A 72,089-nucleotide genomic window follows, 5' to 3' on the forward strand; every position below is an offset into this window, starting at 1 on the left:
GAACTCCCGAGGTAGGATTCTCTTGTCATGCCATCTCTTCGTCTTTTCCTTGTAAATGCGCGAGCTGTCATAGGCATTAAGCCTAAACACCTCTAATTCATCTAGCTGCAAAAGACGATTCTGACCACACAACTTAGGATCATAATTAAGCTCTCGAATTGCCCACCAGGCCTTACATTCCAATTCAACAGGTAAGTGACACGATTTCCCATAAACTAACCTATAAGGTGATGCACCAATTGGTGTCTTAAAGGCAGTTCTATAAGCCCATAATGTGTCATCTAGCTTAAGACTCCAGTCCTTCCGTGATTTAGAAACTACCTTGGTCAAGATCTCTTTCAACTCGCGATTAGAGACCTCTACCTGACCACTAGTTTGGGGATGATACCCCAAACCACGCCGGTGTTGGACACCAACTCTAGACAGTTTGGAAGTGAGTTTCTTTTCTTTAAAATGCATCCCCCCATCACTAATGACGACCCTAGGAACACCAAAATGGGGGAATATGATCTTTTTGAACATCTTTATCACGGTCTTAGCATCACAATGGGGTGAAGCAATTGCCTCAACCCATTTTGACACATAGTCTACAGCTACTAAGATGTACCTGTTACCTTTACTGGATGGGAACGGTCCTTGGAAATCAATGCCCCAGACATCGAAAACCTCAACCTCTAGGATGCCGTTTTGTGGCATCTCATGTCTCTTTGAAATGTTCCCCGATCGTTGGCAAGCATCACAAGCTTTGAAACAAAAGACTTAGCGTCGGAAAACAAAAAGGCCGGTAAAAACCGCAGTTGAAGTACCTTAGCCACGGTGCGCGATGGACCGTGGTGACCACCATATGAAGAGGAGTGACAGCCTTCCAGACTATTTTGGTCTCCCACTGCGGACTACACCGTCTCTAGAGACCGTCTGCACATTCCTTAAACAGTAAGGATCGTCCCGGAAATCGCTTAGCGTTATACGAAAACGCTTCTTTTGGCGATGAGAAAGGTCGGCGGCAACTTGCCACCGACAACGAAGTTAGCTATATCTGCATACCAAGGTTCTTGGTTAACAATAGACGATATAACCTCAATCAAAGTATCGTCAGGAAAGAATCATCAATGGGTAGAGAATCTTCCCCTTCTTGTCGCATCGGTCGCGACAAGTGATCGCCTACAACGTTCTCGGCTCCCTTCTTATCCTTGATCTGCAAAATCAAACTCCCGAAGAAGGAGTATCCATCTCGATGGCCGTGGTTTGGCCTCCTTCTTAGCAAGGAGGTGCCTCAAAGCTGCATGGTCGGTAAAAACATGTGACTTCGACCCAACTAAATAAGTACGAAACTTCTCTAAGGCATAAACTACATTTAACGGCTCCTTCTCGATGGTAGTGTACTTCACTTGAGCCTCATCCAGAGTTCGGCTCGCATAGTAGATAGCATTCAAGGCTTTGTCTTTCCTCTGGCCAAGCACCGCTCCTAGTGCATAGTCACTCGCATCACACATGACCTCAAACGGCAAGTCCCAGTTGGGAGGCTGTATGATCGGCGCAGAGACTAAAGCCTGCTTTAACCTGTTAAAAGCAGAAAGACAAGCGTCAGTGAACACAAAAGGAGCATCCTTAAGTAGCAACTGTGTAAGTGGTTTAGCAATTTGGGAGAAATCCTTGATAAACCGGCGATAAAAGCCGGCGTGACCAAGGAAGCTCCTCACCCCCTTAACATTAACAGGAGGTGGTAATTGCTGAATCACTTCCACCTTTGCTTTATCAACTTCTATTCCCCTATCAGAAACTAAGTGCCCTAAGACAACTCCCTCGTTGACCATAAAGTGGCACTTCTCCCGATTCAAAGACAAGGTTAACCTCAATACAACGCAACACTTTCTCAAGTTAGACAGACGAGTTAGAGAAATCACTTTCATATACACTGAAATCGTCCATAAAAACTTCCATGATAGACTCAATATACTCTGAAAATATCCCCATCATACACCTTTGGAAGGTGGCGGGGGCATTGCACAAACCAAAAGGCATTCACGTACGCAAAACGCCCTTAGGACAGGTAAATGTAGTCTTAGCTTGATCGTCCGGGTGGATAGGGATCTGAAAGAACCCTGAATACCCGTCTAAATAGCAGAAAAATTTATGAGAAGCTAACCTTTCTACCATTTGATCAATAAAAGGAAGGGGAAAGTGGTCTTTCTTAGTGGCGGCATTCAGCTGTCTGTAGTCTATGCACATCCGCCAACCAGTTACTACTCGAGTAGGTATTAATTCATTCTTCTCATTCTTAACTACAGTTGTCCCTCCTTTCTTCGGGACCACCTGTACTGGACTCACCCATCTAGAATTACCGACAGAATAAATAATACCTGCATCCAGCAGCTTCATTACCTCAGCCGTCACGACATCTTGCATCTTCTGGTTCAGCCGGCGCTGACCCTGTCTGCAAGGTTTGTGATCCTCCTCCAGCTCTATCCTGTGCATACAAATATCGGGACTAATCCCTGTGATATCGTCCAGTGAATAGCCCATTGCTTTCCTGTTTTTCTTAAGTACAGCTAACAAAGAGGTCAGCTGATCATCACTAAGCTTGGCACTAACAATGACTGGATATTGCTCTGTATCGTCTAGGAAAGCATATTTAAGATGAGAAGGGAGAGGCTTACGTTCCGGTACCTTTACCTCAATGGAGCAAAGAGTGCTAATCATTTGTTCCACCTGTTCTCCCTCATGCTCATCTAAATCATCAACAAGCAAATCCAACGCAGCGTCATCGTCGTCTGGGCTATCTGCACACTCATCAAAAAGCATAAGAGCTTCTAGTGGGTCCTTCATAAAAGAACCCGACCAGAAGTCATAAATAGACTCGTCAATGATATCGACCGAATAACAAGTGTCCTTTATCATTGGGTGGGCTAAAGTACTAGGCAAACTGAATGTGATAGCGTCATCCCCTACTACAAGAGTCAGACGCCCTTGTCTGACATCAATAACAGCCCCAGCTGTACAAAGGAATGGTCTTCCTAAGATAATTTGAGTCCGAGTGTCCTCAGCTATATCCAAAACAATGAAGTCTACTGGGATGTAGAGCTTGCCTATTTTCACAGGCACGTCCTCTAAGACACCTAAGGGCCTCCTAACAGATCTATCAGCCATCTGTAGGGTAATGTTAGTCACTTTGAAATGACTCATCTTCAGTTTCTTGCAGACAGGAAGGGGCATGACACTAACACTGGCACCTAAATCGCAAAGGGCCTTATCAATAACCATATTGCCTATGACACAAGTAATACAAAAGCTGCCCGGGTCTTTCATTTTTGGAGGGGCCTTATTTAACAGCAAGTTACTAGACTCTTCCATAAATGAAATCGTCTCAAATTCACTCAAATTTCTCTTACGCGTCACAATATCTTTAATAAACTTAGCGTAAGTGGGTACCTGAGTAACAAGTTCGGAAAAAGGGACAGTTACCTGGAGGTTCTTCACGATGTCCACGAACTTACCGTACTGTTGCTCGATCTTTGCGTCCTTTAGACGACTTGGGAAGGGTACCCTGGTAGCGATGAGCGGTCCCGCAACCTTTTCTTTACCCTTATCAATGCGTGACGTCTCCACAGCAGGGGAAGATGACACGGTGGCGGTATTAGATAGTGAATTAGGATTTCCGCCACTTAAAAATCTTGGATCGAGTACTTTTATCGCTCGATCGACCATGTTCATCACTCGATCGAGTGATTTCTTCAGCAGGGTTGCTCGATCGAGTAAGATTATCGCTCGATCGACCAACTTGGAATTCTGCGCTTCTCGATCGACTACCATTTTCACTCGATCGAGTTACTGGACGATTAGAATCGCTCGATCGAGTAGAAGAGTCACTCGATCGAGTGGTTACAGCACACGCAACAAGTATTTCCTTCAAAAACTCGTCTAGATCATCATCTGAGTTATCATCAGCTATCAAAACCTCGTCTTCTTCATGAATAGGGTCATTTTGAAAATTCACTGCGCTAACTGGATCACAAACGGGAAGAAGCTTGGCTTGGTCTGTCGCGAGTGTTAACTGCGCGACTTGTTCTTTCAATTCCGATATAACCGTTTCAGATTGCCGTGACATACTCATCATAATGGATTTTAACTCGGCAATTTCTTCGTTTGCGAGGGAGGAATCGGTAGCGAGGAGCGGCGTGAGGGGGCGAGACGCTCTTAATCTCTTCATATAGCTGAGAGAAAGGAACCCCTTGCTTGTACTTCTTATAAGCTAGGGCGCGCTCTACACTTGCCATACATTCATAAAGGTCGTGCCCTTCCTCGCCACATCTACCACATGGCTCTATATGCTCTGTAATCGTAGGCATCTTGGCAAATAAACTTTCAAGGCAAAAGTTAACCTGCAAACTAATCAAACTTTGCAGAAATGAGATCGGCCTCAAGGAATAAATTCCCTGAGACGAGAGACAAACTTAATTAAAGCAACAAGTTTGCGCCACCTCCCTGGCAACGGCGCCAAAATTTTGACACGGCTGTCGCGTACCTGTCAAAAATAACCAACTGGCTCCAACTAAAATAGCTAGGGAAGTCGGGTCGAATCCACAGAGAGTTAGGAATTTGTCGGCTAAATCTAAGTTCGTCAAGTAACCAATTGGGGGTTTATAAAATGTGATTCTAAACTAAAAAGAACAAGAAGAAGAGAAATAAAGGAAGGGAATAACAGATAGAGAAAAATAGCTAAGACAGACGGTTCACCATAATCATCCGGTCGAGTAATCTAGTTCTCAGGTCAATGCAAATTCGGTCTAAGGGGCAGCGAACGTCACCTTTCGGTCCTTAATTCACCCTAAAGTGTAAACAGCTTAACTTTCGTCCTCACTGCAATACTCTATTGTTCGCTACTAGTCTACCTTTTCCAACCTTTCGGTCCAGGTCAAGGGTCACTAGGAATTATAGGTCTAATTGCGTCGACTCAATTAGAAAGATACAATTAAGTGTAGCATTTAACCAACAAAGACAGTACCAGCATTAACCTAATAATCGATTACTCTCCCTTCATATTACGGATCCCCTATAGTCTTAGCAAAAGAAAATTAGCTACTCATAACCATCGAATTATCAGTAACAACGAACAAATAATTAAAACTAGACATAATGATAAAACTGACAACAATTCGATTGAAGCAATGATAACGATTCAGAAGATGGGAAGAATTAAAAGTAATAATGGAATTAAGAATAATAGTAGAGCGAAAATACCGATCGTATCCCAAATCCGAGTAGCAAAAGTAAAAGAGGGGCAAAATCCAAAGAACAGTGACAAGAAATAGAGTCAAACTAACGTGTGTGCAAGAGGAGATGAGTAACGTAGTTACTCTTTCTCAGTCTTATACTAAAAATCCATCCTAAAACCTAATCTATGGACTAATTACAAAAGCCCATAATATGATTAGGCGGAAACTAACTGAAACACACGAAACCACTCGATCGAGTAGAAATAGTCTACTCGATCGAGCAATATCATCACCAAACCACTCGATCGAGGGGATACAAGTCACTCGATCGAGCAACTCTTGCAAAAACTCCTCGATGGCTCCTTAAACTGGTCGATCGACCAATCCTGAGTATATAGAGCATTCGATCGAGTAGTGAATCACTCGATCGAGCTATATAGGCACGTTAGGACTTGAATAGCTTCCCGAACTCAGCTCATGCGTCTTCCAAGTGTTAGATTTCCCAGCTCCAGCTCCTTATTTTCCATGAATGCATACAATTGGGACAATTAAGGCTCGATTTAGCTTCTCTTCGGTCAATTCCTGCAAATTACAAATAACGGACCAAAGTAGAATATTCGGGGGTATTTGTAGCCAGATGCTACATAAAAGGCACAGAAATGCGTGTAAAAATGAGGTGAAAACCTTATATAAAAGACACGCATCAGTAAGCAATAGTTTCCACCGCATCAAAGGATCTCTTCCTTGTCAAAATCTCCTTCATGAATTTTGCATAAGCCGACACTTGAGTAATTAATTCAGTAAAAGGGACACTTACCTGTAGATTCTTCACAACCTCCATAACCATACCGAACTGCTTGTCCAGCTTGGATTTTTGTTGTCGATGAGGAAAAGGTAGTGCAATGGTTATGGGCTCGGCTTGCTTGACCTTAGAAACCACTTTTGAACACCGTCAGCTGTCAATTTTGGTTCCTCGATCGAGCCATGGGTGACTCGATCGAGCTGGGTGAATCCTCGATCGAGTCGCCTGTGACTCGATCGAGGAACCTTTTCAGGTTCAGCTCCTTCGTATTTTTTACTTTTATCGTCAGCTCGTGTTTCAACTTCGTCAGGTTCTTTCTCATCATCACTAAGCTCCAAATTACCCAATCCTTTAGGATGCATATAAGGGACCTCATCAACAATAATGGGCACGTCTTTCTCAAGGCTTTGTAGGTCGGGATTCACATAAGAAGTACCGCTCCTCAGCTGAATCACATTAGCTTGCTCATGAGCTTGTTTACCTTGAGGAGGAAGACCTACGGCCTGTTTTGATGGGTTTTGAAGTGCCATCTGAGCCACTTGATTATCTAGCATCTTGTTATGGGCAATCAGCTCAGAAATTTGAGCCGTCTACTTCTTCTGCATTGACAAAGTTTGGTGCAAAAGATTGCGCAACTCTGCCATCTCATTGTTCGGAGCTTGTTGATGAATTTGTTGAGGAGTTTGCTGAGGAGGCTGTTGATAATGATTGTTGAACTGATGGCCTCCTTGATTTTGCCTTTGATATCCCCCTTGTGGTTGACTACCACGATTGTTGGGAGGGATATAAGTATTCTTTTGCGGTTGTGACTGCTACGGGTTTTGCACATTCTGACTAGACCATTGAAGGAACGGATGTTCCTTCGTTCTTTCATTGTAAAAGTTGGAGAAAGGTGTACCTTGTGCACCTTGTCTGTAAGCCTGAAAGGCGTTAACCTGCTCAAATGTGCTCATACAATCAGCTGCACCATGACCATCTAAACCGCATCTAGCACAAGTCTCCTCTACTTGCTGACTCATGGCATGAACTCTCTCCTTACTACCCAATGATTGGGTAGTCTTTATTTCAGAAATCTGGGCAGAAATAGTCTCCAGCTGTGCTGCCAGGGCACTATCAACACCGGTACCTCGCGTGCTTCCCCTAGGATTTCCACACCTTGCGGTATGGGTAACAATCTGATCAATCAACTTCTACGCGTCACCATCATTGGTGTTGTCTTGAAACCTCCCATTAGTAGAAGAATCCAAAAGGGCACGATGATCGTCAAACAACCCGTTATAAAACTGGTTGCAAAGGAACCACTTTGGGAAACCATGATGGGGAACTGATCGAACTAAACGCTTGAAGCGAGTCCAAGCTTCATTTAAATCTTCAGTAGCTCCTTGCTTAAAACTAGTAATTTGATTTCTCAGAGCATTAGTCTTTTGAGGTGGGAAGTACCTCTTGTAGAAAGCAAGAGCCAAGGAATTCCAGTCTGTAACTCCTTCAGTATCCATATCCATATCTCTCAGCCACTCATCAGCTCCATCTTTCAGAGAGAAAGGAAAGAGCTCCTGCTTAACCTGGTCTTATGTCACTCCAGCTGTTAATGGGATAGAACAGCAGTAAGTGATACATTTCTTCATATGCGTCGTAGGATCCTCAGCAGCTGTCCCTCCAAACATATTTCGTTCCACCAAATTGATATAAGATGGCCGAATCTCAAAAGTTCTATTAGTAGTAGTGGGCAGCTTAAATCCTTGTGGGATAGAATCTAAGGTCGGCTCAGAGTGACTGGCTAGAGTAGGCATGATGGGAGTTTTGGGAATATCAGTTGTAACTGGAATTTCAGGAATAGGAATTTCGTCCTCTTCCTCTTCGTAGGACCGATCGGCTGTCTCTGTTGAGCTCGCCGTTTCGACGTCAAGTATACTCAAGTCTTCTACTTGACCCACTTCTTGATTAAATTTCCGTCTGTAGCGAAAAGTCTTCTCTGGTTCAAAATCAAAAGGAATAATCTCGGACCTATTAGACCTGGGCATAAACAGAACTAACAAGAAAAGTGTGAGAACGGTCTCAAGGAACTGGGTTCCCTGAGACAAAAAGACAAAATAAACACAAACAGACTAAACAATTGTTGCCTCCCCGGCAACGGTGCCAAATTTGATGTGGCTAAAGTCGTATCACCAAACCAAAGTAAATCTATCTCAGGACTAACAAGAATAGCTAGCAGTAAGACAGGTATCGAATCCACAGGGAGGCGGTGAAAGCTAAGTCTGTAAATATTTAAGCTGTCTAAAGTAACCGATTTCTGGGGGTTTGTTTTGTTTTGATTCTAATAAACTAATTGCAAGTAATTAAATGAAGGTTTTAACGATAATATTAAGAATCTAGGATTTACGGTTCACTAGGTCAATCAGTCGGGGATTATCAATCAATTGCTAAATCTATCAAGTTGTTTAAGGTCATAAGATCGGTCGACTCAATTATGCCCTTTAGATCGATTCTAACATGCGGTCGCTATAATTAGATACAATCTATTTGATTATCGTAGCCTATATTAATTCTAACCCGGTCGGCGATAGGATCAATTCGCTACACTAATTAATAACTCAGGCCTCAAGTTGTTTAACTAGAAGAAGTACAATAATCAAACAACAACTTAAACGATATCAATAGCAATTAATCGATTTTCCCTTTTAACTAACCTAGATCCCCTTCATCCTAGATGAGGGAATTAGCTACTCATAATGATAACAACAACAATAATGATTAAGAATGAAAACATGATTGAAAGCAATAAACAATAATTAATGAACATAAAACAATCAACAATTAATTAATGAGGAAAGATTAGTACCATACAAGGGAAAGATTAGGGTTCTCATAGAGTTTTCCAGCAGTATCCCAGTTAAATATAACGTAATTCAACAATAAAACACGAGTTTCTAATTTATAACAAAAGATAATCGTTTTAGGAAAATCCGGAAATAAGCCCGCCAGAGAGGATCCTCGATCGAGCCAGAGGTGACTCGATCAAGGATACCGCCGATCGAGCCAAGGTGACTCGATCGAGGAACCATCTTCACAGACTTTTTCTTCTCTTCTTTCTCTTCTAGCCTTCGTGCTTCCTCGTTTCTCGTGCCATGCTTCGTGTATTCTTCTATGCCGTCTCCGCCATGCTAATATTAGCTTGATCATACTCATAATGAGTCATTTCTGCATCAAAACACAAAATAGGGGCAGTATCGACAATTCATTGAAATAAGGCATATAAATGATAAAATAGGCACGAAACGGTATGTAAAATGGTATAAAGGGAGCTATAAAAGTATATATGAAAGTGATACATCAATCTTGCCTTGCTGAGTAAGGAAATCCATATCTTCCCTATTTCCTATATGTAAAATCGCGGAAATCTTTCTTGCTGAGGAAGAAAATCCCTCGGAAATAACGCAGCAGGTGTTGCGTCTCTTGGAAAGGTCGTAGTGCATGTTGTGCCTCTTCCTCGAGTGGTTTTCGTCAGTTTACAGAATATTTCCGGATTCTTTCTAAAATCATATGTTTTCCTAAATTAACTCCTCGTGATTAGTATAAATGGAGGTCTCCACCTCACATAGTCTTCACGCCAGTGTCCGCCCCTTCTCTTGTCCCTTTGCGTTATAAGACCTTTGTTATTGCTATTGATATTGCTATTGACGCCTACATACTTGATCACTCGACCATGTAAGCCCAAATCCTTTTGGGTACCAGTCTCGTTCTATGATCGACCAATTTGACCAACTCCACCACAATTAGTCTAATCAATTAGTTTCTAAATTCCTTTTTTAAGGGCACCTTTATTAGTATTAAATCGAGTCGAGCAACCACTAAACGACAACTTAGTTATTCTCGCTTCGTTAAACATGTAAGTCTAAGGGTGTAAATCCCATCTTAAACTTGTATTTATTTCTGTATTATAATTTATGTATGAGTTTATATTGTAAATATGCTCAAAACCGTCTTCAAAAACCATGTTTTAAACCCTTTTTGACGAAACCGTGAAGAAAGACCTTTGAGAAGGAACACAACAGCGGCGGTTGCACCTTCTGGAACAGTCGCAACTTCTGCTGCCCCTCTTCCAGGGGCTGCTTAGCTGTTGTTGCTCTCCTTCTTCTTCCTCGTGTTCCCTATTGTCTCGTCTTTCTTCTTTCGTTTCCTCTTATTCTTCTCCTTTCTTTCTTATCAATTCAAGCTTTCAATTTATTTTCATGAAAATCCTTTTGACCTAAAATCACTAACAATCCATATTTGTGGGTTTTTTTTGTCATAAAATAAAACATGAGTTTGCAGGTTTCAATTTGCTCATATTAAACCTCTCAAATTCGGCCTTTGTACAAGTTTTCAAGTTTTTGTTTTGTTTATTTTCCATCTTTGTATCGTTTCTTCTAGCTTTCATTCGTTTTCCTTTGTTTTCAATCCCTATTTTGTTTATGGTTTTGTATACCCTATTTCGTAAATCACTATAAAATGCCTTATAATTCGCTGTACAATCTGGGTAGTTAGTCTTTGACAAGTTTTCATATGAAAAATCGTATTAAACCACTTCCTTCGAGTAATTCATATCAATAATCAATCTAAACCAACCAACGGGTCTGACTTTCACAGTCAGAACCCTGCTCAAGAACAGACGCATAGACTGATGCGCCTCTTCCAAAGGACGCATTAGATGCTGCGCCTGTTTGGGTTTGTTTCTGCCTCTGATCTCGTCTCGTTTCGACGTAGCTTTGTATTAGGCTATATAAATTAACTATTATCTTTATTATCACCATATTTCGACATATTTCTATTCTCAATTCTCCTTTTTCATATTTTAATTTATTTTATTTCCTTTTACTTTATTTATTTATTTTCTTTCTTAAATCCTTTTGAGCGTCTTTATAATGTAAATTTTATATTACATTGTAATTTATTTATATCGTGTGCTTATCTTGTATGATTTATTTGCTTGGCAATTCATATGTAAATGAATCTAATTCTTCACTTCGACCCAATTGGATGCTAAATTATATGCTCAACCGACTTTGTCTAAGTTCACATGCTAGGTTTAATCTATTGGATGTTGCATTGTATGCATATAACCAACAACACATCAAGTATAAATGACTTCCCTGATCATTAGTAGAGGCCGCTATCGAGACGGACGAGATTAGGTGTTCAAATAAAGAGCTTCCTATTACGTACCCTTACCCCTTACTCAAGATCTCTTTGGGCATCCTCGTTCATTGGCATTGCGAGAGTCATTCTCGACATAGAATGCTAAGGGTAAACGAGTATCTTTAGTGCCTATGTCACGCTACATGTCGACATAAGCATGAAGTATTCAAATGGTTTTCAGTTTTCCACAAAACTTGGTGGCGACTCCACAAATTCAGGCTTGTTCAAACCATTCATCGGTTTCAATGTCTTTCAAATCGGTAACGGCCACTGACGTGCTTTGGTTCACCAAGATTCCGTTGGATAAGTGTCGCCGCCTCAAATTTTCCAACGTGTGGATGCGCGCGGCGCAGGTGGCTTGGTCCACTGGGGACTGAATTCATTAACCTCAAAATCTTGCTATAGCCTTTAGTTTCAATCTCCCTTTTATGTTTGGTCATTAGTACCGTCGATTTAGCTCCTTAATGCTCCATTTATGCATGATTTCCGCTTATTTTGTTTCCTTTCCTACAAATAGGCTAAAATCTTATAGAAAATCAAACACGAAGCAAAAGAGGCCGAAATGACCCTAATAAGTGCGAAAATCATGCGAAACGGTGTTCAAAATGGGGTTAAAAGTTTGCTAAAATGAATTGCATCAACCGAGCCGAACCCGACCTTCCCCGAGGTCGTTTTTGTCTCCTAAGAGCAAAAGGTATGATTTCAATACCTCAAATCTCGTCAAATTATACCTACTAGGTTCATTTGTTGAAATACTTTGAGGAAATTAGGATCGGATACGAATTGTGAGAAATTTTTCAAGGGAGTCGATATGGGTACCATGTATAATATGCATCGACCCACCTTTTCTTGGATAACCCTAGAATTATTTAGCTCTACTGATGTGGAGAAATACAAGAATACGAGTAAGAATAAGGGGTATCTTTTAGGTTGATGAACAAGTCCATATCCATAACCCTTGAAAAATTTACCAAAATATTTGGTTTGACTAGTATGAAATACCATTTCCCTTTGGAAACCTATGATGCAAAAGAATTATGGGAATCAATTACGGGTGAGGTGTAATACCCGAATTCTTTAGGACACGCAAAAGTACCTTAGGATGCGTTAGGAGACCTCAGGCCTGGTAGGGGAACTACTTGAAAGCAAGGGATGAACGTATACTGGACCAAGTGTGACCTAGATTAGACCTAGTATGGTTGTAGTGGACCGAGTTAAGGGTTTACTTGATTGAGTGGCTGACTCTCGGTCGACTGGGCGAGCACTCGACCTAGTGAGTGGCACTTGACCGAGTGGACTCGACACTCGACCGAGTGCCACCGTACCACACCGATAAACGCCAATTTCGGAATTTCGCCTTATCTTATCCAAATCATTTCATCCTCCTTCCTTCTTACTCTAAATCTCTCCCTTCTCCCTAAAACACTCACAAACACATGGGATTCAAGTTTGAGTTGGTGGATTGTTCATCTTCCTTCTTCCTTCCTCTTACTTTGTAAGTTAAGATCTACCCTTATCTAATTAGTTTAAACCCTAACTTTTGGGGGATTTGGGTAAATAATTAGTAATTAGTGTATGTAATATGTGTAGTTAATGGGTGATAATAAGTGATACTGTCGTTTGTGTACCAAAAATAAACCTAAATATACTAACGGAAGCTAGTGATAAGTAGGGTCGATTCTCCACAGGGAGGCAAGATATCTATCTAAAGGTCCGTCTATTTAAGTCACAATATGGGGGTTTTTATTTTGTTTTCTAAGCTACAAAAGATTTAAGGGAAGAGAAATAAACAAGAGCAATAAAAGCGAGAAAATTCGGTATAAGTGATCAGATAAAGAGAGTATGCCAGGATTTCGGTTCACCATGGTAGTCTATCGACTCAGTTGCAAATAGCCTAGACAATCTACTGTGAGGAGGATAAGGGAAAGGTCCTTCCGGTCCACTTTCTATCCTAGATTTCCACTAACTTAACTTCCGTCCGCATTAGGGTAGTCTACTGTTCATAGCAGGTCTATTTATTCCAATCTTCCGATCCAAGAGTAAAGTTAACCATATTAATGTAATTTAGAGCGTGCACTCAACTAAATTGATGTTACAATTAAATTGTTATGGGGACATATTCTCACATATAAATTATCTAGCCTATTCGCTACATCATCACAATCCTACCATGGTTTCCCTAATCCTAACACAAAAGGAATTAGCTACTCATGTTATTAAGGGTGTCAACAATAATAATGATAAGAATGCTAATTAGAGACATAATGTAACAATAACAAATAAATATGAACTAGGCTAGGGCAAGAGTAATAAAGGGACAACAAGAATTAAAGCAAACAAGTATTAAGATTAAGAAGAGTAGAAGAATGATTACAATCGATACAAATCCGGCGTAGAGAACAATCCAAAAGCAAAGGAAAATGTTGCGAGATTAAGCAGTAAAGTAATTAAGAGATTCAGAAGTTTTAAGCAGTAGAAAGTATGTGAATGATGATTAATAACCTAATTACGACTTCCTTATATAGGGAAGCGTAATACTTAACAAAATAAAACATCAAGGGCTTAGTAAACCCGTATAAGCTAATAAACCTCTCGATCGACTAGATTTAGACCTCTCGATCGAGGTCTTCAACAGCATTTCCTCTTGATCGAGTAGATAAAGCTCTCGATCGAGGAACTTCAATAATCACCATTTCGATCGAGCATATATAATCACTCGATCGAATCCTCGTGTCAGCCAAACCACTCGATCGACCATCAGTTTTTCTCGATCGAGTGCTTTTCCACCAAGTCAGCCTCTAACTCGTCTTTGACAGCTCCCTTGACCTTCCTTCACGCACTCCAAGGCACGTCTCTTGCTCCAATAACTCCCGTCTCCTCATAATGCATGCTAAATAGGACGAATAGGGTGCGGTTTCACTACTTCCAGGCTCATTTATGCAAAATAAACAAAACAAACAAAAGTAGCCAATACGGGGCATTTTGCAATACATAACGGTACAAAAAGGCATAGAAATACGTGCAATAAAAGACTAAAAAGACTATAAAAATTGCATGTATCAAATTTCCCCAAACCGAACCTTTACTCGTGCTCGAGTAAACTACATGCAAACTAATGGAACGGAAATGAAAACTCAGAGCTAGATATAACTTGTCTACTTGAACCAATTTAATGCAACGAAAATTAACAGTCATAGCTACAGCAGTCAATATGCAAACAAGTTATAAGATGTCCATAAATAAAGCTGACCTATCGACCGTACAAGACCAACAAAATCGAACTCTCACGTGGTCACTCTTCTCTCATGAAGCAAAGGGTGAATTATATATGTATAAGAGAGAAAGAGAAACAGTTACTCATCTAAACTACGACTTACATAACATGCATGCAATAAAAATGACAGACGATTCAAGTACTATGCACACATTCCAACCAACAATGTCCGTCACAGCCGAAGGCTTACAAATGATATGGGAAAGTGAGGCTAAAGGTGAGAAAAGGCAAAACAGATTATGGAAATGTGGAGGTAAAGCGTCAAGCCAGTTCCTAAACAAGACCAAATAAGACCATCCGAATCTCAGCTGACTAGAAAATAAAGTGCAAGTACCCTTCATTGGCACGCAACTCACTAACCAAATACCCTATCTCCTCAAAAATATGTAAATAAGAATAGAGGAGCGAGACTGTCATAAACTTCCCTTTTTTAACACGGTCTCATTTTTTAAAATCTGATTTTTTTCATATATTTTTTTCTTTCTTTTCTTTCGATTTTTTCCTTTCTTCTTTCACGTCTGACTTTCCTTTGATTTTTTCAAATTTTTTTTTGTTACTTTTTTTCCTTCACGTCTCATTTCTTTTTTTTTTCCTTTTTCATGTCTTTTTTCATTCCTTCTCATTTTTCCACCAACTCCAAACAATGAAATGACCAAACTCGCACAAGGATAAACATACCACAATAATCACACTATACTAGCTTGACTAGGAAGGCTTAGTTTTGGGTGTAACTAATGGGTCAAAAAGGCTATATTTGGCTAAAGTGGAGCAAATTGGGTGAAAAATGAAAGAAGGTAAAATTTTCAAGCACCTCCGTGCATGTGACACCGATCACAAACCTGAATGTATGCAATTGACAAGAAATCGAATTTCATAAGCGTGCAAAAATGTTAAACATGTTATGCAAGGAGTACTACTCTCAATTCCTATGTAAACTGGTCATGAATGTCACCACTTATATGGCTCTAATACTCAGAAATTGTAAAGTAGGTTGCCAATTTATCAGGTTAAGTCTACACAGTCAACTAAATTTTTGACATTAACTCGTAGATATGCGTAAGACTAAGCTAATAACTGTCAATAAAAATGCAAGGCTCAAGTAAAAATGACAAGTTAAAGTGCAATATCATCACGGAAATCAACCGTTTCGACTCAACCTATATCCAAAATAAAACGTGAATATATTTTTGATTTATTTTTTGAATTTTCTAATTTTTTTTTTATTTTTATGATTTTTTAAAAGAAATAAATACAATGCAAGCAGAAAAGGGAAACGTGAATGCAAAAACAATGCAAAAATGCAGATTCAAAGGATGCATTACCCTCCCCAAACCAAAACGAACAACGCCCTCGTTGTCCTCCAACATACTCCAGCAGATATATACAGGAACGGGGTAAAAACAACCAATAAATGCATATCATTAATGAACTTCCCCAAACCAGCCAGAAAACTGGGGAAGTGAGTAGACTAGTAGCTACTCGTCACCGTCGTCTTCCACGTCCTCCACCGTGTAGTGGGTCCACCTGCTGCTCCCTCCTCTAATGGAGTTAGTGTCCTCCACAATAGTGCGTTAACACAATAAATCTCATTAATGGAATATCATCAGATATTTAATTATTTGATCCTTGTCAGTTGATTAACGTAAATCGATAACGGTTGGCTGACTAGAGTTTGACGTTATTGTCGTAAGACGGCGGTGATCAACTGACCCCTTTCGGTCACACCTATAGGAACGAACCCCATAGACAACTAGATAATTGTATGAGATACAATTTATTTAGTCCCTTGATTTGTAGACTAAAAAATTAGTCAATTATTTTAAGAGAGAATTCGAGTTGCGAACTCGAGGAACGACAGTTATTATTTAATTATGTGATAATTGAATAATAAATTTTGGGAGACGGGTTTTAGTTAATTAATTGTTAATTTACTAAAATTGTACTAATTGATTAACATGATTAATATTAGTACGTAAATAATATGTGTAGTGGTACACGAATATTTACGGAGTGATTTGGACGAATTAATTATGGAAGTATTTAAACATGAAACGATGTTTAAACTAAAATTACACGTATTTGTCCGACAAATATAAGAACCAACATGGACCCGTAAATGGGCAAGTGGACCGTATAAAATAGAGTAGTGGATGATTAGTAACATAATCATTTCATCTTACTTTATATACTACCATAAGTTATCTTATATTTATTTTGCATGTGATGTAAGATAAAATAATATAAGACAATTGAACACTCTTCCTCACCTAACACTCCACCCCACCGATTTAGTCCCCCATATAGACCAAAATTGTTGTTCATTTTTATTTATTCACTTGTGCACTTTGCATGTGATTTATTTGGTCTTCCTCTGTCTAAAAATAATACACATCTCTACTAAGATTGTTAGTATACATATTAATATTTACTAAGAGAGTTAGTAATATTAAAATATTATCAAGGGTATAATAATAACAAGTTTCTAGTTAATTACTTGTTATTATTTTTGGGTTAAGTTCTTGGGTGCATCTTGAAGGAGATCTTATCTTTGAAGATTAGTAAGGAGGATCATCCATTTGGTATAAGCTCAAGAACAAGCTAGTAAGGTGAACTAGTTTGTGTCCATTTTACCATAAAATCAATGTAAGGACATTGTTTTTCCTTAAACTTTCATTTTCATGCTTTTATATTTGGATGCATGTTACATAGATCACCTAAATGATAAATTATGAGATAATTTAATTTTTATTAGAGAGTCTAATATGGATATATGATCTTTCATCCTCCTCCCCTTCTCAGCTCGTACTCTCTCCTCCTCCTCAGCGGTGTCTGCCTCGCTGGCCGGCTGTGGGTACCCCTCAGCTGGGTACCGGTAGAAAGATGGGTGCGGCAAGCCCTCAGGGACAGGACATCCTCTCCTCATGTGATACTCGTATAGAAGGAACAAAGAAAGTGCAATGTCCCGCTCCATACGAGCCTGCCTGGTAAGAAGCTCAAGAAGCAAACCGTCACGGCGCCCTTGGTCTAGGACCGTGGACGCCTCAAAAGGTGGAGGTGGAACAAAATTAGCCGGATAAACGGGCTGTGTCTGGTCAGATGCAGGAGTAGGAGTAGGAGTAGGAATCGAGGTAGGAATGGTCGTCGAAGTCTGGCCACCCGTAGAAGGTGTGGATCCCTCTCCGGTCTCAGGTCTCTTCCGCTTCTTAGAAGCGGACATGGTAGGAGGTAGAGCAAGTGGGAGGTGAAACATGGGTAGTGGTGGAGGTAGCCTTCCCTTAACAATGGGCAGGGGAACAAGACGGGGCAGAGTGGTGCAAGGTAAGGGTACAGACAAGGAACCACAAATCTTTCATGTCTGCTGGTCAGAAGCAAGCCAAAACATAGACAGCATAGCAGCAATGTCAAGGTACCTATTAGTGTCTAGGTGCTGTAAGTCACGAGGGAAGACGGGGAAGATAGAACGAGCAAGAAAAGTGGCTATGCCACCGCAAACAATGGTGCCCGTCGTCTTCTGCCCCACATTATGAAAATATTGAGCACTCAGGTAAGCAATGTTAAGCACAAAAGGTCCCTCACTATCAATGTTCAGGTAACCTCCAAGAATAGACAGCTCAATGTTGTTCACATTGTTTGGTTCTTTATGGCCAAAGACGGTCCCACCAATGAGACGCAAGAAGTAACGGGCCGGGGGAAGGTGGACATGCGCGAGCTTGCGCTCCTCATAACTAGTCTGTGCCAAGGTCCTCGACAACATGCGGATGACCTTCCTAGGAGGGTCAGAGTCACCGGTAGAAGACAAACCTAACCTACTGCCAAACTCAGCTAGGGTCCAGGCCGTGATCCGGTTAAATAACCGGAAGGAGACACAAGAACTACCCGGGTCAGTGGCGTATGCGCCAGCAGAAAAGGTAAAGGAGTTGAAAAACACGAGGGTCAGCTCCTTGTAGGTCAAGGCACTCATGGTAATCAATCCCGACATCCCCGTCCCGTTTAATATCTCAACTACGGGCTCGTAAATACCTAACCTATCAAGTGACTTACGACACAAAAACTTCGTTGAAGTAAAATCACGGCTCTCTAAAGCAAAGAAACGAGTATGATGCATATCGTTAACAAAACGTACCTCGGGGTAGTCGGGGTGCGGGTCAAGTGAGTCATCGACACAGATCGTGACCGGACCAGCAGCAGGTACGGCCCGTCCGCGACCCCGACCTCTAGTACCTGAGGAAGAAGCCCGTCCTCTGACGGAACGAGGTACTAAGGCAGCCCGGTAGGCGGCTGTGACAGATGGTGACCACGCACCAAGGGTGGTCACCGTAGTAAACACGGTACCTGAAGTGCTAGCAGTAGCTGTGCTAGTAGAGGCAGCAGGGACGGAGCTAGTAACAGTGCTAGCAGAAACTGTAGAGGCCGAAACAGAGCTAGCCATGACAGAGGCGGATCTAGCAATGATAGCAGTAGTAGTACCAGCAGTAACAGTAGGGGAAACAACAGACAAAGCAGTGGTACTAACAATCGGAGTGACGGTGGTAACAGCAGGGACCACCGTCTCAGTCGAGGATGGAACAACAGTCGAACTAGTCGAGGGAAGGGAGCTACTTTCCATCCTAATCATGCAAGCAATAGGGGAATTCAATCAATTAAACAAATTAAACACAAAAACCCCCAAATTAGTCGGGTTTTCGAACTAAATTGCTAAACCCTAAACCCTAGTTCCATAATAATGTCAAAAAACAAGCAATTAACAAAAAAGGAAATGTAGGGAGTACTTACTTGATGATGAACCCACAAGAATAAGCAAGAAAATCGACACAAATTGCGGCAAAAGACGGATTTTTGATCGAAAACCGGCAAAACCTTAATTTCCAAATTGACCGCAAAGAAGGACGAATTTTAAGGGGGTGAATGAGGGCTTTGGTCGATTTATTAGCAAAATAAATAATGTGGGTAGCTGATTTGGTATTAGGGCAAGAATTATGGAGTAAATAGGAGATTATCGCACAAAATATCGCAAATAAGGAGTTGAATGAAATTAGAATGAAAAATAGAAGTTAAACAAGTAACTTCCGGCGTGTAATAAGCAAATTCACTCGATCGAATGATTTGAAATCACTCGATCGAGAACTTTGGCCTCCAATCTGCTCGATCGAATAGAAATCTTCTCGATCGAGTATTCTTCATTTTTGCCATTTCGATCGAGTGCCTTAAACCACTCGATCGATCAACTTCCTCGGGCATTCCTCTCGATCGAGTACAAAAAGTACTCGATCGAGTTGTTTTCTCGTGCACCTCATCCCAATGCGATATAAATGTTGGAGCTTGTGTCCTCCACAGTTATTGTGATAACATATATAAATCTCTTATAGGTTCACAAGGGTATACTTAGTATTTTATAAGTTGATTAACGTTTACTTAATAACGGTTGGCTTGCTAGAAGTTTGACGTTATTATCATACAGATGGCGGTGATCAACTGGTCCCTAAAAGTCACACCTAAAGGATGTGTGTGAGAGATGTGATTGTATGAAAATATAATCACATTGATGCCTGACTAAAAGGTTAGTCTATGTATTTGACTAAACAGTTAGTCAATGTGATGATGAGACGATTATTTAATACAATTAAATAATACCAGCTGAGACGAATTAATTGTTAAATTCGTAAATTGAATATAAACTGTTATATTTAATTAATGTATATAATGTTAGCTCAAACGAATTAAGATGTTAATTCGTAATTAAACGTAACCAGTTATATTTAATTAGCGAATTATAAATATGATATATTTATAGTTAAAGTATATATATATATATATATATATATATATATATATATATTATGCGAAATTGTCATAATAAAATATTGACAGACCGGTATTAATAAATCGACTACAAACTGTTGTGTATAGACTTATTAATACATGTCGACATAAATTGACAATTAAGATAATTAATACACATTTATACATTTTGAAAACCAACCTAAAATAAGAAGATATTTTTCTCCTTATTCTTGTGGTTGGTGAAAACCGAAATAAGAGTAAAAAGAGGAAGAAAAAATCTTCCTCTAATCACTCCCATTTACACGGTTTGAAGGAGGCAAAAAGGTGAGATCATTCTTCTCATTCTCTTGACCTAATTCTCTCATCACTCACACAAACAAAACCCTAAAAATTTCATAACATTTTTGGGGATCTATTCTAGCAAGAACAAGGGCATTTCTCATAACATTTTGGGTGCAACAATTAGGAGAATATCGATTTCGATATTGTTCTTAGGCCATATTGCTAGGACCAAAGGTTGATTCATAATCTCTATACTTTTGTTTATGTAATTTCATTTATGACTCGTTTTTCATAATTATAATTTCGTTATAATCCGAATAATTATAGAGGAAGTATACCGATATTTCCCACAAGTGGTATCAGAGCATAGGCCACGAAATTATTTTGTATAATTTTCATAAATGAATTTAAACAAAAAAAAAATTGAAGAAAAAAAATCAATTCGGCCGAATCAATTTTTTTTGCCAATCAATTTTTTTCAGCCGTGAGTTTTTTGTTTTTTGTTTTTATGTTTGTTTCCATTTAATTTATTCATATTGTTGTTTTAATTTGTTAAGATGATAATATGATAAATTTGTAGATGTTTTGATTTAATAAAATTAAATTGAAATGTAAATGGAAATGGTTTAAAATAATGATGATTTTTTGTTTTTGCTATATATATTTTGGCACACATGATGTTAAATTGTTGTTTAAGGATCATGATTCATTAATTTAAATGTTGATGAGTATGCCAATCTTGTTCTAGTAGCAACATTAAACAAATTTGTTCATTATCAAAGGGTGTTTTCAAAAAGAAAAAAAAACTGATTTTTCTCGTTTTTTAGGTCAAATGCCGAGACAAAAAGAAAAATAATTTCTGCTTTTTTCGTTTTTGTGGAAATGCCGAGAGAAAAAGAGAAAAAAAAATTTCTGGTTTTTCGTTTTTTGTGGAAATGCCGAGAGAAAATAATAAATTTTTTTTTCTGTTTTTTCTGTTTTTTTGTTTTATTTTGGCCAATTATAATTATACATTACTTTGATAATGTATGATTGTTTGTTGTGAAAAAGTTCACAAATTTAAGATACCTAATTATTTTAAAGAGGTTTAAAATAATGTTGGAATAATTCATATTACAAGATTAATATGTATTAAGATTATAATTATTGTGAGTAATTGAGGAATTGTCACATAATTTGATCATTTAAATAGGTGGTTTGGATAAATTACTCTACATAATTAAGGAATTATGTCTTGAATGTTTAATTTATAGTTGATGCATTTTTATTTAGTTGAATGTTTTGTTGAATGGTTTATTTACATATTTTTGCAATTGGTTGTAATTTGTAATACCTAGTGTGGCCTTAGTTAATTATGTTTTCGTAATGATGGAAACATAATTTTAATGTAATTTTGAGATCTCGAATCTCCTTTAATTTTCTTTAAGTATTATGTTTTTGAAATTAGAATGTAAATAGGTTTATTTTGTAATTTTAATTGTAATTTTAAAGAAGACTAAAGATGCAGATTGGATTGCTCACTCCCACTACATGGACCAAGATGGAACATCAAGACAAGCTTCTCGGGTCCAAAGATGGATTCCAAAGTTGTATTTATGTTCATTTTGGTAGATAGGCCACACTAGGTCTTTATTTTGTTTTACGTTTTTCCATTCTTATTGCTTTTCATTGCATAATAGTTAGTGAATCATATTCCGCCTAAACCAAACCACCTAATATGCATGAAAATTGTCTCATATAGATTGGATGTTAGTTATTATGGACATAAGGATGTCACACATTTTAAGCCATCATCTTAGTTTATTCATTCTCGCATGCTAGATATTAGTTCACTTAAAATGAATTAAAATAAAGTTGATGGGATCTTCCTCTAAAACTGAAATTGAGACTAGTCTTTATAAGGGCAAACAGCTATGAATCCCTTCTTCGTCGGTAGGCATATAGGACCTTACTCTCCATATGACCCCTTCTACGTTGGGTAAGTAGTTTGTGTTGACTTAGTTTACCTCAACATTATAATCCGAAGAGTTTCTCGTGATTATGATGGACTATAGATAGAATTTACAGAAATTTATCGACCAAGAATTCTAATAGTAGAATTAGCCAAGAGGTTGGCTTATCAATTTACAGATAATTGAGTCTTGGAATCATTTATATAATTCTTGAGGGAGGTCAATTGTATAAATGCTTGAGTCTTCGCGTTATAACAGTATTGCATTAGACTTAAATCATAACGATGAGTATGCTTATTATATTTTTCTTCTTTTCGCAGTGTAGAATACGTTTTATTTTGATAATACTGCTTACAACAAATGGCTGGAAATAATGATATCCCTATGCAAAGTGCCACACTTGGACGCGAGTCCTGGCTAAAAGCTTTCATGGACCACATGAATCAGTTCACACGACTGAAGAATGACGGGTCCAAATTTGCGGACTGGGAGGCATCATTACGGAATGCTGCCATTGATGACGGTAAGCTCAAGTACTTTACTGAGCCAATACCGCTAAACCCAGGCCCCAATGCAAGAGCTAACGAGTCAATTGCTTATAGTGACTTCGGTATGGAAGCGGGTGCGATAAAGAACGTACTCATTTTTGTAATGGAAACCAATTTGCAAAGACGCTTCATTGCCCAAGGTGCAAACAAGATTTTCACTACGCTCACTAATGAATTCTCAAAAGCACCGAGAATCGTTACTTATGAGCATACCCGTCGCTTCTTTGATGCGAAACTCCAGAAGGGCCAACCGGTTAGCCCACACATTCTTAACATGATTGAGAATGTCGAGAAATTGGAGGCACTTGATTGCAAAATCAGTGAGAGCATAGTCATTGACCGTATGCTTCATTCACTTCATGATGGTTTTGCCCTCTTTAGGGCAAATTACTACATGAATGACATGAAGAAAAGTCCTCATGAGCTACACTCACTTTTCGTACAGACCGAGAAGGATATGAAATTGAGTGGGAGCATGAAGCAAGATGTTCTCATGATTTCCAACAAGAATAAGGGTAAGGGCAAGGCTCACGGTGACCTAACTGTAGGAAAGCCAAAGTTTAAAAAGTCAGGAAACGGTAAGAGTGGGCCTGGTGAGACTAGTGGCTCACAAGGCAAGGCAAAGAGCAAGGACGGTAACGTTGAATGCCACCATTGTCACAAGACTGGACATTGGAGGAGGAACTGTCCCGTTTACCGTGAGGACATAAAAGCAGGCCACGTCACTCATGTTGGTATGTCATCTTATATTCATATGATTGAGATTAACCATGCAAGTTTTGGAACTTGGGTACTTGATACTGGTTGTGGTTCTCATCTGTGTAATCATTTGCAGGGCCTAAAAAACATCACACCTCTCGCAAAGGGTGATGTGGACATGCGAGTCGGGAATGGAGCACGAGTTGCTGCAGTCTCAAAGGGAATATACGTAATCCAGCTCCCTAGTGGGTTTGAGTTATATTTATATAACTGTTACTATGTACCCAGTTTATCTAAGAATATTATTTCTGTTTCCGTACTTGATAAAGACGGTTTTTCATTTTCAATAAAGGATAATAGCTGTATTTTCTCTTTCAATGAAATGGTTTATGGCAAAGCAGTTTCCATGAATGGAATTTATATCTTAGATCAAACCACAGATATATTACACGTGAATAATAAGAAATTAAAGGTTGGTGAAAAAGATCAAACTTATCTATGGCATTGTCGAATGGGACACATAAATGAAAAACGTGTAAAGAAACTCATCGAGAATGGGACCATTCCCACATTCGATTTTTCTTCATTTGGCACGTGTGAATCATGTCTTATCGGCAAAATGACTCGAATTTTTTTCAAAGGTGTTGGAATGCGCGCTAGTGACCTATTAGGACTCATACATACTGATGTATGTGGACCTATGTCAATTACCGCAAGAGACGGCTATAGATATTTTATCACTTTCACGGATGATTTGAGTAGATACGGATATGTCTACTTAATGAAGCATAAAAGTGAGTCCTTCAAAAAATTCAAGGAATACTAGAATAAGGTTGAGAACAACCTGGGAAGAAAGGTTAAAGCACTCCATTCAGATCGGGGTGGCGAATATCTTTCAAATGAGTTTGATCAACACCTCAAAGACTGTGGAATAGTTTTACAGTTAACTCCACCTGGAACACCTCAATTAAATGGTGTGTCCGAATGGAGAAATCGAACATTACTTGATATGCTTCGATCCATGATGAGTCACACGGTAGTACCTGATTCATTATGGGGTTTTGCTCTTTTGTCAGCTGCTCTTATACATAACCGAAGTCCTTTTAAAGCTGTCGACAAGACTCCATATGAAATGTGGAAGGGAACGGTCCCTAACTTGTCCTTTATTCGGGTTTGGGCTGCGAGGCTTATGTCAAGTGGAGACACGAGGATAAGCTCGGCCCGCGATCAGTCAAGACATAATTTATTGGTGATCCAAAAGGAATGTTTGGTCATTACTTCTATTCGCCTACCGAACATCGAGTTTTTGTTGCGGCTAGTGCAAAGTTCTTAGAGAAAGAATTTTTCGAGAACAAGTCAAGTAATAGAACCTTCGAGCTGTCGGAGATTCAAGAACCAACAACCGAGGAACAGATGGAGGAAGTTGTTCCTTCAACTGATGATACGGTTAATATTCCTTAGGAACCTAGGAGGTCGGGTAGAGTCTCTAATCCTCCAGACAGATACATTGTTATGGTCGAGGAAAATGACGTTTTACTCCTAGAGAGTAATGAACCCGCTACCTATAAAGGTGCCATGGCCTGTTCTGACTCTAAGCTATGGCTTGAAGCCATGCAATCCGAGATGGACTCCGTGTATGATAATGACGTATCGGATCTTGTTGATTTACCTAATAAGGTAAGACCTCTGCAGCGCAAATGGCTTTACAAAATAAAGCATTCTATAGACGGGCAACCAGATACCTATAAGGCACGACTAGTGGCAAAAGGTTTCACTCAAGTGCACGGATTGCATTATGATGAAATTTTTGCACCCGTAGTTATGCTGTGTTCCATTCGGATAATCTTAGCGATTGCCGCTTTTCATGACTATGAAATTTGGCAAATGGATGTGAAAACCGCCTTCTTAAACGGTTATTTGGAGGAGGAGTTGTACATGGTACAACCCGAAGGTTTCATAGATCCTGAAAATCCTAAGAAAGTGTGCAAGCTTAAGCGTTCCATTTATGGACTTAAACAAGCTTCTCGGAGTTGGAATCATCGTTTTGACCAGGTGATAAAAGAGTATGGTTTCACTCGATCGGTCGAAGAACCATGCTTATATATCAAGTCGAGTGGGAGCTAGATTGTTTTCTTGATATTGTATGTCGATGATATACTCTTGATTGGGAATGACATTCCTCTCTTATCTTCTGTAAAAGGATGGTTGAAGAACCATTTCCAGATGAAAGATCTGGGTGAGGCACAACGCATATTGGGAATCCATATCTATCGAGATAGATCACGACGGATGTTATCACTGAGTCAGGAGTCGTATTTAGATAAGATTCTTAAAAGGTTCAGCATGACCAACTCCAAGAAGGGGAACCTTCCAATGACATCTGGGATGCATTTGAGCAAGTCTCAGACACCCACGACACTTGAAGGGGTTGAACGCATGAGCCGTGTTTCTTATGCATCTGCAATAGGATCAATCATGTATGCCATGATATTCACACGTCCAGACGTGGCATATGCATTGAGTATGACGAGTCGGTACCGAGGCAATCCATTTGAAACACACTAGATAGCTGTTAAAAACATCCTCAAGTACCTACGGAGGACTAAGGATTGGGTATTGACTTATGGAGGAGATACTAAGCTATGTGCAATCGGTTACGCAGATGCTAGCTTCCAAACAGATCGAGATGATTCGAAATCTCAGTCTGGATTCGTCTTTACTCTTAATGGTGTTGCGGACAGCTGGAAGAGTTCCAAACAGAATGTTGTAGCAGATTCTACTACTGTATTCGAGTACTATGCCGCTTCGGAAGCAGCAAAGGAAGCTATATGGATGCGTCAATTCTTACAAGGACTAGCCATAGTTCCTAGTTCGAATAACCCGATCACCATCTATTGTGACAATAGAGGTGCCATCTTCCAGGCTAAGGAGCTAAAGTCTAGCAACAAGTCTAGGTATGTACATCGGAAAGCTCACCTGATCCGTGATTACGTGGAGCAAGAGGAGATAGTGATTGACAAGATAGCTTCGGATGACAACATCGCGGATCCTCTCACTAAACCATTGTCATATGATAAGCATGAAGGGCACGTTATTTCCATGGGAATTAAACGTGTTCCTGAGTTGTACTAGTTGATTATGGATTCGATACATTATATTTTTCATATGCTATTTATAACTTCATCATTTTATTTCATATTTTGTTTTTCATGTAGATTGTACGACAACATTGAACGCCACAAAGTGAACTGAATTACATTATATTTGTTTTGGTCCGTAATCGCCTACATGAGCTGATAACTCTGGCTATTATTTTGTGAAGTCGATTGATGGTGGGTTCAACGAGCCATAAGTCAAACAGTTAGCTGATCGATCACAGATGCGAGTTATAACGATACCTCGTAGGATAAATTGTGACAACGTAATGGAGTCCTAAATGTTTAAAAACATTCGGTGCCAGGTCGTGGATTGGACGTCCATTGTGTTCCTAGAGTCGATTCTTTTGACTATCGACTGTCTCTTGAGATTAAGGCAGTTTTTGGGTGACTTTGGTTTCTTTCTCATGGTCGACCGTAACAGGAGGCTAAGTAGATTTTTTCTGGGTCATTTTGAAGAAAATATCCAACCTTTTGAGAAAAGTGAACCATGTAATCAAACCAATTGAGAAATGTGAACCATGTGTATATGAAAGGAACAAATTGGTTTGATTACATGGCTCCCTCTGATTGCAGTTGGCCATGGAAGAAGATCACTTATATAATGCATACTTATAAGCAAGCTTACACCACTAATCTTTGGTTGAATGCTCCTGCTCCTTACACTGTGGCAGCAGGGTATGAGTGGTTGCGGGTGAAAAAACCTAAGGTCTCTTGGAGGTTTCTCTACTGGAACTCCTTAAACATCCCCAAATGTTCATTAATCTTCTGGAATTTATGCATCAGAGATTACCCACAAGAGATAGGCTGGCTAGAATGGGTTTAGCAGTGGAGAAGATTTGCCCAATTTGTCTATTGGCTGATGAGAGTCATGGTCATTTGGTGTATGACTGTGTTTATGCTAAAACGTGTACTAGTCTGCTGCAAAACAACCTTCACACTGTCTTAAGGTTGCAGGATTTAGTCTGTTGGTTTTCTGAAGGCAGACGTATTTCTAAAATGCGAAAGAGGTATGTTGGTGCCTGTCATGTGGCACTGATTTATTGGATTTGGAGAATACGGAATGAGGCACGGCTGGATCATCTTGTTAGGAGACCTGAGCTGATAGTCCATCAACTTTTACAGGATGTCAAAACGAGATTTTTGACTCAAAATTTCAGTATCATGGGTGCAAGAGATAAAAATTGGTTTCATTCCTTATAGATTTTCTAATTTTTATTCTTTGGTTGTATAATTTTGTAAAGGCCTGATGTACTCTACACTTTTTTGATCCTTGATGATGATATATATACTTAACTTTCCCCCCCAAAAAAAAAGATAAAAAAAAGAAGAAAATATCCAACCTTTATCAGGTTTAGTTATTTCTCAGGGCCACTCGAGGAGTTGTAACTGAAATGCATGGCCATGCTCGAATGATGATTCGTTTATCAGTTAAGTTACTCTCTAGTCGGGAAAACCACTCTTGATATTGATCACTTGTAAAATACGACTGTAACACCCCCATATTCTGAGGATCCTTAACTAGGCCTTCCTTAGCATATAAGGGCGTTACCATCTCGGTTGCCCGAGGTAAGTAATGATCAAAAGTCGATAAAAGAACAACTATAATTATATTACAAGCGTGACAACCAACGTAACAAAATAAAGGTACAACTCATCGGCTACACTCTATTACTATCAGAACTCGTGAAGACTCATCCCTGCCCGGACTCCAGCTATCAACGACATCAACACCTGCTAAGACAACCCTGTCCCAATAATGTGCACATCCCCTCCCGTGGCGGGTTCCACGGAGGGCAAAACTAGGGCGTGAAGCCACTCCCGCAAGTGACTCTACTCAGCCGAGGACGTGCCTCGAGAACCAGAGACAAACAGTCACAAACAGCTGCAATACAACAAAAACCAACAAACTGTATACGCCAACCGACTACCGCATATACGCTGCCACACAACACAACCTCACTACAACAACCAAGACACAATAACCGACACACTAAACCATCCACAGGAACTGAGTAGGCGAACCTACCTTTAAGCGACTTCAACAATTCCACGCTCATACATGCAAAACCTAGCAATCAAGCAACACCTATACACATAACACAACCATCTATCACTACCAAGCAAACCCTAACTTCAAGGACAAGGATACGGATGATGATGACGACATACCTACAAGAAGAAACCTGGCAAAGGACCGCTACCCGACTCAAGCTATGCTCTCCTAAGGCACAAGGACCTTTAAAGACTTCCATGGAGGTTTTATGGTGAAGGGAAGGGAAAGAGGCGACCTAAGGATCTGAAGAAATGAGGCGGAAATGATTGCGGATATAACAAAACGCGATTATAAACCCTCGCTGAAAACACGATACTTGATCGAGTGGCCCACCTACTCGATCGAGTGTCCCCTACACGATCGAGTATCAAAGCTACTCAATTGAGTAGCCTCTACTCTATCGAGTACCACCCCTAACTCACAACATAAGATCACTTTAGTACGTACTTCTAAGGACCATTACCAACCCCGAGGTCGGTCAACGCTGGTCAACAGGTCTCTAAAAAGGCAGGCATTACAGTCTTCCCTCCTTAAAAGAACTTTGTCCCCGAAGTTCAACTCACCTATCTCAAAGCACAAGACACGGGAACAAAACGACATCACTACTCTTTCGACATAGGTCACTACTCCCCGAAAATACCATCCCCCATGTCATCATCATCAACTGTCTAACGCTCCATATAGATCGACCTTTACAAGCCACTACTTGAAATATCAACCTCACAACACAAACCGGCACGACCAACGATTACCCACACATTATGAGATTACACTATCACTAGTAATATCCATCAACACGAACCAAATCCCATTAACACAACTATGTTACTCGGTGATACGATTCTATTCCAACACATGACATCACAACTATCTCTTTATGACCGTCTTTTAAAACATACTATCAACTTTTACTTCGACACACGAATACTCAACGTACCAACGCAAACAATTACAACTTCATACCAGAAATGTAACCAAAGTAGAAGAAACCTTATAAACAAACAACAAAATACTTACAATATCGGCCCTTTTATTTTGCGACATTACTCTTCCCCTCTAAAAGGAACTTCGTCCCCGAAGTTCACCGCCAAATCACTACACATGTTATGTACTACTTACATCTTGACACATATATCTAACTCATATCATTCATTATTGACATTACTCATTAATTAGACAACCATTAAACCATGAAAAACGTAGGCAACCGTATTCAAATAACTAGCCATCATCAAGAATGCAGGTATATATCATTTGCATTTGTAAATATGAAAGGACACACTTCCGGTGAAATATAACTAGTAGACATGACGGATGTAAAATAAGTGCAATAAGAAACAATTACTACCTCACTATTCGTTACAAATACGCATCTAAAATCCAAGCACGACTTCCAACATATGAAATTAGCGATTTAAATATGTTACTAATCATCAATAACCATGTGAAACACCAAACATGTATTCATATAACCATTAAAACAATTTTAATTTTATGAAAAGTTCCTGTAACAGTGCTACTCGATCGAGTATATAGGGTACTCGATCGAGTGCCCGCTACTCGATCGAGTGTCTTGGCTACTCGATCGAGTAGCCCTGAGATCATAATAGCTCATATCTGTCACACATGCAGCTACTCGACCGAGTATGGGGTACTCTGTCGAGTACCTACAGGTCAAAATCTTGAAAATTCCTGTCATAACACCGTATATATACATAAAACGTCACTGAAACACGAGTCGGAGTAACAATCGACCCCCAAAATCCTGCAAGTAAGTTCAAACTAAACAAATCCGGCCTTATGGCCATCCGTACAAACCACAATAAAAAGTTCTAACTAACAACGACTACCATCGTCCAACACCATCAACCATAAACAAGGATAAAGAAAAGGAGTATCACTCCTGCTGCTGCTGCTGCTCATGCATCATCTCATCTCCACCACCATCCCCTCCCGAGGTGCCTGCTCACGATGACCCAATACCCGCATCAATCCCTGCCCCAGCTCCAGGACTCACATATCATGGGGTCAAGCCACTAAAACCAAAGGATTGTGGTGTCCCCCAGGCAGACTGATCCACCCCGTAAGAGTGGAAAACCCCACTATAGTCCCCAACTCCGCTCCACCACACTGGATGTGGTCCCTCTGTGCCAATCCCCTGAGCATACGCCATCTCATGCATGTTCCGGAGTGTCAAGGTGGATGACACTCTCTCTGCCAAGTAGCTCGAACGCGTCTCTGGGGTGTCGAGGTAGGGGTAACAAGGAAAAGGGTGCTGCTGCGGTGGTGCTGCCGACCGTGGTGTAGTCTTAGCTGTGCTCTCCCTCACTCGACAAGGTCCTCTCCCCAACCTGGGTCTCTCCTCCACCACCGCCACATTCTCCCCCTTCTTCGGCTCGGGCATCACCTGAAGGATCGTGTCATCAATGAGGTACGTCTGCAACTGTCGAGGTGCATCATCATCCTCCTCCTCCTCATCGGAGTCAACAGCCACCACCACTGGATCTAACGGCTCTGTCGGTGGGAGGTGCTCAGGACCACGGGTCCACTACCCTCCCCAACTTCGGGCTGTGAAGCCCTCCCCCTCTTGCTCTGACGGGTCCCTATGTTCAGTCTCGGCATCTGTTTCAGCATACGGTTTAAACAAACTTGCATAGGTACTTAAAACACATACTTTACACAATTGAACATTGAATATACATCTAGGTACACACTTTCACCAACAAATCCCAATTGGATACATAAATTCAGTTTATCGTAACTCAGACGATCTCTATAGCTGTAAAAAGTTTAACATAATAAACATAATCTACTCGACCAATTCGGATATCATGGCATGGCTCAAATGCTTCCTCATGTAATTACTTGATAACATGTGAAATATTCATATATGGTTATAGAAAGGCAACTTAAAACATGTCATCATCAACTTTCAACATTAGAAGCAAACAACTCAATTAGACTAGTTAGACAGTCTCTACAGCTGTAACGATTTTGACACATTCCTCAAGAGTTAACATCGCCACTACTAATTTAAGAGTTTAACTCTATTATATACATTCATATCCAACACAAAACCTTAGTCATAGGAAACGAATTTCAATTTGGGGCCTTCTTAAGACGGAGTTTTAAGGCAAATTTTAAGGTGAAAATTACCAAAATCCAACTTCTAACATAACATATGTAACATATAGTACTCAATTTCATCATCCAACAAATAGAAAACAATCAAAAATCAATTTTGATTTTGCAAACCCTAGCAAATTCGCCCACAATTTTGCAATTTCTACTCTATTTTTAGCACAATTAACATCAATAATCACAAAAGGGAAGCATATGAATCACATTACAACGATTACAAGCAATTTTTGTCCATATGAATCGAAATTTTCGAACTATTCTATCATTCTAATAGATTCAAAGTGATAAAACATGTAGATAGGGAAGAAATTCATACCTTGATTAGATGGGAAGTAAAAGAATTAAACAAGGAAAAACAACCCAAATCAATCACTACCGCCACAAGATTATGAGAGTTTTTGAGGAATTTTAGAGCTTAGGGTTCGAATAAAGGAGAAAGAATGAGAGGAATAAGAAGAAATAAGGGTTTTAAGAAACCCGTAAGAACCACTGTACTATAGCCTACTCGATCGAGTGCCTAGGGTACTCGATCGAGTGCCCTCTACTCGATCGAGTAGGTGCTATTTCGTCGAGTATATGCAGAAAATTTCTACATTCCAACATCATAGCTTCCTAACTAGATCGAGCGAGGTCTACTCGGTCTAGTAAGCATTCGCACTCGTTCAGATAGAGTTGAGTACTCGATCAGAAATACAAAATTAATTGAAGATTCCTGCAAAAACAATATCACGTGTCGATTCCAAACTAAGTTCGGAATTCGTCACTGGTTACCGTACCTACTTCTATATCATCATTATTATTTAAACATATAATACCAACTCATCAGATAAGATTCATATCAAATCACGGTACAACAAATTCACACAACACGGTTTACCTGCTACGGAGTCATTCGTATACACATTTACGTCACCATATCATACCTAGACTCGTCTCACCACATTGCTAGCAAACTTATGCTCACGTCAATATAAAACATATAATTAACGGTGGATATCCTCATGCCATCCAGGTATATTCTACATAAACAAATTAAAGCCTATCATGTTCCAATATCAACATAACAAATTATTCTACATAAACTGATCATCACGCAGCGGAAAGTTTCAACCATTAACAATGCATCCACGCATCACCGTTTGCTACTTCTCACATCGTAACTCAACACTTCTTTAACTATCATTACTATAGCTACGGTAGGACTTATAAACTCATATAGGTTCACCATTACTAATAACCTTAAGCAAACACCACATGATCACTTTTCACACATATCTATTAAATAACCCCTTTTTACGTTTCTCATACTCATCGCATAAGCTCACTAATTCTACCAAAGTTCACCACATACGATCCAATTCAACTATCATACCTATATCAACTTCATCAAAGACTCGACCACAGATAGCTCCAATGAAATCCATATTCACATTAAGCACATACTCACGGACTCCACATTCCCATACCCAGTGACTGGCTTAAGTACAATGGGGCCAAGATTTTGAAATGAGGGCGCCTACTCACCCAAAATCTAGCATCAGCTGGGGCTCCCATTACACATACACCAGGTTCATTTTATTAGACTCACTACGTTCATTAGGTTCATTTGTTACAGGTTCCAAAATCGTCGCTCTGATACCACTTTGTAACACCCCCATATTCTGAGGAGCCTTAACTAGGCTTTCCTTAGCATATAAGGGCGTTACCATCTAGGTTGCCCGAGGTAAGTAATCATCAAAAGTCGATAAAAGAACAATTATAGTTATACTACAATCGTGACAACCAACTTAACAAAATAAAGGTACAACTCATCGGCTACACTCTATTACTATCAGAACTCGTGAAGACTCATCCCTGCCCGGACTCCAGCTATCAACGACATCAACACCTGCTAAGACAGACTGCTCACCATAAGGGATCACGGCAGACACATAAACAAACAAGACAACCACACAAGGTCAGTAACTGGCCAAGACTCAACATAAACAGACAACAATTATCAATACATTACAAACACAACCAGTCACACGCAATCACACCCACTCCAATCAATCTTCATCACCGACTGTCCACTGGACCAGCCCTGCCAGTGGGGGACCGCAGCCGTACCCACCAAATCCCCGCTCATCATACCGAGCAATAACCCTGTCCCATTAATGTGTATATCCCCTCCCGTGGCGGGTTCCACGGAGGGCAAAACTAGGGCGTGAAGCCACTCCCGCAAGTGACTCCACTCAGCTGAGGACGTGCCTCGAGAACCAGAGACAAACAGTCACAGACAGCTGCAATACAACAACAACCAACAAACTGTATACACCAACCGACTACCGCATATACGCTGCCACACAACACAACCACACTACAAACACCAAGACACAATAACCGACACACTAAACCATCCACAGGAACTGAGTAGGCGAACCTACCTTTAAGCGACTGCAACGATTCCACGCTCATACATGCAAAACCCAGCAATCAAGCAACACCTATACACATAACACAACCATCTATCACTACCAAGCAAACCCTAACTGCAAGGACAAGGATACGGATGATGATGACGACATACCTACAAGAAGAAACCTGGCAAAGGACCGCTACCCGACTCAACCTATGCTCTCCTAAGGCACAAGGACCTTCAAAGGCTTCCATGGAGGTTATATGGTGAAGGGAAGGGAAAGAGGCGACCTAAGAATCTGAAGAAATGAGTTGGAAATGATTGCGGATATAACAAAACGCGATTATAAACCCTCGCTGAAAACACGATACTCGATCGAGTGGCCCACCTACTCGATCGAGTGTCCCCTACTCGATCGAGTATCAAAGCTAATCGATCGAGTAGCCTCTACTCTATGGAGTACCACCCCTAACTCACAACATAAGATCACTTTAGTACGTACTTCTAAGGACCATTACCACCCCCGAGGTCGGTTAACGCTGGTCAACAGGTCTCTAAAAGGGCGGCTATTACAACGACCTTTGTGAATACGGATTTTGCAAATTGTTTTACATTGAGTGGGAGAAATTTTAGGATATGAGAATCGGTTATCGCACACACACTTGTGAGGACAAGTGGGAGTTTGTTGGAGCTTGTGTCCTCCACAGTTAGTGTGATAACATATATAAATCTCTTATAGGTTCACAAGGGTATACTTAGTATTTTATCAGTTGATTACGTTTACTTAATAACGGTTGGCTTGCTAGAAGTTTGACGTTATTATCATACAGATGGCGGTGATCAACTGGTCCCTAAAAGTAACACCTAAAGGATGTGTGTGAGAGATGTGATTGTATGAAAATATAATCACATTGATGCCTAACAAAAAGGTTAGTCTATGTATTTGACTAAACAGTTAGTCAATGTGATGATGAGACGATTATTTAATACAATTAAATAATACCAGCTGAGACAAATTAATTGTTAAATTCATAAATTGAATATAAACTGTTATATTTAATTAATGTATATAATGTTAGCTCAAACGAATTAAGATGTTAATTCGTAATTAAACGTAACCAGTTATATTATTATAAATATGATATATTTATAGTTAAAGTATATATATATTATGCGAAATTGTCATAATAAAATGTTGACAGACCGGTATTAATAAATCGACTACAAACTGTTGTGTATAGACTTATTAATACATGTCGATATAAATTGACAATTAAGATAATTAATACACACTTATACATTTTGAAAACCAACCTAAAATAAGAAGATATTTTTCTCCTTATTCTTGTGGTTGGTGAAAACCGAAATAAGAGTAAAAAGAGGAAGAAAAAATCTTCCTCTAATCACTCCCATTTACACGGTTTGAAGGAGGCAAAAAGGTGAGATCATTATTCTCATTCTCTTGACCTAAAAAACACAAAAAAATTCATAACATTTTTGGGGATCTATTCTAGCAAGAACAAGGGCATTTCTCATAACATTTTGGGTGCAACAATTAGGAGAATATCGATTTCGATATTGTTCTTAGGCCATATTGCTAGTACCAAAGGTTGATTCATAATCTCTATACTTTTGTTTATGTAATTTCATTTATGACTTGTTTTTCATAATTATAATTTCGTTATAATCCGAATATTTATAGAGGAAGTATACCGATATTTCCCACAATAAATTCCCCAAACCTGCATAAAAACGCGCAAAAACATATCCCGACAATACCAAATCACAAAATACGCAGTCTATAGTCGATATTCGCTAAGCTAATTAAACTAAATTCTAACAGTTCTAAAAACGTAATAAAGAAATCCAGTGAAAATTTAAATTTTTACAAATTGTTACACGGGGCATTCCTCGCTTACTGCCCAAAACACTTCAGTAGCCCACAAGAGGCCTTCTGATTGGAGGAGGTCTATTCAGCATGTCGGACCGTCCTCTTCGATCTCCAAGAGTTTGAATTTGAACCAGTGGAAGGAGAGTAGTTCATGTCCACGTATGCACGAAATTTATTCTTCCCTTTGTCATTCCTATTAACATCGGCATCTCTATTCTGATTGAATTTAACCGCACTCTGACCGTCATTGACTCCAGCATCCACTCCATCTGTATCTGCAGCAAGGAAAACAGAAGAATGTTCCTCCTTTTCGCTCTCAGTCCGAGGCGGTAGGGTTACGATAGCAGCATAAAATTCAACATTCTCTGCTGGAGTGTCTATATCTGAATCGGTAGAGGATAGGGCATTGCAAGGTTGAGCTTGCATGGGAGCCCTACGAGATTTGGACTGACGAAAAATCAATTCTTCATCTCTTACCTAAAATGTAAGTGTCTTGCCCTCGACATCGATCACTGCACGAGCAGTGAATAAAAATGGTCTCCCTAAAATAATAGGGGTGTGAGTGTCCTCCGGGATGTCAAGAACTACAAAATATACCGGAATAAAAAATCTCCCGATCTTGACAGGTATGTCCTCTATAACTCCTAGTGGCCGTGATATGCTACGGTCGGCCATCTGAACGGTCATGTTAGTGCAATTAAATTTGGTGAGACCGAGTCTCCTAGCGAGAGACAAAGGTAAGATGCTCACGCTAGCACCTAGATCACATAGCCTATTATCAATCAAATAGGTTCCTATATGACACAGAATTGAGAAGCTACCCGGGTCTGACTGTTTAGGTGGCAACTTATTTTGAACTAAGGCAGTCCCTACTTCAGTTAAAGCTACCGTCTCATGATCATTTATATGCCTCTTATGCGGCAAGATTTCTTTCATGAATTTTAAGTAAGAGGGTACCTGAGTGAGCAACTCAGAGAATGGAACAATAACATGTAAACTTTTCAGGAGCTCGGCAAATTTCCCAAACTGTTGATTAGTTTTATTGTTCTGCAATCACCTTGGAAAGGGCACAGTGATCGGAATTTCATGCCCTTTATTCCTTTCATCCAATGTCTCAGCGGGTTCAATCTCTTTTTCACTCAATTGAGTCTTTTTAGCTCTCGATCGAGGCCTGTCCGGTGACTTTTCACTCGATCGAGCATTAGCAGCTTCTCGATCGAGTTCTTCAATATCAACAGTGTTCGACCGAGGCGCAAATCCACTCGATCGAACGATTTCTTCAGAATTTCCACTCGATCGAGTGGTTTCAACCTCTCGATCAGTTCCTTGAATATCCAGTTTACTCGATCGACCACCAGAACCATTCGATCGAGCATTTTCTTCAACATTTCTACTCGATCGACCACCATAAATCAGTCGATCGAGTATTTTCTTCGTGCTAGGCATATTTTCAGCATTAGACGCCTGTTCATCATCAATAATAGCACTCCTCGGGTCTGATATGTCCTCAATAGTTGACGATTTTGGTCCTTCATAAGAACGACCACTTCGCAGGTTAATCATATTTATCGTCTCGTGCAGATTTTTCTCACATTGAGATGAGAAATAACCCGGTTTCCTCATGGATTGGCTTGCGGCCAACTGAGCAACATGAGTTTCAAGTGACTTGATTGAAGCTTCCTTCTGTTGGTCACTCATTTGCAATTGCTTCCTCAATGATTGAATCATTGTCTTTAACTCAGTTAACTCACTTACCCCACTGGAAGATGAAGCTCCTTGATGCGGTGGAGGAAAAGAAGGAGGCTTTTGAAGCCTTGTTGAGCTTTATGAGGAGTAGGGTTAAGAACATTCTGACTTGTCCACCTCAAATTGGGATGGACTGCTCTTTGATTATTGTAGTAGGAAACTCCTCCTTGCCTATATTGCTGAAAAGCAAGGACTTGTTCTTTCTCTGTCAGACAGTCAACAGCAGTGTGACCGTCATTTCTCCCACATCTCTCACAAGTGACAGTTTCTTGTCTAGTCAACAAATGAACCGTTTATTGATCACCAGCTTGCTGCAACTCTAATCTATCAAAACGAGCATTCATTGCTTCCAATTGAGCCACAACAGCATTGTCGACCAAATGTACTGTCCGAATACCATCCCTCGGGTTCCCGTACTCAGCACAATAGGTCGCCATCTCCTCAATAATGCCCCATCCCTTATCATCATCAATGTTCTTTTGGAATCTCCCATTAGATGAGGCATTAAGTATAGCACGGTGGTCATCATACAACCCATTAAAGAATTAGTTGCACAAAAACCACTGATCAAATCCATGGTGAGGAAGAGACCTCACCAACTTCTTGAACCGACACCAAGCCTCATAGAAATTTTCATCAGGTGCTTGTTTGAAACTCGTAATCTTTCCTCTCAGCTGATTAGTACGTTGGGGAGGAATGTACCTTTTATAGAAGGCAAGAGCAAGAGTTTCCCAGTTGGTAATACCAGCTGCAGTGCAATCAAGATCGGTGAGCCACTCCCTGGCTCCGTCAGTCAACGAAAAAAGAAACAGGACTTCCTTTATCTTGTCTTGGGTCACTCCCTTAGTGGCGGGAATGGTAGAGCAGTAGTCAGCAAAGACCTCCATATGCTTTCGCGGATCTTCCCTCGCCACACCTCGATATAGGTTCCTTTCTACCAAATTTATATAAGACGGACGGATATCAAAAGTGTTACCATCCTCAGTTGAGAGCTTGAAGCCTTTGGGAATCGAGGCAGTTGTGGGCTCTGAGTGACTCGCTATGTTAGGCATCTTTACTGGCTTGATAGCAGAAATGAGATTGCCTTCTTCAAAAGACGGGTCTTCTGCGAAAAGAAAGTGTGTTAGCTCGGGTTCGAAAGTACTAAAGTCTTCCTTTCGAATCTTTCTTTGCAGACGGAGTCTATGCCGAAAAAAATCTCTCTGGCTCAGGATCAGCTGGGACTAATTCCGACCTATTTGACCTAGGCATACACAACACTGAAAGAAATAAGTGAGAACTGTCTCAAGGAATGAAAATTCCCTGAGACGGATAAAAATAAACGATACAGAAGGCAGATAGGGCTATTGTCTCCCCGGCAACGGCGCCAAAATTTGATACTGTCGTTTGTGTACCAAAAAAAACCTAAATATACTAACGAAAGCTAGTGATAAGTAGGGTCGATTCTCCACAGGGAGGCAAGATATCTGTCTAAAGGTCCGTCTATTTGAGTCACAATATGGGGGTTTTAATTTGGTTTTCTAAGCTACAAAAGATTTAAGGGAAGAGAAATAAACAAGAGCAATAAAAGCGAGAAAATTCGGTATAAGTGATCAGATAAAGAGAGTATGCCAGGATTTCGGTTCACCATGGTAGTCTATCGACTCAGTTGCAAATAGCTTAGACAATCTACTATGAGGAGGATAAGGGAAAGGTCCTTCTGGTCCACTTTCTATCCTAGATTTCCACTAACTTAACTTCCGTCCTCATTAGGGTAGTCTAGTGTTCATAGCAGGTCTATTTATTCCAATCTTCCGATCCTGGAGTAAAGTTAACCAGATTAATGTAATTTAGAGCGTGCACTCAACTAAATTGATGTTACAATTAAATTGCTATGGGGACAAATTCTCACATATAAATTATCTAGCCTATTCGCTACATCGTCACAATCCTACCATGGTTTCCCTAATCCTAACATAAAAGGAATTAGCTACTCATGTTATTAAGGGTTTAACCAATAATAATGATAAGAAGGCTAATTAGAGACATAATGGAACAATAACAAATAAATATGAACGAGGCTAGGGCAAGAGTAATAAAGGGACAATAAGAATTAAAGCAAACAAGTATTAAGATTAAGAAGAGTAGAATAATGATTACAATCGATATGAATCCGGCGTAGAGAACAGTCCAAAAGCAAAGGAAAAGGTTGAGAGATTAAGCAGTAAACTAATTAAGAGATTCAGAAGTTTTAAGCAGTAGAAAGTATGTGAAAGATGATTAATAACCTAATTACGACTTCCTTATATAGGGAAGCGTAATACTTAACAAAATAAAACATCACGGGCTTAGTAAACCCGCATAAGCTAATAAACCTCTCGATCGAGTAGATTCAGACCACTCGATCGGGATCTTCTCCAACATTTCCTCTCGATCGAGGAACTCCAATAATCACCATTTCGATCGAGCATATAGAATCACTCGATTGAATCCTCGTGTCAGCAAAACCACTCGATCGACCATTAGTTCTTCTCGATTGAGTGCTTTTCCACCAAGTCAGCCTCTAACTCGTCTTTGACAGCTCCCTTGACCTTCCTTCACGCACTCCAAGGCACGTCTCTTACTCCAATAACTCCCGTCTCCTCATAATGCATGCTAAATAGGACGAATAGGGTGCGGTTTCACTACTTCTAGGCTCATTTATGAAAATTAAACAAAACAAACCAAAGTAGCCATTATGGGGCATTTTGCAATACATAACGGTACAAAAAGCCATAGAAATACGTGCAATAAAAGACTAAAAAGCCTATATAAATTGCACATATCAATAAGGTGTTTTGTAGTGTATAATAGTGTAGGATGTATTTATGATAGTATTGTGTGGTTTGTATAGAATAAGACGGTTTCATGAAATAGAATCGGGTCGGATTCGAGTAGCTCATCAAGATATGATAATATGTAGGTTTATCCTACTCGGTTTCAATAATGTGTATGTATACTTGGGTGTCTTTTACATCATTTCCATATTGTGAGTCGTATTGCATCATATGATAAAGTTTGAGGATTGTGGTGAGTCTCTTGTGTGGTTGGAAATGCATTATAAGATGATATTGATTTATGAGGACTCAAAGAGTCGGGATAATTGAGTAATAGATGTCCATGTCATTTTGAAGAATGTATTTCATAATTAGTCTTACTTTGATGTGTGGTGTTGTATATTGCATTGTTGTTGTTTTTGTTGTTGTATATGTTGAGTATATGGTTGTTGTTGAGGAGACGTAAGACGGTTGGCAGACCGTCTTACGCTTGAGTTGCCTCTTAGTCCTTCCCACTCCAATAGGAATGTGCACATTAATGACTTGAGTAAGGAAGGACTCGTGTGGTTGTGGCACGACGTCTGGCAGGGGATCCGGTTGGCTTCCGGACACGGTACATTTGGGCGTGTCCAGGTACCTATTTGTGAGGTGTGGTGTCGTGGGTGTGTCCCTAGCACTGGTGGTTGTGGGTACGTATGGGGGTGTCCTGGTGGTATGGTTATTGTATAATCGTGTCTCGTTCATATCATTAGCATGCTGCATATTTATCTATCATGTTGTGTCTTATGTTTATTTATTGAAAGTGACGTGTTGTGTGTCTGTGTAAATTATCACCTATTTTTGGGGTGTCATTTGTCGATCCATATGATATTTTCGATCATATGGGGAGCAGGTTAAGTACAGGTTGGTTTGATGTCACGCGGAAGACGGGACATGCATCGAACTTGGAGTCGAGTAGCAAAGATAGATAACTTAGATGGTAGACAGCTTGTTATTTATTTAAGCTGTTTCTTAATTGCAACTCCGATTCACCGCCTCGGAAAACCGGAGATGGTAACATCCTCTCATTACCTTGGCCGGTAAAAAGGGGGTGTTACAAAGTGGTATCAGAGCCAGGTTTGGAACCTAAACCAATGAACCAAAATGAACCTAGGTGTGTCTAATAAAATGAACCCGACATGAGTACAATAGGAGATCGGTTCTGGATGAGTAGGCTCCCTCATATCAAAACTAGTGCCTATTGTCTCGGTTGGTCACTACATGGGTGGTTATAGGTATGGGTGAACGTTATGTGGAACGTTGCATGATTGCATGTGTGTGTGATTAGCGTTAAGTTTCTTGCATGATATAGTTGTTCAAATGATGTATGAATATGTACGGAAGTGGGATGCTTGGATTAATGTATGTAGCATATTTTGGGAATGATTAACATGTGTTAGTATGAGGATAATGATTCCGTTCTTTGGATTCATATTGCGTGTCAATTGAATGCGTGTTAATGTTATCAATAGTGTATGATTTGTAATGGATATTGGTAGAGTAGCTACTAGTTCTATGGTAGCGCATCAAAGGCGATAAGTATAATGACGTGTAATCTAACACGGGACGAGTCACCGATAGCCGGTGTACTCCCAAACTTCCTGTTTGTTGCAGGCATACCATATGTCAAACATAATACAAAATTGCAAGTCGTAAGGAGTCCCTCGAGTGAGTACGAGCCAGCACTCGACCGAGTGGACCATCCTACTCGACGGAGTTGGTCAATCCAGGGTCTGGAAAATTCTGGGATTGAGCACTCGACCGAGTAAAAATTCACTCGACCGAGTGGACTCGTACTCGACCGGGTGCCTACTTGAGCTGAAATTTTAGACGGGTTCAACCCCTTTTTCTCCTTTCATATCTTCTTCTTATCTCCTCTTCACCTCATAAATTCAACACCCAAAACTCTCAAAAATTATTTCCCAAACTCCATTTTCATCACATTGTTGTTAGATTAAAGGATTCTTACTCCATAACTCTTCATTAATCTTTCTTAATTAGCATGTAAGTGATTCATTCTTCCTCTAGTTTTCCCCAAATTGATTTTTTCTAGATCTACACTAAATTACTCAAGTTTTATGAATTGTTTGCATGTCCTTGTTTAATTCATGTTAGTAATTAGCATTTCACATCATTATTGTTACTAAAAATCAAATTTTTATGTTGAAATATTTTCCACCATTGAAGAACTCGAAAATGTAATATATTAGTGAGTCCTAATTTGATTCTCTTATGTTGTTGTTGGGTTTAGTTGGACAACAAAGGCCTAACCTTATTTGTTAATGTTGAATCTTGTGTTCTATGAGAAAATTTCGTCTTAAAAATTTCAAAATATAGGGTGTTCAAGCCCAAATTTTGTTTTACATATGTAAAACTTAGCTTAATTGTCTTATAAGACTACTATCTTTACTAGTAATGTGGTACATTGTCTCGAAAACAAGAATTTTATCTTCAAGGACGACTCAAATTTTCGAAATATATAGTGCACTTAACTAAGATTTGATTTGGTATCATAAACATGGTTTAATTAAGTCATTAAGCTATAGTCTTATAAGTGTTACTAAGAAATGGTTTAAGATAAAAAATTTCCTCTCATCTAAAAAGGAGTATATATTTTCGAAAACGGTAATACAAATGTTAAAACTGTGATTTTCATGTTCAACATGGTCTAAATGTTTCATGTTAGTGTTAAATTTGTCACCATGATGTCATGTGTAGTCTTACAATGAGAAAATTTCCGTCATAAGACCCTTAAAATTTCGAAAATAGGTAGTAAGTGTACCCGGATTTTGATTTTCATATTTAAACTCACACTTGAAGATTTTGCATTAACTCTCTCATTCTTGCTAGTAATGTGTTGCGTTGATTTGATATAGAAAATTTGCCCTAAGGTTTTTCATAATCCCGAAATATGGAAGCATACCAAATAGTTTTGACCCCTATGTTCATTCTTGAAGTAGTAGTACTAAGGTCAATAAAAAGCTTTCATCATTCTAATCATTTGGAATGTGACATAAATTCACCATAGACTTCATTTTCCCAGAAAAACTTATTTTATGTGAACATTATTTGGATGAAAAGTTAAGAATATCGTGTCAAACTTATTTTGTGTGTTGGTTATTAGCTTAAGTCATTAAGGGGGAAAACTTCTATTAATTTTAAGTTGTTTTGACTCTTACATTTCCTATCCAATATCTTGTTGCGTGATCTCCTTATGTAGCATGTAAACGAACACAAGAAACACCCTTGGAAGAAATTCCTGCCAAGAACCGGATGCACCACCCACCATGACGGCTCCGGGATACCCAGGGATACATTTTGAGAGCGAGGCCCACAAGAATACCTTCATTGCTTTGTCCGTTATGCGGATGGTAGCTACTAAATGCGTATCGAAGAGCACTTTGACCATATTAGGAATCGAGAATGAGGTACACGACATCTTTTGTGGGCTTGGTCTAGAAGGGTTATATAATATGAGAGAGATAAGTTACCGTAACTGATGAACAGGTCGTTGTCCACTCTCATACACATTTATACCCAACTACTAGCATAGCAAGCAAGTTGGGGTCGAACCCAAAGGACGGGGCTACTCAAATTGTTCAATCTAATTATAGCTGCACTAGTTTTGTCACAGTTGGTTGGGTTGATGATTCTAAACTAATAAAAGAAATGAAAGGTAAAGAAACAATAAAACAAGGGTATGAACAAATGATAAACAATACTAGGGAATCATGGGATCATAGGGGAATCATGGTAAGATCAAGCAAACAAGTTTTATAGATGCAAGAAATTATTATTGTTGGAATCGATTTCATGTATATCTTACGATTTATAGGGGAAATTTAGGTCCTGGACCCGAGTCGGTCAAGACTATACAACACCTACAAGTCGACTTGGTTTTCCCTACTCATGGTGATATAACATAAATGAGCCCTAGGAAGGTTTGGGTCCCGGAGCCGAGTCGGTCAAGACTGTACAACACCTACGATCGACTTAATTCTTCCTAATCAACTATATGCATGGTCTAACAAGCCTTGAGTTGGTTTATGTCTTACAAGTCTTTTTGAAAGGATAAGAGAAACATGCTAGGTTGTCAATCAAGCATTTCATCAAACATGACAAGTGCATAAGTTGGAAAACAATAAGCAAGCATTCATGTGAACTCATTAATCATAATGAACTCCCCTAATTCCCCACTAATCCCTAGTTAGGAAACTACTCACTCATTATCATGGAAAACATGTTAACAATGGCGTCAATCATCTTAACAAGTATAAACATGATAGAAGAGTAAAACAATAAGCAATAAAGTAAAGAGTAAAGGAATTATACCAATCTTAAGATGAACAAATGGAAAGGAAAGAATAATAGAAGAGAACTTGATTGATTGATGAAGAGTTGTCAATTCTCCAAATAATAACCCAATAATCTTCAATTACCCAATAAGAAATCTTCAATAATAATTAAGGAAAGATTACAGTCTAATTTGTGGAATGATTAAGATTAATCTATTCTAATCTACTCCTAATGAAAGCTTAATCTAAACTAAGGAAGCATTTCTTACACTAAGAGGACTTAATTCCCACTTAGAGGACTTATCCCCCCCCCCCTCTAAATACAAGAGGGGTATATATAGTAGTCCAAGGATTAGGTTAACTAAGGGCTTAAATGACGATTAAACCCCTTGAAAGAGGATTAGAGCCTTGCTAGTCCCAGAAGGAATCCCACGACCTGCTCTTGAGGCATGCTCGTGCTATGAGGGAATCCGCTCATCCTGGTCCTGGGACGCCCGACTTGGGCGTTCGGGTGCCCGACTTGAGCTCGAGACGCCTTGATCATGGGTCAGCTTAGCCTTCTCTTCTCGTGACTGCCTCAAGATCCGTGGGGATCATTGAGGGGTCGTGGGAGTTGCCTGTCATTGCCCATTTCTTTGCTTTATTGACTTGGGCCTTAGGTATTAGCTCCCTTTTTGGTGCATGATCGTTATATGTTATCAATTTAGCTCCGCTTCACTCCATTAGGGCATGATTAGTTCTCTTCTCCTATAAAGAACATCAAACCTCATAGAATATGCATAGAAGAAGGCTAAAGTCAAAAAACGACCCTAATACATACTAAAAGGCATAGGAACTAGGCTAGTTAGTGTTAGGTTCATAAAACCCTAATTAGACACATCTAATTAGTTTCTAAATTACTCACTAATTTAGAATAATAGTTCTAGTTACATGCAATATGTAAATAAATGAAATAAGGAGAAAAACGGTTTTACCCTTACAATTGGTGGACCGAATTTTTGGGCACAAGGTAGGACACCTTCCTAACCTTGTTCTTGAGCTCAATAACATTAGGATGATCCTCCAAAAACCAAAGTTCCATATTAGGAACTCTCCTCATAGTTGCACCCAAGACTATCCCATAACACTAATAATATTATTAACTAGATAATATTACTAGTTACCTTAAATATTAAAGGGATATTCTCCATGGTACCCCTCAACTTTTCGACTTTCTACGTGGTACCCTTACACTTTTTAAAACATACATGGTATCCCTAACTGTTGTCATTATCACTAAGTGCACCCCTAAACTTTATTTTCCGTCAATTAAACTCAGGTTTAGGCATTAAGTGATGACTTGGACGCGTAACCAAGATTGTCATTTATTATCTCATGACATATGGACTCTGTTAGGCTCAATATCCATCTCGATCATAATATTTATTGATATATATGGGCTAAAAATTTTTTGACGGAATTTTTTTTGATCCTATGCCAAATTATCACTTCCAAAGATGGATATTGAGCCTAATAGAGTCCTTATATCATGGGATGATAAATGGTAAGCTTGGTTACGCGTCCAAGTAATCACTTAATGCCTAAAACTGAGTTTAATTGACGGAAAATAAAGTTTAGGGGTACACTTAGTCATAATGATAACAATTATGGGTACCATGTATGTTTTAAAAACTGTAGGGGTACCATATAGAAAGTCAAAAAATTGAGGGGTACCATGTAGAATATCCCAATATTAAATATAATATTCATTTTATTAATACCATAGTAATTTTGATGTAAATATTAGAGTTCTAGAACAAATTTTTAGCATAAAAGCAAGTTTTATGTATGAGATTTAGAGAGAGGTGTTTTTCACAAAAACATAAGAATACGAATGATAAAAATGAGAACTCATGCTCATCTTTATGGGGGTGCCGGTTTTCAATGGGTAGCATGGGAGCTACTTTTCCTTTTTGCCTTATCAATACCATAGCTAGGTATCTAGGCTTGTAAGGTAATGATGGTGTCTAGTGCATAAATAAGAACACCCATTATTTCCCTTAACCACCCAATATTTCGGCCCCCCATAAGAAAATGGTCTTCCATTTTACAAGAATGTCTTTTGTTTATGTAATGTGTGACATGTGATACACAACATGTCACTAGTCATATAAATGCATATTTAACAAATTAAATATCATTCCATATTAAATAAATTACATTTAACAAATTAACAAGTAATTCACAATTACATGTATATAAAATGGGTCACATTAAGTCTAGTTAATATAATATACAACATTTTGCAATTATGATTAACTAATTACTCTTATCTCAAATATTTCATAAACATTAATCAATTTTAGTAATGTAACATATTAATCACTAAATTGAATCTTATTTAATCAAATTACAATAAGATATATAACTCTCACTCATTGATACAATTTTTGTTCAATTTAAGGATTTAATTAATCTGTATCGACATACAATTAATTAACTTATCAGTTAAGGGAATTGTCCTATATGTGTGACCTTAAGGGATCAAGTGATCACCACCGTCAAACGACAGTAACGTTAAACTCTAGTCAGCCAATCGTTACCGATTAATGTTGATCAGTTGATAATATATTGAATCATCTCTTTTGTATTCTTGTTATGAGATTTAATATGTGATCGCACTATTGTTGAGGACACATACTCCAACAATCTCCCACTTGTTCGAGACAAGTGTGCGTCACCAATTCTCTTGTCCTATTACTGTGACACCTCATGTTTTAAGTTTATTTTGTGATACATTTTCATGTTTTGAATTAGTTTGTGATACATTTTGATAAGTATGATGTGGTTTGATAATGATTAAGTAAGTTAATTATGTTGCAATGATCATAAGTTGGAATGAGGCTCAGTTGTGCAAATATTTATAAATGTTGTTTTAGTAGTTATGGGCGAACTTCGGGATGAAGTTCATTTTAAGGGGGGAAGACTGTAATACCCCGTAATTTAATAATCATTAATGAGAATAATTTATGTAATTTAATAATAATTAATGAGGTTTTTAATAATAGTTACGAGAAAGACGTTAATTAAATAATAAATAAAGGGTTTTTTGTCAAAAACTACCTTATATTTAGGGGTATTTGTAAAAATACTACCTTATATTATTTTTCTTGTTACAGACTACCTTTGTTTTCTCATTTTTTTGTCAATAACTACCTACGCTAAGAGTCTAGACATATTTGGTCTGTTTTGCGGCTTTAAACTATCTCACATGACTCTTTTATGTTTTAATCTTACTTAAGCCTGATCTGGGGAAGTCATGATGTACTTAAGCTTAACTTTAGTAGATATTTAAGTTATTATTGAAATGTAAAATTCATAAATTTTTCTTATCTGAAGTCAAATTGTGGTTTGAATGCGATTGATCATTGTTGTTTGACGTTAACAAAGACATATGAGATAGGTTAATGTCCCTAAATCGACCAGATCTTGCCATATTTTCGGCATAGGTAGTTATTGACCAAAAAATGAGAAAACAAAGGTAGTCTAAAACAAGAAAAATAATATAAGGTAGTATTTTTACAAATACCCCTAAATATAAGGTAGTTATTGACAAAAAACCCATAAATAAATAAGCAAGCCGGGAATTGGGTTTAGCTAGTAATAAGAGTTGGGCCGTGTGTCGTGAATAAATAGGCTGATTATATTAGGCCTAGTATGAGTGGTAGTCGGGATATGAGACGGGATTTAATAATAAAATAATAAATATTATATTAATTTGGTAATTCCTAATAATAATTAGAAAAGGCAATAATTTCCTAATTGGCCTCCTATACTCTCCAAACCTAGACTATCAATACTTAATAAATCTGAAAAGTAAGTCATAAAAGAAGAGAAAGGAGATTTAGAAGACGGAAGAGGCAATTAGCGATAAAAGGTAAGACCGTCTCACAATTTAATGTATTGACTTTGTAACTAATATAACTCGTAAATCATACCACCATATGATATGCTTTGACTGTGACCTTGGCTGTGGACCACCAGGTGATTGACCGGACCTTAGTTTGACTGCCGTTGACCGTCAGGGGTGGAGTAATTGTTGGGCTTTCGTTGGGTGGTTTGTGGTGTTTAAACCGTGAGTCTTACACGATTCAGACCCTTATCTCGCTTGACTTGAAACCAGACCTGGGTTGGCTGGGTGATGGATGGTTAGTCGACCCTGCTGACAGGTTTTGGATGGCCATAGGTGGTGGGTTGGGTGGTGCCTCGCCGGAAATTAGTTTGAGGTTTGGTCGTTGTGTAAAGTCATGATCTTGTACGGTTTTGACCACCGTTTAGTCACACGGGGACCTAACCGGAGCTAGGGTGGGTACTGGGGTGTTGGGTCGACCACATTGGGGGTATTGGTAGGGTGGCTGGTGGTGGTTGGTGCTGGTGGTGGTCGGGAAAACACGAAACAGGGGAAAACAGGGGGGATTGTCGTGACTGTTTTAGGGCGGTTACTGTGGCCGTATTTGTGACTGTACCAGGGATTATGTACCACCAATAGAACCACCGTGCGTCATAGGTGACAATGGTGGTGGCTGCAGGTGGGGAGGTTGGGTGTAGTTGTTGGTGTCGGGCTGTTTTGGGACACGGGTTGAAGGGAGTGCTGTTGGTGTCGTGTAGTTAGGGCGTGTGCTTGCAGGTGGTAGAAGGTGGTTAGACTGGTGGTTGGGGGTGAGTTGGGTGCAAGGTGGTCTGGGCAAGTGGTGGTTGTGCTAGTTGGTGTTGTGGTGGCCGTGGGAAGGTTGTTTTACACGGGTTTTTGGGTGGTGTGTGCGACACGGGTTAAACCGTGTTTGGCTAGGGTGTTTGTAAAATTTATACTTTAGTTTTGACGTGGGTTTTGGGTATGTTGTGGGATTTGTTTTGTGACGGGTTTTTAATTGGTTAATTTGGGTGACTCGGGTTATAATTGAATCGGGTTTTTAATATCGTAAACGTTTAATAATTATAATAAATAATTAGTTGAATAATTAATATAATAAAAGGAATAAATAAATAAATACATAATTGAATTGAATTGAATTGAATTATAATATTTTGATTAGGTGACGGTTGTGAAGAATTATAATTGGATCGGATTGCTTTTTTTATTTGGATTGCTTGAGCTGCTTTATTGGAATCGCTTGCCAGGTAGGATAATCTACTCAACTATATCTCATTATCGTGTTTAATGCATGGATGTTATTGGAAGGGTGATTGTTTTATGGTTGCTTGTTCAATTAAGTTAATTGAGTGATTTATATTGTTGGTTGTTGGAGTTATGCATATTATATACGATTATATTGTGGAACGGTTTATGAGAATTGGACCGCCCCAGCTTAGTCTCTCGTGGATAACGTGAGTAGTGTTTGGACTCGCCCCAGGCTTAGTCTCACGTGGATAACGTGTGTGAATATTTGGAAGGCCCCAGGCTTAGTCTCTGGTGGATAACGTGGATGGTTGATGTCGATATGTGACATGTGAGCAGTTGAGATTGGAATATTGACAGTTGTGAGAGAATGGTTGTTGTCATGTATTTTATCCTACTCAACCATTGGTTGACGTGATTGCTTCTGTGTCAAAATAAAATTGATGCCTGCTTTAATTGATGGCATCCTGTGGTGAACCATTTAATATTTCCGGTTAAATGGGGAGCAGATTTTAATAGCAGGTTTGAGTTAGCTGGATATGGGGAGCTTGAGTTAGCTAGATATGGGGAGCTTGGGCGTGTGAGCTTTCGGACCTGCAGGAGTCTAGATCACAAATGTAGTTACATCACTTTATTTATTTCCGCTGCGAGTTGTATTTATTTTTAGTTGATTAAAATTGTAAAACTTATGTAATCATAAAAGTTTTAATTTAAAGTACTTTGGTTTGTTGTACTTTGTTATTCACTACCTCGGGAACCGAGATGGTAACGCTCTCATTTACTTGGGAATGTCTAGCTAAAGGCTCCCGAATAAATGGGAGTGTTACAAAGTGGTATCAGAGCAAAACGATCCTCAGGCCTAACCAATAAACATAATAATGAACATAGGATGTCTCTAATAAAATGAACCCGGATAGAAACTGTTAGGAGCCCACTTAAGGCTTGGGATGAGTTAGGGGGCCCCTCACACCAAACTTCCGGCCCTTCCAGTTTCGAACCGGATACCTTGAGAGATGTTACAGTGTGGGGAAATTTAAAATGAATATTGGTTATTTTGTCGTAGGAGTTTTGGTTGCTTTGTTTGAATATTGTTTTCATTGATGACTGAGTTTACGGGACGTAACCTTGATTTTTAAGCGGTGTGGAATGGATGAAATGAGGAGTTGTTGTTGAATTGTTTTGATCATGAGCATGAAAGTAGTTATAAATTGATATTGATTATATGGTTGAACGTTGTGTGATAGTAGAATCATGTCTAGTGATATGCGGTTGTGTGAATCCCAAAGCCATGTTATTTAAAATTTATTATGAAATGATTAAGCTTGTGATATGAATGCTTTAGAGTATATACTAGTCGTGTGTGAAAGTTTATCGACCAAGTTGTGTTGATATAGGAGTAGAAGGGTGTTAATGAGGGCTTGTGACCTAGTAGAAAGGAACCTAGAGCTGAACTTTATTCCGTCAGATTTTACCTCTATTTGATTTAGTTGCCATTTGACCTCCGTTCATCATACATGGTTGGAATTTTTGTGAATGATAACCCAACGAGTTAGCTTACCAATTCCGTTGGTCTAGTGTTTAAAAGTTTTATGGTTTGGGAGAAATAAATAATTTAGTGGACAGTGGTCAGAATGTTCCTGTATAGTTAAGTTTTCGCCAAACGATTTTGTAAAATTTCTCATTTAATTTGTACTTAACATTTTTACCTAATTCCAACTCCATTGTTTAAAAAAATCAAATATGTTTTCAAATTGATAAGCCACGTTGCAAGGTGAATTTTTGACAATTAATAGTGATTTTTACAAGTTGACCTAAAACTTTGACTTTTGCTGATGAGTTTTTGTTTCGACCCACTGAATTGTAAAAATCTTTATAAATTAATTATTCGAGATTTGTACTTAATTCTTTTTCTTATGCTTTAAAAATTCTTTTTACTCTCTGGAAAATATAAAAACTCAACGTGGAATGTAATGGTTAATTAATGGTGAATTTTGAAAGTTACAACTTCACTTTGATTCCCGAAAACGAGAGTCTTTCCAAAAGATTAATATAAATGTCTTATAAGTCCTTAACCTGTGATAGTTAAGGGGTAGGAGTGATCATAGGAAGATCTAATAAAGGGTTATAAAAAGGATAGAATTGACCAAACCTTGTTTTGTAATTATAGAATATTTAAAAATGTTGAGCCATCTTTCCGCGGGTAGAAACTTATGTTGTCTTGCTTTGCTTTTATAGAACCATGCCTCCAAAGAGATCTACACCTACACCCTCTACCATGTCCCAAGAGGAGATTGACCGTTTGATATCAATGAATGAGGCTTTAACCGCGGCACTGAAAGCTAAGGGGTCCGCATCAGATCCAAAGAAAGATGAGTGCTAGTATCGCAAGGCACAACCCAACGAAATATGACGGATTAGGGGAACCATCTTTACTTGGGGATTGGCATACAGAGTTTGATAACCTTTTTGAGTTGCTAGGATGTCCTGCGGAGATGCAAGTAGACCAAGCTGCTTACTATCTGAGAGGAAAAGCGGGTTTGTGGTGGAATCGTAGTAAGGAGGTCATAAGGGAAGCTTGGAGGGAGAGTGATGAACCTTTTATCACTTGGAAGGGTTTCAAGGAGAATATGAGAGCTGTATTCGTACCAGAACATATTAGGAGTAAGATGAGAGCTGAATTTGATTCTTTCAAGATGACTGAGGAGATGACAGTAGAGACTTATTATAACAGGTTTATGGAATTGTCAGAGTATGTAGCTGATTTGAATTTTAGTGATGAGATGTTGGCACTCAGATTTGAAAAGGGATTAACAACCACTATTAAGAAGAGGCTTGCAGCTGGTCAACCAAGTACCATGGATGATGTTTATCAGCGAGCTGGGCACGCGGAGAGGATTGCAGATATGTTAAGGGAAGAGAGGAGGGAGAAGGAGGAAAAGAAGGGAAAGAGTGATAAGAGAAAGGCTGAGTCTTCTAGTGAGAATGTTGGGAGTAAGAAACAAAGTTTTAACCAATATCACCCTTACTTTGCTAATAGTGCAACAATGGGAGGAGTGAGTCGTGGAAGTGATGGTCGGTCAGTGGCTAATAGAGATTTTGTGGGTAGTTGTTTCAGGTGTGGTAAATTGGGCCATAAGATCATAGATTGTAGAGTAAATTTGGGCAAACAAGGAGGTGGCAATGGAAATGGAGGATATGGAAATGGGAACCAAAGAAACTATCAAACTCCAATACGGAGTATAGGCAGCAATAGAAATGCAGGGCAATGGAGTACCCAGAGGAGCTACAATAATAGTCAAGGCAATGGAGGTGATCAGAGTAATGGTGGAAAGACTTTTGGTACAGCTAGTACATTGCAAGGGAATGGAGAGAAGGGTAACTAGTTTTATTGAGAGGATTAGAGTCTTATAATTTATATAAGTATTTAAGTTGTCAGTAGTTTAATAAGTAATAGTAGTTCCGAAACTTCGGGACGAAGTTTATTTTTAGGGGGGTAGAATGTGACACCTCATGTTTTAAGTTTATTTTGTGATACATTTTCATGTTTTGAATTAGTTTGTGATACATTTTGATAAGTATGATGTGGTTTGATAATGATTAAGTAAGTTAATTATGTTGCAATGATCATAAGTTGGAATGAGGCTCAGTTGTGCAAATGTTTATAAATGTTGTTTTAGTAGTTATGGGCGAACTTCGGGACGAAGTTCATTTTAAGGGGGGAAGACTGTAATACCCCGTAATTTAATAATCATTAATGAGAATAATTTATGTAATTTAATAATAATTAATGAGGTTTCTAATTATAGTTGCGAGAAAGACGTTAATTAAATAATAAATAAGCAAGCCGGGAATTGGGTTTAGCTAGTAATAAGTCTTGGGCCGTGTGTCGTGAATAAATAGGCTGATTATATTAGGCCTAGTATGAGTGGTAGTCGGGATATGAGACGGGATTTAATAATAAAATAATAAACATTATAATAATTTGGTAATTCCTAATAATAATTAGAAAAGGCAATAATTTCCTAATTGGCCTCCTATACTCTCCAAACCTAGACTATAAATACTTAATAAATCTGAAAAGTAAGTCATAAAAGAAGAGAGAGGATATTTAGAAGACGGAAGAGGCAATTAGCGATAAAAGGTAAGACCGTCTCACAATTTAATGTATTGACTTTGTAACTAATATAACTCGTAAATTAGACCACCATATGACATGCTTTGACCGTGACCTTGGCTGTGGACCACCAGGTGGTTGACCGGACCTTAGTTTGACTGCCGTTGACCGTCAGGGGTGGAGTAATTGTTGGGTTTTCGTTGGGTGGTTTGTGGTGTTTAAACCGTGAGTCTTGCAAGATTCAGACCCTTATCTCGCTTGACTTGAAACCAGACCTGGGTTGGCTGGGTCATGGATGGTTAGTTGACCCTAGTGACGGGTTTTGGATGGCCATAGGTGGTGGGTTGGGTGGTGCCTCGCCGGAAATTCGTTTGAGGTTTGGTCGTTGTGTAAAGTCATGATCTTGTACGGTTTTGACCACTGTTTAGTCACACGGGGACCTAACCGGAGCTAGGGTGGGTACTGGGGTGTTGGGTCGATCACATTGGGGGTATTGGTAGGGTGGCTGGTGGTGGTTGGTGCTGGTGGTGGTCGGGAAAACACGAAACAGGGGAAAACAGGAGGGGATTGTCGTGACTGTTTTAGGGCGGTTACTGTGGCCGTATTTGTGACTGTACCAGGGATTATGTACCACCAATAGAACCACCGTGCGTCATAGGTGACAATGGTGGTGGCTGGAGGTGGGGAGGTTGGGTGTAGTTGTTGGTGTCGGGCTGTTTTGGGACACGGGTTGAAGGGAGTGATGTTGGTGTCGTGTAGTTAGGGCGTGTGCTTGCAGGTGGTAGGAGGTGGTTAGACTGGTGGTTGGGGGTGAGTTGGGTCCAAGGTGGTCTGGGCAAGTGGTGGTTGTGCTAGTTGGTGTTGTGGTGGCCGTGGGAAGGTTGTTTTACACGGGTTTTTGGGTGGTGTGTGCGACATGGGTTAAACCGTGTTTGGCTAGGGTGTTTGTAAAATTTATACTTTAGTTTTGACGTGGGTTTTGGGTATGTTGTGGGATTTGTTTTGTGACGGGTTTTTAATTGGTTAATTTGGGTGACTCGGGTTATAATTGAATCGGGTTTTTAATATCGTAAACGTTTAATAATTATAATAAATAATTAGTTGAATAATTAATATAATAAAAGGAATAAATAAATAAATAAATACATAATTAAATTGAATTGAATTGAATTATAATATTTTGATTAGGTGACGGTTGTGAAGAATTATAATTGGATCGGATTGCTTTATTTATTTGGATTGCTTGAGCTACTTTATTGGAATCGCTTGCCAGGTAGGATAATCTACTCAACTATATCTGTTATCGTGTTTAATGCATGGATGTTATTGGAAGGGTGATTGTTTTATGATTGCTTGTTCAATTAAGTTAATTGAGTGATTTATATTGTTGGTTGTTGGAGTTATGCATATTATATACGATTATATTGTGGAACGGTTTATGAGAATTGGACTGCCCCAGGCTTAGTTTCTGGTGGATAACGTGAGTAGTGTTTGGACTTCCCCAGGCTTAGTCTCTGGTGGATAACGTGTGTGAATATTTGGAAGGCCCCAGGCTTAGTCTCTGGTGGATAACGTGGATGGTTGATGTCGATATGTGACATGTGAGCAGTTGAGATTGGAATATTGACAGTTGTGAGAGAATGGTTGTTTTCATGTATTTTATCCTACTCAACCATTGGTTGACGTGTTTGCTTCTGTGTCAAAATAAAATTGATGCCTGCTTTAATTGATGGCATCCTGTGGTGAACCATTTAATATTTCCGGTTAAATGGGGAGCGGATTTAAATAGCAGGTTTGAGTTAGCTGGATATGGGGAGCTTGAGTTAGCTGGATATGGGGAGCTTGGGCGTGTGAGCTTTCGGACCTGCAGGAGTCTAGATCACAAATGTAGTTACATCACTTTATTTATTTCCGCTGCGAGTTGTATTTATTTTTAGTTGATTAAAATTGTAAAACTTATGTAATCATAAAAGTTTTAATTTAAAGTACTTTGGTTTGTTGTACTTTGTTATTCACTACCTCGGGAAACCGAGATGGTAACGCTCTCATTTACTTGGGAATGTCTAGCTAAAGGCTCCCGAATAAATGGGGGTGTTACAATTACTATCTCCCACTCAATGCAAGGTGTCTTGCAGGTCGTACTTGCATTTGATCATATCTTGAGTGGTTTCCTTGATCTAGAGTGTAACTGTCTGACCAGAATTATCTACCGTAGATACCTTTCCGAGCGTGGCCACGCATTTTCAGTTCACTACTCCTCGAGTTGCCCTGAGATTTACTTAACCCTGAGAAGGGGGTGGACAATTCCTATCGCACTGTTCCCTTTGAATACCACAGCTCATCATGACCCAAAAGATGCCCATTTGCACTCCATATTCGGGAGTCGTGGAGCAAAAATCAAAGTCAATCAGAAACTGTGCCACCTTGGGCGAACAGTCTCTAGTCAAAGAATCGACTAAAAAAGAATACTATAGTAGCTCTCGCAATGACCAGGCTATATGAATTACAAGAACTCTATAAGCGGTCACTACCCGATAGAGTGTCCCATACAGTCTGCCTATGTGATCGACTAGTCATCCCTTATGACCCTATGGCACTTGAACTTGCCATCAATCGACTCACACTCTAGTCAATTGGAGACGTCACCTCATATAAGTGACAAGGGGCCAATACTATGTTAATCAAGTTCACTTTAATAGGGTTCAACGTTGTCTTTACAACCTATTTGGATATAACAAAGTAATAAAAGAGTTTAAAATAAAACTCAAACGATGAATGTATTATCAGATATGTAAAATTAATACAATATCAATTACTACATAATATATAATCCATATTTAATTTTGTATATAATTATATATTTCAATTTAATTGAAATGGCATGACTTATCATGTTAAGCCTATGAGAAGGCCTTGGTTAACAAGTCTTAGCAACATCTTGCACCTTACTTAACCTCATTATATACTATTTCCTTTCGTTATCTATATTCTTGTATTATAAAACCTATTGAGCAAGTGTCTAGATCCAATCTAGACATAGGCTATATTGCCTTAGGATAGTGCCCACTGTCCTCACAGTGTTTGGGATTCATCCTTCTTGCTTATTTCATAGTTTCAAGTGTACTCAAGGGATCAACCGATCACCACCATCAAATGACAGTAACGTCAAACTCTAGTGAGCCAATCGTTACTGATAAATGATGATCAGTTGACCATATAATTTTCGTTGTTTATTTGTGATACCTCATGTTCTAAGTTTATATTGTGATACATTCTCATGTTTTGAAATTAGTTTTGTGACACATTTTAATAAGTATGATACGATATTATAATAATAAAGAAAGTTTGATAATGATTGAGTAAGTTAATGATGTTGAATGATGCGTAGTTATAAGTTTTGTGATAGTAGTTGTGGGCGAACTTCGGGACGAAGTTCATTTTAAGGGGGGAAGACTGTAATACCCCGTATTTTGATATTAACAATTTATGTAATTAATAATTAGTTAAACGCATTTCTAATAATAATTACAAATAAGACGTTAAGTAAAATATAAAATTAATAATCCAAGTCGGGAATTGGGCTTAGCTAATAATCGAGTGTTGGACCGTGTGCCATTGATAAATTGAACTGGAATTTATTATAATAAGGCATGAATATAATCGGGATTTGCACCGGGAATTTATAATAGATAATATGGAAATAATAATAATGGAAAAGTAATAATAATTATATTAATTATCCTAATAATTTAATTAGTAAAAAAGATGTATGGTAATTCTAATTATGGTAAGAGTAGTAATATATGATAATAATAATAATAATAATAATAATAATAATAATAATAATAATAATAATAATAATAATAATAATAATAATAATAATAGTAATAATAATAATAATTTATGATGGTAATAATAATAATAATTCATACACTAATTAGAATAAGGTAAATTATAATAGTTTTTTAATCGACCTCGCATTCTCTCTAATTTTACGCTATAAATACCACATTAAATCTGAGAAATTATTCATAAATTGAAAGAAGGAGCTTTAGGAGATGGAAAGAAGAGAAGAATTAACTTTTATTATCGCCTCATGGTAATATTTTAAATCGTCTTATGTATACACTTTGCCTTGCTATAACTCGTAATCTAGACCACCATAAATCAGGCCGTAATTACCGTTGTGACCGTGGATGACCAAGGATCACCGTTGAACCACCTTTGACCACCAGGGACCTCGGGAAAGGGGCTGTTTAGGCGGGTTTTAGGGGTGGTGTCGTGGTATTTGGTTAGGTGTAATCGCACCATTAAAAACAGGAATTTCAACCCGTAGCTTGACCATTGTGACCTGGGCTGGGGTTGGTTGGTCGTGGGGGAGGAGTCGGTCATATTGTTGGGTGTTGGGGTGATAAAGGTGGTGGGTTATGGTGGTGATGGCCGGAAAAACGTGAAAACAGGGGAGGGAGTGTGCTTGTTGTTGCTGCCGGTGTTTGGGTGCTTAGTTGGGTTGATGATAGAACCACCGTGGCTGGGGAAGGTGTGGTGGTGGCCACGATGGTAGGGTGGGTACTGGGCTGCTATGGTTAGGAGGGTTAGTATTGGATGTCGGGAATGTCTAGCTAAAGGCTCCTGAATAAATGGGGGTGTTACAATATTACTCAGATTTACTCCTCAAAAAATATAGCCAAGATGGTTCTCCAACCATCCTTATGTGTTTAGAATATGGTTTTTGTGTAACTCATTGCACATAAATCCAATAATTATTTCTACACACTTATCCTCTCGTATATATCACTTATAGATTCGGATATTAAAGATGCTTTGCATCTCTTCCTAGTCTCCCAATCCCTCCTTCACGGAGGAGAGAACTGGTCCATCATTCTCAATGAATAATATGTTATCTACATATGAGATATAGAAGACATATCATTAGTGCTTCTTGAGTACTAATGGATAGACTATATGGCTATATATTGACTTTCACAAAGATTCGATTTTAATTTCTCGTCATACTCTAAGTATACGAAGTATAAGATTCACACATCTTAGCATAATAAATTAATCCAGCAGCGGAAGCAAAGGGATTCAATTTCTCCTTTTTAATACTTTTGAACTTGTCAAGATTCTTATTAACATAAGAATATTAAATTTATACTAATATCCATCGAACTGGATATCTTAGAGATGTATTATTTTTCTCCTAAGTCTTTCATCACTCACAATGATCAATATGTCATTCACATATAAGACTAATAATACCACCGTACTCCCACTAAACTTCATGTATAAACAAAACTACTCGACAAATCGAGAAAAGTTTATTACATGACTGAAACATACCATTCAACTCCTTGACTTCTACTTAAGATTTCTTCTGAAGTTCGTATCCTACCTTAGGATAGTTGCAATTTACAAAACTCATGCAAGATGATTTTAAAATCCAACAGTCAAATAATATTATGAAATCCGAATTTAACAAAGCGTTGCAATTGGTGCAAACCTCTTACCACCAATAAACCAAGTTATGGAAACATCTTAATGTTTATGTTCAGTTCGGACTTTTGCGGAGTTGAAACTTGATAAAGCATCTTAATAATTTACAGATTTGTCACTTTCAAAAAATAACATGACTCCGGTACACTTAGGTTTTGAAGAAATATTTACTGTTTTTGACCAAGAAAGAACATTTTCCTACGTCTTATGATCAGTTTGTGGCTCTTGAACATTTTCTCCCACTCTGTCTTTAAGAAATAATCCTCTTTTCTTTAATAGACTGCATCACGAGCCACACACCTTTTGTTCTCGTGATCATGTAGGAAGAGAGAGCACATGTTTACTATCGAAACAAGCTACAATTTAGGTACCATGCCTAACCATATCTCATATGGAAAGTAGATGATTGCTTTAACCATGTTTTGTTTTAGTGGAAAATTTAAATGCCAGACAAATTTTATAACAGAAACTAGCTCCAACTATATTGCAAAGATTCAATCATATCGTAATGAAAGTGAACTTGTGATACCATATCACACTCTTTTTGGTGCAGATAAAAGTCTTCACTTTATTGTTCCCTATTTTAACAAAGTATCAATACTTTGGTTTTATAATCTCTAGGTTTTGATACTTTTTAAACATTCATTGAATTTATTCAAAGAATTTCTCTTCTTACCTCATTAAGTGGATACCAAGTATCTACCTAGTTGGTTGGTAAAAGAGATGAAGAAGTAATAACCTTTTCTGATTGAAATTGTATTCAACCATACAATTTAAAGAGTAAATAGGGCGAATATCTTGCTCTATTCATAATTCTTTTCAAAAAAAAGTCATGAATTATCTTGCTTTGAATACATGATTCGCACACAATAAAAGATTCCCAATCAAATGGTTTGGGAGACTAGTCAAAACTAGTTTCTAAATGCGATTTTCAATCGAGAATTGAGAAATGATAGGGGTCACCAACTTGAGTCTTGTATATATGACATTTATTTCTAGTTTGAACATAATTGCCTTGATTTGTATGGTCTCACCATAAACTTAATCGTGGTATGTAAGGGCACAACGCTTGTTTTAATTGCATAATAGAGAAACCCTTTCCGTTTTATACAAAAACTTGAATTATATTCTTATTTAGACTTATTGTACATCATAACAATTATGGAGGTACATTTCTAAACACAAAACTAAAATGAGTACACTACAACATTCATATGGATGAAATAGCAACTACCCTAGTTCCATTCATGCAAATTTCTGAACTTATTCTTGCTAGTCGTCACACGATAATGCCAAATATGATGAAATCCACAAATTTGTATCAAATAGTCATGATGTGGTAATTAGCAAGAATGCAATGTCAATGTCATAGATATTCAAGAAGGAATATGTTGGGGTCACACAACCAACTTCCTTGATCTTTACTTATTTCGGGTTTGTATATATTTTAGTGTCTAACACCTTCTCTTTTGAGCCTAGTTCTATCTTTAACAATTAAGATAGGTACTTACTATAAGGTTTATATACCTCTTATTAGACTCTTCTAATAGTGAACTAATTAACTTCTTAATGTTTGTTCTTTAGATCTAGTGCATGCATAACAAAATAAGAGATTAATTAGAAAAACAATGTCCCTTACATTGTAGAGTGGCTCGAAATGATGGGTACAAATAAGGTCACCTTCCTTATTTGTTCTTGAGCTATAATATGTTGGATGATCCTCCAAAATCCCAATGTAGAGATTCTCCTTTGATTGCACCCAAGACTAATACCTTAAACTAGTATATTAACTAACTAGATTAATATAGTAGTATCCTTAAAATTAATTCTATTAATATACTTATTACTACACTAGTAATCTTATATTGTGATTAGAATTTATTGTGAACAACCTTTTAATTTTCTAAAACTATTTTAGAGAGATTTTGAGAGAGTTTTGAGCAAGTATGCTTGTGTGTTGAATAGACGATAATAAGAGAACAATTCTCTTATATGAATGAGGGAGGGAACCGGTGGAGCATGGCAAATAGGCCAAAAATTGGCATCTTGCTTTTTGCTTTTGGCCTTCATAAAAAATAGTTGTGTAAGGCTATCATGCTATAGGTATGATTATGCTATTTTATCAAATAAAATAAAACAACCACAATCCATCACAACTCCCACCATATTTCGGTCATTTGGTGTAAAATGGACCTTCATTTTATTTTGTCAATTTGTCCCTTGTCACACAATATGTCACATGTAGTATGTTACATGTTATTAATTAACTTAATGCATATTTATCAAATAAATATCATTTTATAAATTAATTAAATCACATACAATAAATTGACTAGTGAAACTTGATCACATAAATAAAATGGGTCATATAATTATAATTCACAACATCTTGTAATTATAATTAACCATTCATTCTTATCTCTATTTTTTCACAAACAATAATCAATTTTAGTAATAAAGTATTTCAATTACTAAAATAAATCTTATTTAATCCCATTACAATAAGATATAAATATTCTCTCTCAATTGAATTGTTCAATTTTAAGAAATTGATTAACTTGTATCGTCATACAATTAATCAATTTGTCTATTAAGGGAATTGTCCTTTAGGTGTGACCTTAAGGGATCAACTGATCACCACCGTCAAACGACAGTAATGTCTAACTCTAGTTAGCTGATCATTACTGATAAATGTTGATCAGTTGACTATATAAATGAATCATCCGTTACATATTCTTAATATGAGATTTATATATGTGATCGCACTATTGTTGAGGACACATACTCCAACACTTACTTCTTATTGCTCCCACTGACTTCAAGAATTTCTACTTGATGAAGACTTATCTTCATTTAAATTGTTATTTAATCCTTCACAAGGGTTAACTTTTTTGTGGTATTTGGTTAATCAAAATTTCTAACAAATTAATTTACCAACAATCTCCCATATTGTCCGAGACAAGTGTGCGTCACCAATTCTCTTGTCCTATTACAATCTACCACTCAATGCAAGGTGTCTCGCAGGTCGTACTTGCATTTGATCATATCTTGAGTGGTTTCCTCAATCTAGAGTGTAACTGTCTTACCAGAATTATCTACCATAGATACTTTCCGAGCGTGGCCACGCATTTCCAGTTTACTACTCCTCGAGTGGCCTTGAGATTTCAAACAACCCTGACAATGAGGTGAAAAATTCCTATCGCACTATTACCTTTGTTTATCCACAGTTCATCATAACCCAAAATATACCCATTTGACCTCAGTTACGACAGTCGTAGAGCATAAATCTAAGCCAATCAGAAATTTGTGCCAACTTGGGCGAATAGTCTTTAGTCAAAAGAATTGACTCATAAGAATACTATAAAAGCTCTTGCCACGACCAGGCTTTATGAATTACCAGAACTCTATAAGCGGTCACTGCCCGACAGAGTGTCCCATACAGTCTGCCTATGTGATCAACTAGTCATCCCATATGACTCTATGGCACTTGAACTTGCCATCAATTGCATCACACTCAAGTTACTTCGAGATGTCACCTCCTTTAAGTAACTAGGCGCGAATACCATGTCAATCCAATTCACTTTAATGGGGTTCAATTTGTCTCTACAACCCATTTGGATATAACAAGGTAATGGGTGAGTTTAATAAAACTTAAACGATAAATGTGATTATCATATATGAATAGTCAATACACTATTACTACTTCATATCTTATAATCTTTAGTGTACCTCTTACACTAGTTGAAATGCAATAAATGCTTGGCAAGTGGATATACCATATATTCATATATTCCAACTTTATTAATTGTTATTTCCTTCTATTCAATGTTATTTCTAATAACATGAATTTTATCTAAGTATATATCTAGTCTTCTTACTAGACTTGGGCTCTTTAACTTGAAAGATGCTCTCACTGATATCACATAACTTGTGATACAATCATTGGTAGAGGAATCTACTCTCATTCTCTACGTTCATTTCATCACAATTTACTTAGATTCCTTTTGTAGAATTTGCAATGTACGAAACTAAAACACTTTTCTAGTCTCTTACTCTTAAGTCAATAAAATCAGCCTAGGATTTCGGCAAATCCTTTTCGGTTTGGAAACTAAAGTTTGTGCAACCCTTCAACACATAACTTAGTCTATCACCAAACATTTGAATGAATCCTTAATTCTTCTCAAGAATCTCAAGGATGTTCTTTATGGCTTTCACAAGCCATCATTCGAATTAACTTGTTATTGACTTATCATGCTCTAAGCATATGCTACATCATGGCATGTGCGTCTGTTGGCATACATGATCGTTCCAATGGCGGAAACATTATAAATCGACTTCATGTAATCAACAACTTAATAGGTTCAGTGAACGACTATGACTCCATCATAGCAATTCCACTTTCATCAATATGAATAACCTACTCAACCTTGTTGATGTTAAACAGATATGAAAGATCTTATCATCATAAGCCTCTCAACTCTATGCTAATATTCTTTCACATAGATTCGGTAATCTAAAATATATCGCACCTTTTCCTAGTCTCCCAATCACTCTTGACAGAAGAGAGTATTGGTACATTATTCTCAATAAGTAATATGTCTTCAACATATAAGACATAGGAAAAATAATTCTAGCTCCCACTTAACTTCATCTATAATCTTGATTCTTCAATCATGTGAATGAAACCATTCTCAATTATCACATGAACGAAAAGTATAATCCTTTAATGCTTGCTTAAGACCATTCTAGGATCACTTAAGAAAGCTACGCATAATAAGTTAGGATTCTTAGATCTTCATCTAAGGTTTTGTGTTCCAAACACATCCTTCTCTAAATTCCCATTTTAGATAAGCTAATTTTAATTATATTTTGCCATTCTTCATTAAAATGAAATGCGGCAATTCCTAACATTATTTATCTTGATTAACATCTTCATGTCAATCTATGCACTTCGGTACTCTAAAGCTCTATTTACTTTTAAGGAGACCCTCGTCTTAAAGTAAATCTACTCTTGAGTAACAATCTTTAGATTGTAATGCTATGGCTCGTTTGTAACATGGTCGATTTGGGACAAGGTCATAATACCATTACTTTCGAAAAGAAATATTTTAACAATAAGACATGTGTACTATACTCCCACTTTATCTTTATAGATTATAGTCCCATTACTTCCACAAAGTAACACATTAACTTTAAGATATGTTTGTGACGATCTAATCTACTCCCACTCTATCTCTTAGAAATACTTCTATCTTCTTAAGAGATAGCTTTGTGAGTTACAAACATATATGATGAGGTTTTAGAAGTTTCTCTTAGACTGACGTATTAGCTCATAAAAGACCACCTCTATCATGGCAACTTGATTCATGTAATATGCGAGTCTTATCCATGTCATCTGTTAAATAGACTCTGTATTTTAGGTATCTCCTTGTTGACCATCCGATTAGAATAATGTGTCCGTTTTGTATTGCAAATTCCCTAATATATGAGTTTAGTAGCTCAACATAACTTTATAATTGAACTTACATAAGTAAGCTGTTACTTTTAGTAACAATGGCATAAGGAGAATCGAATTCATAGCTTATGGACATATAATGATCTAATCATTATAATTGTGAATTTGATCAATTTTAAGTTGATAATCTTATGTTTCTCGATGCAAGTAGTGTATGATGATAAATTTTAGAACAAACAATACGATAAAGTAAGTGACTTGGGTTGCAAACCATGTCACCAATATCCAAAATACAACCATTGTTTAAAGGATACAAACAAATTTTCAAGTCAAACGAGGAAATCAAAATAGTTCTAAAATCTCAAAATACAACATGAAAATAAAGACAAAGAAATATAAAGCCAAGCTTCCATAGATCTAGCACCATAGGTGGCTGCATCTAGCTTCCCTCAAGATCTTCTAAGCTTACTTTTCTTTGCCCTTGTCCTTGCTAGGATGCCCTAATTACAATAAAAAGGAGTAAACATCACAACTTGTATAAAAATATCAAAGTTGAGATCGAAACATAAACGATAGGGATAGTTGTATACCTACTTGAATGACCCTTCCAGCTTTAATATCGCCAAGATATTTTGAACAATTTCTCTTCCAATGCCCAATACCACAACAATAGTGGCACTTGTCCCCGGACGGGGTACTGTTCTTGGGCTTAGAGGAGCTAGCTTCACAAGCCTTTCCTTTGTTCTTGTAGGGAGTTTTCTTCTTTCCCTTATTGCCACTTTTCTTGAAATTCCCTTTGCTCTTACGATTAACGTTGAGCACATCCTTGGTGGTGCTAACACTTAGCCCCATGTCCCTCTCGGCTTGCACAAGCATTTTGTGCAACTCATCAAGGGAAACTTTCTTGTTTTGCATATTAAAATTCACCCTGAATTGAAAATATGCCTTAACCTTGTTTAAGGAATGAAGAATTCAATCAATGACGAGTTCTTCGGGAATCTCTACTTTTTGCAATTTTAAGGTCTCAACATGCTCCATTAACTTGAGCACATGAGGGCTCACCTTTTGGCCCTCCCTTATGTTGAGATCAAAGAATGCAGATGCCGCTTCATATTGAATGATCCTCGGAGTTTGTGAAAACATGGTCACAAGCTTCGTATAGATCTCATAGGCGGTGCTAATCTTTATATCACTCCTTTGGAGTTCGGCCTCCATTGCAAAGATAAAACACATTTTTGATCACGACCAAGTCCTTTTGGTAAACCTCATAGGCTTGCCTAGCGGCGGTGGTAGACCTAGCATTAGGTTCGGCAGGAGAGGTCTCGGTAAGGTAACGAAGCTTGTCGTTACCCTCCGTGGCCAAGCGAAGTTGAGCATCCCAATCGGCGAAATTTGACCCATTCTTTTCTAACTTACAACGATCCATAAAGGATCAGAGCCATGAAACATTGGTGTGAGTGTTTGAGCTAGTGGTTGCGGGTGTGATTGGAGTTGCCATTGCAATCGAGAAAACGATTTCGGCTACAAAATAGGAAGTGAAGGAATTAATAAACATCTATCATTTTAACAATACTTGTAAACATTTTAAACAAGTTTTAAGCATTTATATAGTGACCTCTACCCAACTATTATAAATGATCCCAAGATCGAAATTCATATTAACTCAAGCACGGTGAGCCGATTCATCCCTTATTAATATAACTCGATGGATTAACTCTTTAATCGATTCTACTTCTAGAACTCTCGGTCGATAAAAATTAATTTAATATTTATCTTTAGCCCGGAACACATGCGACTACGGTCACGAATACTTCCGTTGAGCTCATTCCAAATTTCGATGTAATAACATTTTATTACCCACTTAGCCAATGTAACAAGTTTAGCACCCCGGTGAGCCAAGCTTACTTCCTTATGAAAATGGGACTCATGGTTTGTACTATTTGGTAAGGCTAATTCTCAATTATTATTTAGTTAGAGGTCTTAAGTGAACTACGATAATTATAATTGACACGGTCGATGACTCTATATGATATGCATGTGTTGTAATGGCGATTTGGCAATGCATGCAACATATTAAAATAAATGCAAAGCAATAATAATAAATTCCTAGTATGGCCTTCCTAAAATAGAAAATCAAATAATCTATTACATATTCAAAAACCAACTCCTTTGGTCCCTTGAATCTTCAAGTGGCACGCCTCCCAAGAACACCGTCTTCGTCGGAACACCTTTCTGAATGGCACCGTCTTGAAGAAATTCCATAATTACAAATAATAATTAAAAATACAAAGATATTCCTATTATACATTTTTAATATGAAAAACTAGTAAAAATAAAAGTGATAAGAGATCACATTAAATTACAACCGAATCAATATTCACTTTCATTACGGGTAAATATTGATTAAAACTAAGGCCATACTAAGATAAAATTACATAATTCAAAATTATATAAATAAAAGACATTCAACAATTGAAATATGCAGTATTATAATATGTATATATCATGCCAAATTATGTGCCAAATCCCCTTATTTAACTTATATCGATTATATAACCCGGTTTTATGGAAATGCGTGATAATAACTTCTTAAAATCACAAATTAATACTTAAATAAAATTTAAGCTCAAGTTAATTATCCTAACAGTCTTAGGACTCAAAAATTAGTCATCACTCAATTTGTTAACAATAATTCAACTTGATATAATTTTATGCTCATTTTTTACCTTAAAATCATAATATTTATGAAATAAATCCACATTAAATTATAATAATTTCAAATTTTGAATTTTAAATTTTTGAACATTCGAGAATAATTCCATGACACTCATAATGTCAAAATTATGGTTAAAATTTTCGAATTAATTTCGAGAAAAATATAATTGCAATTTATCGGTTTTATCACATAAAACATCTAAAGTATCCAAAATTAATCCAATCAATTTTACAACTTTAGATCTGATAAGTGGAATATTTATTCAACCTAAAATAATTTTCTCATGCCATGCAATTTGTTTTAGCCATTTATGCTAAAATAGTCACTATATATGCCATTTTTACACAAAAAATTCATAAATCATACAAAATGAAATCATTTCATCTTAAAATTTACATGCAGTGTGTAAATCATGCATGCGATAACATATTAAAATCTCATGGCCCATTTTGAAGTTTAATTATTTTTAAGCATTTTACCTCTTTTTAATCCATTTTTATCTCATGCAATATTAATCAAATTAATACGAGATTTTACATAAAATAATTAAAATATGCATGTTAGGTCATATAAAAGTTTCAAGGTCAGAAACTAAGTTTAACCATTTTTAGTCTTTTAACCTCCATTTATGCCATTTTTATCACATAAAAATCATAAATCATGAAATATTAATCACATTAATATGAAACTTTACATACAATACATAAAATATTCATGTGAGGTCATACTAAAAAATCACGTCCAGTAGTGAAGGTTAACTTATTTTAGTGAATAAAAGTTCATTTTACACATAAAAATGTAATTATTTCACTAAAAAATCATAAAAATGAGCAATAAATTACCATAAATCATAAAAATGACCTAAAAAAATTTTAGGACCATAATATATAACATGAATTATGATTTCGTGAATTACTCTTATAAATCACAAATTTCTAGTTTTAATTAAGTTACATTTAACTCGGAAAAACCAAACCGATTATGCATGCAACATCCTATGCTCTGATACCACTTGTTAGGCTTATATAACTCTTATTAGACTCTTATAATAGTGAAATAATTAACTTCTTAATATTTATTCTTTAGATCTAGTGCATGCATAACAAAATAAGAGATTAATTAGAAAAACAATGTCCCTTACATTGTAGAGTGGCTCGAAATTATGGGCACAAATAAGGTCACCTTCCTTATTTGTTCTTGAGATATAATATGTTGGATGATCCTCCAAAATCCCAATGTAGAGATTCTCCTTTGATTTCACCCAAGACTAATCCCTTAAACTAGTATATTAACTAACTAGATTAATATAGTAGTATCCTTAAAATTAATTCTAATAAAATACTTATTACTACACTAGTAATCTTATAATGTGATTAGAATTTATTATGAACAACCTTTTAATTTTCTAAAACTATTTTAGAGAGATTTTGAGAGAGTTTTGAGCAAGTATGCTTGTGTGTTGAATGGATGATAATAAGAGAACAATTCTCTTATATGAAAGAGGGAGGGAACCGGTGAAGCATGGCAAATAGGCCAAAAATTGGCATCTTGCTTTTTGCTTTTGGCCTTCACAAGAAATAGGTGTGTAAGGTTATCATGCTATAGGTATGATTATGATATTTTATCAAATAAAATAAAACAACCACAATCCATCACAACTCCCTCCGTATTTCGATCATTTGGTGTAAAATGGACCATCATTTTATTTTGTCAATTTCTCACTTGCTACACAATATGTCACATGTAGTATGTTACATGTTATTAATTAACTTAATGCATATTTATCAAATAAATATCATTTTATAAATTAATTAAATCACATACAATAAATTGACTAGTGATACTTGATCACATAAATAAAATGGGTCATATAATTATAATTCACAACATCTTGTAATTATAATTAACCATTCATTCTTATCTCTATTGTTTCACAAACAATAATCAATTTTAGTAATAAAGTATTTCAATTACTAAAATAAATCTTATTTAATCCCATTACAATAAGATATAATATTCTCTCTCAACTGAATTGTTCAATTTTAAGGAATTGATTAACTTGTATCGTTATACAATTAATCAATTTGTCTATTAAGGGAATTGTCCTTTAGGTGTGACCTTAAAGGATCAACTGATCACCACCGCCAAACGACAGTAATGTCTAACTCTAGTTAGCAGATCATTACTGATAAATGTTGATCAGTTGACTATATAAATGAATCATTCCTTATGTATTCTTAATATGAGATTTATATATCTGATCGCACTATTGTTGAGGACACATACTCCAACACTTACTTCTTATTGCTCCCACTGACTTCAAGAATTTCTACTTGATGAAGACTTATCTTCATTTAAATTGTTATTTAATCCTTCACAAGGGTTAACTTTTTTGTGGTATTTGGTTAATCAAAATTTCTAACAAATTAATTTACCAATTTAACATTGTCATGTTCTTAATTACTTAAGTGCTTTGATGACAAGTGTTTAGTTTTAGCAATAAGACTTTTGAACCGTGGATGCATAGAAAATATTATCAAAACATATTTTGACTAATCATTACCTCTATTATTTCTTCACAAGAAATCATACATAGGTATGATAGGAATTTTAAGATGCTAATCTTATATTATATAGGATAATTCCTATGGAGTTCTATGGAATAGAACGATTCCTATGGAGCTAGTCCATGCCTTATTTAAACGGTTCAATTGAGGCTTTTTAGAAAGGAGATTCTATTTGTCTTTGGCTATAGTAATTTAATGGAGACATAAGTTAAAATCGAAATGACATCGTATATGTCTAGGAGCAAAGATATAGAACAAATTTAAACAACGAAATAGTGGGAAAACTAACATTCATCGTAATATAAGAAAACTTTTAGCAAGTTATAGCATTTATATAATGACCTCCACCCAATTATATAAACGATTCCAAGACCCAAATTCATACTAGCTCGATTGTGGGACGACGGTCCCTCTACAACCTTTACTAAGACAATTTGGTGGGTTAACTCATTTAACCGATTCTACACTTAGAATTTTCGGTCGATGAAATTAAATTAAGTTCATCTTTAGCCCGGACCTATTGGGACAACGGTCCCTCTAATACTTTCGTTGAGATCAACCAAATTTCGAAGTGTAATAACATTTTATTACCCCACTTACCCAACGTTAAAAGAAAGCACCCCGGTATAATATTACAATACCGTATTGTACCCCTAATGAAATTGTGATTCATGAGTTCCTACTATTTGGTAAGGCTAAGTCTCAATTTTTTAGGAATGTGAAGGTCTTGTCAATTTATTATCTATCTGTTTTAAGTGAACAAAATTAGTGATCTATCGATAATTATAATTGACAAGGTCGATGATTCGATATAAAAAGATATGCATGTGATGTTATGATGATTTGGCATGCATGCAAACATATAAAATAGAACATGTAAAGAAAAGCAAATTCCTAGTATGGCCTTTCCTAAAATAGAAAATCTAATAATCTATTATATATTCGGAAACCAACTCCTTTGGTCCCTTGAACTTCATGTGACACGCCTCCCAAGGAAACACCGTCTTGATCGGAACTCCTTTCCGAATGGCTCCGTCTTTAGGAAACTCCGGAATTACAAAAATAATAATAAAATACATAGCATATCCTATTATACATTTCTAATAAAAATTTAAATTTATTAAATTACAAAACAGTGATGCGAAATCACATTAAAATTACAACCAAATCGATATTCCCTTACATTACGGGTAATACCGATTAAAAACTAAGGCCATACTAAGACCAATTATATGATTCAAAATCACATAAACTTAAATGACATACATCTAAAAAAAATCGCAGCATTATATATGTATTCAACATGCAAAAATGAATGTGCCAAATCACCTTACTAGATTATAT

At 37.7% G+C, this 72,089-nt stretch overlaps 1 protein-coding gene and 2 non-coding genes across 3 annotated transcripts; all 3 read left to right on the forward strand.

The window, feature by feature from the left end:
* Window positions 1-7,323: 7,323 nt before the first annotated feature.
* LOC141635820 (small nucleolar RNA R71) lies at window positions 7,324-7,430 on the forward strand. The gene has a single exon (XR_012540478.1). It is a non-coding gene; the product is annotated as a small nucleolar RNA R71 (small nucleolar RNA).
* Window positions 7,431-27,437: 20,007 nt separating this feature from the next.
* LOC141632457 (uncharacterized) lies at window positions 27,438-28,084 on the forward strand. The gene is made up of 2 exons (XM_074445004.1): window positions 27,438-27,575; window positions 27,668-28,084. The coding sequence occupies exons 1-2, from the start codon at window positions 27,438-27,440 to the stop codon at window positions 28,082-28,084; spliced, it is 555 nt and encodes a 184-aa protein (XP_074301105.1).
* A 10,599-nt stretch (window positions 28,085-38,683) lies between these two features.
* On the forward strand, window positions 38,684-38,789 carry LOC141635769 (small nucleolar RNA R71). The gene has a single exon (XR_012540431.1). It is a non-coding gene; the product is annotated as a small nucleolar RNA R71 (small nucleolar RNA).
* The last annotated feature ends 33,300 nt before the right edge of the window (window positions 38,790-72,089 follow it).

This window comes from Silene latifolia, chromosome Y (assembly GCF_048544455.1).
Source record: "Silene latifolia isolate original U9 population chromosome Y, ASM4854445v1, whole genome shotgun sequence".
NCBI classification, from domain to species: domain Eukaryota; kingdom Viridiplantae; phylum Streptophyta; class Magnoliopsida; order Caryophyllales; family Caryophyllaceae; genus Silene; species Silene latifolia.

Coding starts and splice junctions, on each gene's coding strand:
- LOC141632457 (XM_074445004.1), top strand. CDS start 27,438: ATGGCTCCCTCTGATTGCAGTTGGCCATGGAAGAAGATCACTTATATA. Junction 27,576..27,667: donor CAGGGTATGAGTGGTTGCGG/GTGAAAAAACCT, acceptor TTTATGCATCAG/AGATTACCCACAAGAGATAG.